Source organism: Cricetulus griseus, chromosome 2, assembly GCF_003668045.3.
Source record: "Cricetulus griseus strain 17A/GY chromosome 2, alternate assembly CriGri-PICRH-1.0, whole genome shotgun sequence".
NCBI classification, from domain to species: Eukaryota; Metazoa; Chordata; class Mammalia; order Rodentia; family Cricetidae; genus Cricetulus; species Cricetulus griseus.
The window spans coordinates 295062126-295134214 of NC_048595.1; positions in this window are offsets into that span (position 1 = coordinate 295062126).

A 72089-nucleotide genomic window follows, 5' to 3' on the forward strand; every position below is an offset into this window, starting at 1 on the left:
AGTAGGAATGGGTTTTATTTTAATTTTTTATTATTCTTAATTACTCATATTTACATATCTATCCCCCCATCCCCTCACCCTCCCCTCCTCCCAAGTTCCCCACCCAACCCACCCCAACCCACCCCCTGACTCCTCTCCAGGGATCGTGAGGCCCTCTACCAAGGACCTTCAAAGTCTGCTGCTGTATCTGGGCTGCAATAGTATCCCTCCATAGGGAATGGACTCCCAAAGTCCATTTTTGCTCTAGGGATAAAGACTGTCAGAGGAGCCATAGACTGTTTTGGGCTCCTAGCTGGTAGCCACATTCAGAGGGTTTGGTTTGGTCCAATGCTGTTTCCCCAGCTTTATGACTAGGATCTCCATTCTATCAGGTCCACTGTTTCTGCAGGTCTCTCTATCCCTGTCTTGGCTCCTTTGCTCAAACTTCCTCCCTCTCCACAACTGAATTCCAGGAGTATGGTTCAGTGCTTAGTTTTGGGTGTCTGTTTTTGCTTCGAACAGCAAGTAGATGAAGACTCTCCTTCCTCTCCCCGGCCCGGGGCTACAATTTTGTCAGGGGTTCTTGTCCCTATCCCCTTATTCGAGGGATTATGCAATCTTCTTTTGGGTTCCTCCTTGTTTCCTAGCTCCTCTGACAGTGTGGAATGTAGGCTAGTGATCCTTTGCTCTATGTCTAAAAATCAAAAATGAGTGAGTACATACCATGTTTATCTTTTTGTGATTGGGTTACCTCACTGAGGATGGTTTCTTCTAGTTCCATCCATTTGCCTGTGAATTTCAAGATTCCATTGTCCCCCCCCCAGTAGTACTCCATTGTGTAAATATACCACATTTTCTCTATCCATTCTTCAGTTGAGGGGCATCGAGGTTGTTTCCAGCTTCTGGCTATTACAAATAATGCTGCTATGAACATGGTTGAACATATGTCCTTATTGTATGTGTGTGCATTCTTTGGGTATATGCCCAAGAGAGGGATTGCTGGATCTTGAGGTAGACTGATTCCCAATTTCCTGAGAAACTGCCACACTGATTTCCAAAGTGGCTGTACAAGTTTGCACTCCCACCAGCAATGGGGGAGAGTTCCTCTTTCTCTACATCCTCTCCAACATAGATTGTCATTGGTGTTATTGATTTTAGCCATTCTGACAGGAGTAAGATGGTATCTCAGAGTGGTTTTGAGTTTCATTTCCCTGATGGCTAAGGATGTTGAGTACTTTCTCAAGTGTCTTTCAGCCATTTTGGATTTTTCTGTTGAGAATTCCCTATTTAGTTCTGCACTCCATCTTTTAATTACATTGTGTGGTATTTTGGTGGCTAACTTCTTGAGTTCATTGTATATTTTGGTGATCAGTCCTCTGTAAGTGTGGGGTTGTTGAATATCTTTTCCCATTCTGTGGGCTGGCTTTTTGTCTTGCTGACTGCGTCCTTTGCTTTACAGAAGCTTCTCAGTTTCAGGAAATCAGTTTCCTGCACCAATTTGTTCAAGGGTGCCACCTACCTTCTCTTCTCGGAGGTTCAGTGTGGCTGAATTTATGTTGAGGTCTTTGATCCATTTGGATTTAAGTTTAGTGCATGGTGATAGATATGGATCAATCTGCAATCTTCTACATGTACGAATCCAGTTATGCCAGCACCATTTGTTGAAGATGCTTTCTTTCTTCCATTGTATAAATTTAGCTTCTTTGTCAAAAATCAGGTGTTCATAGGTGTTTGGGTTAATATCAGGGTTTTCAATTCAATTCCATTGGTTAACCTGTCTATTTTTGTGCTAATACCAAGCTGTTTTCAGGACTATATGGCTGTATAATAGAAATTGAAGTCAGGGATGGTGATGACTCTGGAAGTTTCTCTATTGTACAGGGTTGTTTTGGCTATTCTGGGTTTTTTGTTTTTCTATATGAAGTTGAGCACTGTTCTTTCAAGGTCTGTAAAGAATTGTGTTGGGATTTTGATGGGAATTGCATAGAATCTGTAGATTGCTTTTGGCAAGATTGCCATTTTTACTATGTTAATCGTACCTATCCAAGAGCATGGGAGGTCTTTCCATTTTCTGGTATATTCTTTAATTTCTTTCTTTAAAGACTCAAAGTTCTTATTATACAGGTCATTCTCAGTTTTTGGTTAGTGTTACCCCAAGCTATTTTATGTTGTTAGTTGCTATTGTAATGGGTGATGTTTCTGTGATTTCTTTCTCAGCACATTTATCTTCTGTATATACTGATTTTTTTTGAGTTAATCTTGTATCCTGCCACTTTGTTGAAGGTGTTTATCAGCTGTAGTAGTTCCCTGGTAGAGTTTTTCGGGTTACTTATATAAACTATCATATCATCTACAAATAGTGAAAGTTTGACTTCTTCCTTTCCAATTTGTATCCCTTTGATCTCCTTTTGTTGTCTTATTTCTCTAGCTAGGACTTCAAGTACAATATTGAAGAGATATGCAGAGAGTACATGTCATGACCTGGCATGTCTCAGCCTTAACCCATGAGGTTCGGCCTGAGTGGGGGTGTGTGTACCTGGAAACTCCTAGCAACCCAGCAGCGATAAAGACCAAACACAGGCATCTTGTCATCTTTAGAGAGCTCTCAGTTCCATGTTGTAAAACTAGAGTCTTTTCTTTATTTGTCATCTTTTTGGCTGTTTCTTAACTATCCTTCCATGATCATGAGGGAACCATTTCCGTCCTTGTTCTCCTCTCTGCTCTGGTAGCTCGACCCTCACTCCTGTCCTCACTTGTTACTTACACACACCTTGCAACTCCACCCAGGTGCAGGCCTATGCAGATGCTTAGGCCCATAGAGATGCAAACAAAAAGACATTCTTACACTGAGGCCATGTCATTGAATAGCAAATCAGCTAACATCCAATATTTGATGCAGATGGGAGCTCCTGGTTCCTGGAACCCTTGGAAATCGCTCCCGACAAGTACACAGCCTTGTCTTGTTCCTGATTTTAGAGGAATTGTGTTGAGTTTCTCTCCATTTGGTTTGATGTTGGCTGTTGGTTTGCTGTATATTGCTTTTATAATGTTTAGATATGTTCCTTTTATTCCTGATCTCTCCAAGACCTTTATCATGAAGGAATGTTGGATTTTGTCAAAGGTTTTTTCAGCATCTAGCGAAATGATCACATGGTTTTTCTTTTTCAGTTTATTTATATGGTGGATTACAATGATGGATTTTCGTATGTTGAGCCATCCTTGCATTCCTGGGATAAAGCCAACTGGATCATGGTTGATGATTTCTCTGATGTGTTTTTGGATTTGATTTGCCAGTATTTTGTTGAATATTTTTGTGTTGATGTTCTTGAGGGATATTGGTCTGTAATTCTCTTTTATCCTTTTGTCTTTGTGTGGCTTGGGTACCAAGGTAATTGTAGCCTCATAAAAAGATCTTGGCAATCTCCCTTCTGCTGCTATTGTGTAGAACAATTTGAGTAGTTCTGGTATTAGCTTTCCTTTGAATTTCTGGTAGAATTCTGCAGTGAATCCGTCTGGGCCTGAGCTTTTTTTGGTTGGTTGATTTTTGATGACTGCTTCAAATTCATTAGGAGTTATAGGTCTGTTTACCTTGCTTATCTGTTCTTGAATTAATTTTGGTAAGTGATATCTATCCAGAAAATTGTCCATCTCCTTTAGATTTTCAAATTTTGTGGAGTACAGGTTTTCAAAGTATGACCTGATGATTTTCTGGATTTCTTCAATGTCTGTTGTTATGTACCCCTTTTCATTTCTGACTTTGTTAATTAGCATTCTCTCTCTCTCTGCCTTTTGGTTAGTTTGGATAAAGTTTTGTCTATCTTGTTGACTTTCTTGAAGAACTAACTCTTTGTTTCATTGAGTCTTTGTAGTGTTTTCCTAGTTTCTACTTTATTAATTTCAGCCCCCATTTGATTATTTCCTGGAGTCTACTCCTCTGGGGAGTGCTTGCTTCCTTTTTATCTAGAGCTTTCAGTTGTGCTGTTAATTCTCTAGTGTGACTATTTTCCATTTTCTTCATGTGGACATTTAGTGCTATGAACTTTCCTCTTAGCACTGCTTTCAAAGTGTCCCATAGGTTTGGGTAGGTTGTGTCTTCATTCTCATTGAATTCTAGGAAGTCTTTAATTTCTTTTTTTATTTCTTCCTTGACCCAGGAGTGGTTCAATTGTGCATTATTTGATTTCCATGAGTTTGTAGGGTTTCTGTAATTTATGTTGTTGTTGAATTCTAACTTAAAGCATGGTGGTCTCATGAGATACAGGGTGGTTATTCCAATTTTTTGTATCTGTGTAGGTTTGATACGTTGCCCAGTATGTGGTCAATTTTAGAAAAGGTTCCATGTGGTGAATATATCTTCCATGAGAAGAAGATGTATTCTTTTGTGTTTGGGTGGAATGTTCTATAGATATCTGTTAAATCCAATTGGGTAATAACATCTGTTAGTTCTTTTGTTTCTCTGTTAAGTTTCTGTCTGGTGGTCCTATCTAGTTGTGACAGCTGGGTGTTGAAGTCTCCTACTCTAAGTGTGTAAGGTTATGTGTGATTTGAACTTTAGTAATGTTTCTTTAACAAATGTGGGTGCCTTTGTATTTGGGACATAGATGTTCAGGATTGAGACCTCATCTTGATGGACCTTTCCTGTGATGAGTATGAAATGCCCTTCTTCATTTCTTTTGATTGATTTTAGTTTGAAGTCTAATTTGTTAGATATTAGGATTTCTACACCCCTTTGTTTCTTGGGTCCACTGATTGGAATATCTTATCCCAACCCTTCACTCTGAGGTGATATCTGTCTTTGAAGTTGAGACGTGGTTCTTGTATGCAGCAGAAGGATGGATTCTTTCTTTTATCCGTTCTGTTAGCCTGTATCTTTTTATAGGCAAATTAAGAACATTTGCCTATAATGTTGCGGGATATTAATGACCATTGATTGTTGATTCTTGTTTGTTTTGGATTTGTTGCTGGTGGTGTTATTATGTGTGGATTTCCCCCTCTTTTTTATTTTGGTGTTTGATAAAGTGGGATTATCTATTGCCTATGGTTTTTTGAGTGCAGTTATCTTCATTGGGCTGGAGTTTTTCTTCTAGTAAGTTCTGTAGGGCTGGATTTGTGGATATGTATTGCTTAAATCTGGTTTTGTCATGAAATATCTTGTTTTCTCCATCTACAGTGATTGAAAGCTTTGCTGGATACAGTAGTCTGACATCCATGTTCCCTTAGAGCTTGTAGAACATCTATCCAGGATCTTTTGGCTTTCAAAGTTTCCATTGAGAAGTCAGGTGTAATTTGCCTTTGTATGTTACTTGGCCTTTTTGTTATGCTGGCTGCTCCTAATATTTTTCTTTATTCTGAACTTTGGTGTTTTGATTATTATGTGGCAAGGTGACTTCTCTCTGTGGGCCAATCTATTTGGTGTTCTGTAAGCGTGTTGTACTTTCATAGGCATATCCTTTATATTGGGGAAGTTTTCTTCGACGATTTTGTTGAACAAGTTTTCTGAACCTTTGAGATGAATTTCTTGCCTTCTTCTATAACTATTATTCTTAGGTTTGGCCTTTTCATGATGTCCCATATTTCCTGGATATTTTGTGTTAGGGATTTGTTGGACTTGAGATTTTCTTTGGTCGATGCCTGTATATCCTCTAGTGTGTCTTCAACACCTGAGATTCTCTCTTCCATTTCTTGTATTCTATTGGTTATGCTTACATCAATGGTTCCTGATCATTTGCCCAGCTTTTCTATTTCTAGCATCCCCTCATTTTGTGTTTTCTCTATTGTTTCTAATTCTGCTTTCAAACCATGAACTGTTTAATTGTTTCTTTCACTTGTTTGGTTGCTTTTCTTTTGATTCTTTAAGGGATTTGTTTATTTCTTGAATTTTTTGGTTTGTCTTTTCCTCTACTTCATGTAATTTTTTGCTTGTTTTTTTCTTCTATTTCTTTAATGGATTTTCTTGTTTCCTCTTTAATAGTCTCTATCATCTTCAGAAGATAATTTTTAAGGTCCATCTCTTCTTCATCCTCTAAGTTGGGCTTTTCAGTTCTTGCTGGTGTGGAGTCCCTAGATTCTGGTGGTGCATATTGGTCTTTCTGTTGTTGAGTGTGTTCTTACTCTGTCTTCTTCCCATGACTTCCTCCAGTGGGTGCAGGTGGGGGTCTCTCCCTCTCTCAGGTGGCAGGCAAAGGGCTCAGGCTCAGGTGGCAGCCGGAGGGCAGAGGGCAGTCGTTGGACAGGGGTGAGGTGTGTCCAGACTCAGGGCAGGTCTTCTGTTCTGGGCAGGCGGAGGTTCAGGCAGAAGTGAGCAAGGGTTGATGGGGAGGTTGTGGGGCAGAGCAGCTCCCAGATTCACCTGAGGCTAGGGTACCAGCCCTAAGACTGAGGGCGGAGTGTGGACAGGGTAGAAAGGGATATTTACCAGTTAATATAGAACTATAATGAGATGAGGGAAAATGCATGTAAATGGTGTACTATTGTAACCCTGTAAAACCTGGGATGTATTTCAATCAACATACATTAAAAAATTACATCACATTATACTCATATAATGTTTCCATGTTCTATCAGATATTTGGATATTGGTGTTTTCTTTTTAACTTTTGTTTCCATGGTCATTTATCTTAAATAGTAATCATATAAAAATAATCATCATAGTAATAGCAACTGATCTTTATTAGTTGCTAATTGTGCCAGGCATTTAAAGTTATGTTTAATACTATCGTATTGCTATATTCACAGACTACATACAAAGCTCAACCTTCGTCAGAGAAGCTTCTTTTTTTGTAGCAGATAATAACTAACACAGAGACTTGTAAATGGAAAATGTGATAACAGTGAGAAACCTTTGGGCATTCATCCCTAAATGGAATGTCTTTATCAAATCCCTCCCTTCAGTGCTGAGGGAACTATGTGGAGATAGATGACTGTAAGATCCAGAGGAGGTGAATGACTCAAAGAAGACTGCCTCTAAGGCTCAAGAGGGCTTATGCATATATGAATTCACAGATACTATGATAGCACATATAAGACTTGCACAAATCCAAGGCATGAAATCTCAGAATCGAGAAGGGAAAGTGGGCACAAAGTCATACTCCTTACCTAAAAGCCATTTGCAATTGATTCTTACTAGGAAAAGTAAAACCAGTTTTCTCCAATGGACTGACACTGGGTACATCAGTCAAACACCAGGTCAGGCTTCATGCCCAGGGTAGTTGAACAATACAAACTGAACTCCATGATTTTTTTTTGTGTGTGTGCTTTCTTGTTATAGTCTGTTTTTTTTATATCTTTGTTTTTTGTTTTATTTCCTCTTTGAGAGAGAATGGACATGAAATTAAGTATGCAGGGAGGTGGGAGGGGCCTGGGAGGACTTGGGGGAGGGAAAAGAATGTGATAAACTCTATTGTATAAAAATTTTAAAAAAGAATTAAAAGTGTAATAAATAACAAAAAAAGAGATTTAGAGAACACTTAAAGCTTCAGTAAGTGATTATACTATTATGTATGGGAATGGTAGGTGTAAATTGGAACATACTGCAAGTCAAATTGTTCAGACAATAGAGGAAACATTAAATAAAAGCAGTTATGTTAGATAACCAAACATAAGAACAAAAGGCAAAGACCACCAATGCATGGGAAATTAACTAGAAAATTATGCCTCAGATAAATTTAAGTAGATTATTTAAACTTCAGCATTAACTACCTGAGAATTGTGGCTATTAAAAAGTTTTTACTGGCATGTGTTTTAAGAAGATTATAGTCACTAATGTTGGATAGTAGTTGTAGAAACATAAAGAATGAAGAAAGTTCATCTTGTAATAGGAGATGAATTCTACATTGGTGTTTTGGCTTTGACCTAGAAAGACAGCAAACATGCTTACTCTCATGTGGTTCCTCTGATTTTTCTACAGTATATTTACTTCCTAATCTCAATACACATTTGCAGCCAAGCAGGATTTAGATTTGCTATCTAAACTTTCTCTGTTTACATTTGTTAATTTTATTCAAGATTTGGGATAATTTATACTATCATATAATACAAAGTTTCTGAATTACACACAATAGAATATTTTTTATTTATATTTCCTTTTTAACATTTTAATAGAACATTGCCATTCTAACTTGTGGCATTTGGAATGATTTTTATAGAATGGAAATTATAATTTGCCTAGCATAGTTTAAAAAAGGAAAAGATAGATATGAAGTGCCTTTAAAATGAATAAAACAAGAAACAAGACCATTTCCTTTAGATTCTTGAAGTTTTTTTAAAGGATGGATTAGACAACATTGGGTATTTTCAAAATTTGGCTCCCATGGATCTGTGATTCACAAATAAGAAAATTTGTTTTTATTTTCAGACACTTTCTGATTTTTTTAATTAATTAATTTTTTTGGGCGCGGGGGTGTGTGTTTCAAAACAGGGTTTCTCTGTGGCTTTGGAGGCTGTCCTGGAACTAGCTCTATAGACCAGGCTGGTCTTGAACTCACAAAGATCTGCCTGCCTCTGCCTCCTGAGTGCTGGCATTAAAGGTGAGCACCACCAACACTCAGCCAGACATTTTTAAAAAAATCATTGTCCTCCCTGCTACCAAAAGTAAGATTCCTTTAAATATAAAAATATTTTGAGCAGACTTTTTTAGCTTTCTACACTATTAGTAATAAATACTACCCCAACATTGCAGTTTGAGAAGGTACATCATTCAAAGTTAAATTTGCAACTCTAGAGCTATGTTTTGTTCAGTATCTAATCATTTTATTTACAAATCCTGAAATCTGTGACATTCTATTAGAATCATGGTTCAAAACATTTATTTTTATTATTTTTATTTTTATAATTGTAATTAGACCAATTTTAAATTAGAAACAAGCTTCTTTTACATGTCAATAAAGACAAAAATGGTATGTACTCACTGATATATGGATTTTAGACATAGAGCAAAGGATTACCAGCCTACGATCCACACCTCCAGAGAAGCTAGGAAACAAGGAGGACCCTAAGAGAGACATACATGTTTCCGTGGAGAAGGGGAAAGGGACAAGATCTCCTGAGCTAATTGGGAGCATGGGAGGAGGGGAGAGGGTTGAAAACATTTTTAAAAATTATTGAACAATTCCTTTGAGCAAATCCTAATAGGTTCCAATGATTGTGAATTATGTTATATTTATTAATAGTGTGCTTAGCTACCAGTAATTATCAGAGTATTGTGTGGAGTGAGTGCTCAGTCCCGCAATGCATTTGTATCAATATAAGTGAACAGATTTGGAGGGAATTCCTTAGAGTTTCTACTGCTGTGATACAAACCATGACACAAACAGTTGGTGAGGAAAGAGCTTATGTTGTCTTATACTTCCAGGTCACAGTTCATCATTGAGGGAAGTCAGGGAAGGAACTCAAATGGGATTAGAACCTGTAGGCAGAAACTTATGTAGAGGTCATGGAGGAGTGCTATTTCCCAGCTTGCTGCCTATGGATTGCTCAGTCTGCTTTCTTAAAGCACCAGGAACTTCCATCCCAGGGTGGCAATGCCCCCAGTGAGTTGTGCCCTCCCACATCAATTATCCAAGAAAATGCACTGTCAGCTTGCCTACAGGCAAATCTGGTACTGGCATTTTCTTAGTTGAGATTCTCTTTTCCTAAATGACTCTATCTTGTGTCAAGTTGACATAAAAGTAACTAAAACTAATTAAATCTCTTATAAAGCGCGTGTGTGTGTGTGTGTGTGTGTGTGTGTGTGTGTGTGTGTGTGTGTGTGTGCATGTGTGTGTTTATGCATATGATCCAAAAGGACATAAGTATGATTATCTGAAGTTGTGAAATAGTCCAAATTTAGGTCTTGAATCCATAACATGGAGTAGAGGTTGGCGAAGGTGAAACTTTAAGACAACTTGCCAACAAGAGGTAGAAAGTTGGCCTAGAACACTAACAATATGCAGGCACCAGAAGAAATAAGTACAAAGTCCTGTCAAAAAAATCCTAAATTTGGGTCATCACATGTCATATCAATGTATCAATTATAATCTCAAAATTGTTGATAATTAGACACACAATGAACTAAATAACCATGGAAGATAGTCATCCAACACCAGACAACAGATATAGATTTTCTAGGATTTGAAAATTACATGTAAGATTCAACTTTTAATTTATTTTTTATAAGGGTTTACTTAAGAAAAATTCTAAAATAACCACACTAATAATTAAATAAGTTAGGAGTTTTCAGAGAAAGAACCAATAACACCTCTCCCACTCCCTCCTTTCCTTTTCCTTCTCCTTTGCACTCTCTCTCTCTCTCTCTCTCTCTCTCTCTCTCTCTCTCTCTCTCTCTCAGATCTTTTCCCTATCTAGTTTTATTTTAGGGTTTATGATCACATGACAAGAAGCTTGCACATTTGAAAATTTAGGTCAGCCTAAAACTCAGGCAAAAATTGATGTTACGTGGCCAACCCACATGAAATCCTTAGGACATGATGCATGACTGGAAATTCAGGCAGGATTTTCATGTTACAGTTGTTGCATGACATTTTTCTGGGGGAAGTAAAAACATGTATTCACCTCAGATAGAGCACCTATGATAGAGTGAAGAAATAGTTCACCATAGTCTCGATTAGTGAACCAGTGAGATTTTGAGAGTTACTTTCAGGGATATGGGTGAGAGTTTGTCTCCAGGAGCATGAATAACTCAAATGAAGGACCAAAAAGTCCATGAGAGTTACTGTGGATTGAATCAGACCTAGGAAAATTGCAGGAGATCCCTGCATGACATGCGGACAGTGAAGCTGGCCAGTCTTTCCCCAGAAATCATTGCTGTTTACAGAATCTTGGGGAGGACCCTGGTGAATCTTATGTTTCATAAACCTCTTGAGAGGTATGATTTGTTTACTTCCAGGGTTTAAAGGAACCTCTTTCCAAGATAAACTGTTTCAACTCCTAGGACAAGGCTACACAGCAGTTGAGTGGGAAACGCTTCACATAAACAGTTTTTGCTCTTAAGATGTTTATCAAACTGTAAGCATCTCAGCCACATCACCAAGGGAGAATAATTTCCTCTATATACAGTCAACTGGCTGTAAACCTTAATCATGTCTACAAACAAACTCAGCACAATTAGGTTAGTGTTTAACCAAATAAGTGAACACCATAGTATATCAGCTTAACACAAAATTATCTACCACAGTTAATACAATAAATTGTTTAAGATTAAAATATAGTTATTGGTAATTATTACTTATAAATAAAAATAAAGATGGAATGATTTATAAACACAGCCTAGTTATACAACAAAATCTCTGTGCCACTCATACACATGGAATGTACTTATTGAGAATGACAATCTGATGAAAAGCTAGCTTCCTTGTGCTATTTTTCTTGATGATTTCCTCTTTGAGCTTTTCTTTATATGCCATTTATACCATGAGACCTATTTAATTTATTTGACTACAACAACATGTTGTTACATGGGATATATGGAATCATTCTTTTCTGCATAAGCTGATAATTTAATTATTTGTTTACTAATATATCTTTGTGATAATTTTCTCATCACCATAGCTGTTGAACATCTACTAATAAGGCATTATATGCTCTATAAATTCTTTCATTTTTGTAATCCTCAACACCTCAGCACATGACTGTTAGAAAATAAATTACATTTAAAGAAGTAATTAGTAGCTCTTACCCAGTGGTCCCCTCAACCTTTCCTTTCTATCTCATCTCAATTCCATTGCGACCCACAATCCTGAAGGAACACTTTCCACTAGGAGTCCCAAGTGTCCACACTGGTCTGAGAAACAGATGATTTTCGTTATGTTTCCTATTGTCCATTTAGATCTCTTCATACTTACTCTTAGTTTTGCTTCAGCCTGCCTGTGGGAACCTCCTACTGCCCATCTCCTCTCTGGGGACTGCACATCTTGGTGTGAACACAGGATTTCCCAGGCTTTCATTAATGATCCCTCACACTTTCAACCTAGCCCATTGTGTCACCAGCCAACCTGCAGAATGCTCTCTAACTGGGACCCCACACCCAACACATATACCTGGACTCTAGAGTGGGCAACAACAACAAAGAATGAATGTCCACACAACACAGGCAAGAACAGATATCTACACAAAAAAGTACATCAAACAATGTAACTCTAGAAGCCTATATCCTAATGCAAAAACAGAAACATGAACAACAAAGACAATGTGTCTCCTCCAGAAGATAGCAACTTTATGGGAATAGGCTCATGCAAAGCAGTTTAGGTGAAGTACAAGACAATTCAAAATAGTAATTATAAATAAATAGCCTTAAAGGTTATATGGAAAATATATTAATGAAGTCTGTGTAAACACAAACAGTTGAATGAAATAGTGAAAACATTTCATGACACGAAATAGAATTTAACAAAGAAATAGAATCACTAAAGAAAACCCAAACCTAAATAAAACTGGAAATGAAAACTTAGGATATCAAACAAAAAAATCTCAGAGGCCATCCTCATTAAAATATTATAAGAATGCAAGAGTGAATTTCAAGTCTTGAAGGTAGAATAAATGGATAGCTCAAGTCAAAGAAAATGTTAAATCTAAAAATAAAAAATTCCAGACACAAAATATCCAGAAAACCTGGAACACTATGAAAGGACTAAATCTAAAATAATTGGAATAGAGGAAGGAGAAGAAACTTAGCTCAAAGGCCACAACATTTTTTCAACAAAATCAGAGAAGAAAATTATCCTATCCTAAAGAAGATGATGTCTATAAAGGTACAAGAAACATACAGAACATCAAATCGGTTAGAACAGAAAAGAAAGTCCCCCCCACATGTAAAATATGATTTGAAGAGAAAAACATTAAAAATTTAATCTTTACCCATACTAAGTGGGTTGAACAGAAAGAACAAATATGTGCCTCATTACAGAACAAAAGATAGCATGGTTACTTATACTTGGTAGAGTAGAAGGCTCAGAATGGGGAGTAGTTATAATCTTTCCTTAAATATATTTTCCTTTTGCTCAACACAGCATAGATATCAAAAAATTTTCAGCATATTCATGCCAAAGTGTATTATATTGAGTTAAGGTAGAAAAGGTGGTGGGTGTTCTAATAGCTTTCTCTCTCAACTCTTCCCACTATCAGGGAATATTTCTGAGGCTTTGTAGCACAGATCACACTTTCTGGCCTTAGACAAATGACAATATAATTTTTCAAAGTGACCAAATAAGCCATTGTCAAGAGTGTACACTATAGAAAAAGCTTGCTGTGGGGAAGACCATCAATCTAGAGGGGATATAAATAAAACTGAAGTGGCTCTTAGGACTTTGTTGTGTCCTGTTTAGAAGAGCATTTCTCATGCTCTGACTCAAGGTCTCACTTAAATTTCACTGGGAGAAATTTCTAAATTGGCAATAGGTAGAAAACAGTATGGCTCCAATATTATTATATTGATTAAAAAACTTGAATTGTTTATAGATAAATTGTACAGATTATTTTATTTTTCTTTTTAAAAACATTTTTTAAATCTAAGAAATTCAGTCACATGAAAAAACATGTTTATTTTATAATTTTTAAGGGTGGCAATGTAAAATCAGTACAGTAGAACATTTTTGCAACACAGGGTAGTACAATACCCTATGTGCTTGCAATTCCATTATTGAATGTATCCAACGGAAAAGGATAGATGAAGAGGTATCATGTCTGCTGCTGTACCCAAGAAACTGAAATAGCATGCATCTGTCAGTTGAGGAATGATAATGACAACAACAAATGTTGAATGGATACACAGAAATTAGTATCCCAACACAAGAAAAGATAATAACAAACAAACAACCCTCCTCCACCCCACAAAAAACAAAACAAAACTAAACTAAACAACCCTCAAATATGGCATGAATGGAATCTGGAGTCGTTATGTTTGCAGAAATAAGTAAGCAGAGAAAGAAAAGTGGTATATAATTAACTCATCTGGGTCTGAAAAGACTGACTTGGTAGGAATTTGGTGGCAAATGAATGGCAGACCAGCTGGAGTTAGCAGGGAATGGGAGGAATGGAAAAAGTAGATCAAGGTGTACTTGTTGTAAAGAAATTCAATTTTGTTGTTCGTGTTTTGAGATGGCATCTTTCTGGTAGCCCAGGCTGGCCTTGAATTTGTGATTTTCCTGTCTCAATCTCCACTACTGGGATCATAGGTTTGTGTCAGGATACCAGGCCCGAGTTCTGATATTCTTGTGCACAGCCAAGTGACTGCTGATTAGAGTAGGCATTGCAATGTACTTTTAGTCTTTGAAAAGCAGATAAAAAGTTATATTTTCATCATAAATAACTGACAAGCGATATAAGAGATAGATTTGTTTACCATGATTCATGATTCAAGTATTATACAATGTGTATATGCATTAAAACAACATGTGGTTCTCCATCAAATACAATTTTATGTATCAGTTAAAAATCAAGATAGAATGACTCAATTTTCTTTTCTTGTTATGTATTTTCACAGTAATTTATTTTTTGCCTTTAGCCTCATTTAAGTGTGTGTTTTTCACATATCTAGTAGCTGAGTTTTGTATGCAATATCGCCTGTCATAACAGAATTGCAATTGGACATATTTAAACAGTATTTTTTTGTTATAATGAAAACGATCCCTTTTTTTTCTCCATGTTTTGCATCCAGGTGATGGAAAAAATAAATTATCACGATCATTATAATTGTATAATAGTAATGCTTTTTTCCCTGTTAATGCTAATTAGGAACCAGAAATTAATTAATTAATAAATTGGAAGTTACCTTTCAGGAAGTTAACGGAATGCATTGAGGAGACACCTCATACCTGTCTGATGTGTTTCAGTGGAACCCTGAGTCTGCTTGTGGGCTCTGATTGTTGAAAGCTCTCTACTCATACGTTCATTTGCAATTATCAAGGGTGTTTTTGGAGTTCATTTCTGAGAATCTCCATGGTGTGCTCTTCTCTGCCTTTAGGACTCCAATGTACATTCCATATTCACAACTAGAGTTGATGTTTAGGGTTCATTAAATAAAAATAAAGATTGGATTATCCTAAAGAGTAACAAGCAAACTTGATAATGCACAATGACACATTATATTGTAAGATTAATGCTGTGATTATTCAGTTTAGTTGATGACAGACCTCACTCAGTATAAATTATTAATTTTAAGCTCCCATATTTACACTATATCACATTTAAGTAATAAAATAACATTTTTTTGTGAGCAGCTACATAATCACTTCTGATTTCAATACAGAATACTCAAAGATGAATAGAAGTGTTCATGACTGATGTTAAGTTTGGAATCTATTTTTTTAAAGTGATGATTGTTTAGAAGAATAATTTAGAAACATTTGTGCAAACTAAAAGTCATGATTTTACTGTTTGTATTCACAAGATTTTGAGCAAGAGTCTGTGAAATGAAATGTATTTGTAATGTGTTTGTGCTTAAAGGCTGTGATGAACACTTGGCATGTATTTCTACTTGTTTGTTTTGTAAAGCCCTCCTTTCTTAAATACGTCATTTAACCAGGAAGAATGTTTCCAGTTAATCAAATGTGTAGACCTTCCCCAAGCAGACTAAAGAACATTTACTGCTTTTGGGAGAAGTGTTCTCAGGAAAAAAGGTTTAATTTATATAGTCTCAGGACTTGGTTCTAAATCCAGTTGACCTGTGAACTTTCTTAGTTTTTACACAACTATTCAGGGCTTTCAAACTATCTCATAAAAGTCTTGGATCTATTAATTATAATATTTCATCAGGTTAAATGCTCTTTCTAATTTTCAGGATGATTTAATCTATAACTTCTTAATTCTCCTTAAGATTTCTTAAGTCAGAGTTGTAGGTTTTCTGGTTGTCAATATATCACAGCTTACGAAAGTGCTGGTAAGGAAAAGCATACTATTGAAGTGCTGCAGTTCTAAATGGTCTTCCCATCTTCCTAGAGTCCATATTGCTTCCCAAATCTTGAGATTCTCAGCTTTTGTGATGCTTATAAACATTTAATTTTTTTCTTTGTCTTTTAAATGGTCTTTTGCCTAGGCAGTTGACTATAGATAGATCTGTGAATTTAGGTAAAACTGGTATTGAACGGATGACACACAGACTTAGAAGAAATAATGAGTAATTACTGTTTAAGTTAGGGAAGGGGGACATAGTCATACTTATGCTGGCTTAGCCATAGAGAACAGGATGATAATTCTGGAACACCCTCCAGGGCATGGACAGTGTAACTGTTATCAAACAATACTGTATTTTCCATTTTGTTTACTTTCTTTGAAGTTTCTTTCACTAAAATTCAAAGTATATGAGAGAACAGATAGCTATACCTGAAATATTAGTGTGACTGACATCATTGAAGAAAATATGAATTACTCAGGGAAAATAATAAATACTCAATGTATCCTACTAGTTTGGATGTATCCTATTATTTGGGGGGAGGTGGATGAAATGCATGAGTGCATTTCTTAATGAAAATAAGATGCAGCTCAATCAATAAGCTAAAGTTTAAATTAAATATTAAAAGTCAGAATATTAGGAAATTAAAAGAAACACAATAATAAAAGTATTCAAAGGCTATTCATAAAGAAAAATATCATGAAAAATCTATTATAAAGCAATAGATGTTTTAAATATCCAAATACAAGTATGGAGAAATGCATTTTAACACTACATAGTGACATTTTTAATTAGCACAACTTTTTTGTTAACTTACTAATAACAGCAAATTTTATATTTAGTCATTGAAATGAGAATTCTATTTTGATTATTCTCTAGCAATTTATTCTCACAAAAAGTTGCAAAACTGTAGGAATGTTCACTTTATCATCATTTAGTAAGACAACCCCCCCCCCCAAAAACAAACTCAGTTGCCCATTTGTCTTCCACAGCTGAATAGATTGTGATTCCTCCATGTTTCTATGGAAGAATCCTGGATATTACACAAGTAAATAAATTGCTCCAAGTATTAAGTGGCTAAATTTAGGTTAAAATTCATTTAGTTTGTCTCCAGAGTCTACCTATTAATGACGACTTTATCTTTCAGCAAGCAATAATTGCTAGACTGTACTGATAATAAACTTATGGGATAGACTCTCTTCTCAACAATTTTGATTAGCAAGATCTTCACAAAGTCACTTGGTAGTCTCTACTGTTGCCATCTTACAGATGAAGATGAGGCATAAGAGCAAAACTCATGGAGGTGTGAGTATGTCAGGTTAGAAAGTTTTGGAACTGTTTTTTTCAGATGTGGTGTGGGAAACATTGTGAGGTAGGATCTGGGCATCATTTGTCAAAGGTACACGTGAGGCAGTCATGTGGTCTTATGGTGCAGTAGAGCTACCAGGAAAAGGAATCAAATTCCTTTAAGCATTACAGAATACAGAGACAGGACTGTGAAATGTCAACCACAATTATAACAGTTTGGAGTATAGATGTAGGAGGCAAATTGTATAGGTCACAAATTCCTGCAATTCAAAAGAATGGTTCTTAAGGAAGTGCACTTGCATACACTCTGGTAAATAGCACATGCATCCATTTGCAAATTACCCCCCCAACACACCCACCCACAGGCACACTTCTCCTGGGCCTCAATCTCCTTCCCCATTTGAATTACTAAAAGAAATGGAACCATTCTCAGTTACTCCATTGCTTAGTTCAGAAAGCAGCCTTCCCCATCTCCAGTTTTTGCTCATTCTCCAAATGCTGCTCACATCACATTTTCTTCCTCCTGTGACAATTTCAGTTTGCTACATCTTTGTCAGTGCTGCTAGTATTCATTTGTTTTAAATAGGCTTTCTTTCTTTTTTCTTTTCTTTTTTTTTTTTTTTTGGTGTGTTTGTCTCTCTACTCTGTTACTTAGAAAGAGAATCATGAATTATTCATCTTTGCTGTAGCATAGCCGTAAGTGTTTGGCACCTGGAGGCAAAACAATGGCGAATGAATAAATGAATGATGAAAGAGAACTGTGTTAGCTGGATGCACAGTTGTGGAGCTCAGGAAGTCGTCTTTCTGATCCACCTGCAAATCCTGTTGACCTTGTATTAGAAATGTGTCCAGAATTCAACCACTTCTCAGTATCTACCTCCCATTTGGTTAGGACCCTTTGTTGATTGGATCATGCCTTAGCTTCCCAATTCTTTACCTTGCTTAACTTGCACCTTCATTTGGCCATAAGTTGAAGTACCCATGTGTGTGTGTGTGCACGTGCACGCACACGCTCTCTCTCCCTCTCTCTCTCTCTCTCTCTCTCTCTCTCTCTCTTTCTCTCTCTCTCTCTCTCACACACACACACATATATATTCACAAACACACACATATGTGCATCATTATGAACATGGTGTGTAGCTTATAGATCTGATTGTAGGGGTGACTACAATGGAGGGTGTTGGAAGCTTATGTCATTTGAATATTTCTGGGTTGCACACCTATTACTTGGTTATGCAGAGTGTGTCTTTCTTAAGTTCCTAAGAAGGATGTTGCTATCCATTGTGAGGTTGTTACTGAAGCTACTTCTGATCCACCCATCTGAAAACTGTTATTTTTTGCAATAGTTTCTCATGTCTATCTGTGCTTATGTTCAGGGGACATTTTATAAGGTTTTGAAAATCACTTATTGGGTGTTTGGTAACTCGGAGGGACTCAGCTTCAGCTTGTACTCTTGTCTGGTGTGTGACTAGAAGGTGCAAGGAATTAGTATTATTTTAAGTTTTCACAGAGGCACTGAAAAGCTACTAGTCACTAGATGTGTGCAAAATGACTTGCATAAAGACATGCTAGTGATCAACCATAATTGAATAAACCACTGCGGGAGGCAGATTTTCTTTTGTCCTGTTTATACATGCCCAAAGACCCTGGGTTAGCTTTTGCAGTGATGGTGGCACCTTCTTTAGTTACTGCAGAGGACAGGATCTGCTGGTCAGGATCACATAAGGGAACAAGAGAAGTGAAGAACACAGCATGCCTGTGTGGCCTGGATGCAATTTCCAGATGTTTTCCCTGAAAGTAATAAACTGTGCTGAGACTTTAGAGAACATTGTCAGACTTGAGAAACTACGAGAATTACAAAGCTGTTTCTGAGATGACCAGGATAAGGACTGTGTAGAATTGAATTTGAATGTTAAATGACATGACCTCATTTTATACTTCAAGCTGTTAAGTGCAGCATCTTGGGGAATGGACTTAGTAAAGGCAATAAAAATGGAAGGAAGTAAATTAGTATAGAAAAAACAAAGCAGAAATGAGCGAATTAGACAACAAACACACCAATGAATAGAAACTCAAATTAAATTGACATGTAAATACTGCTTCCTTTTGAGAAAACAAAACTAGTTTTACTGAATATAAATCCACAGTTAGGCATCAGAAAGGGGAAATATTATTATAGAAAGCAATTAAATTTGGCATCTTACACATAAGCACCACAATATTAGATACTAGATCTAAAGAGCATGTGTGTAAGATGCCTGATTTTGTTGCATCTTTCTGGAGATGTTCTTGGCGTTTTACATGTACCAAGTTAATGTATATAAATAATAAATTGGATACTGTAATTATTCTTCATCACAAAAGGGGGAAACAAAAAGCAGGGCACCTGAGGGTACTCAGTTACTTTTGGTTGAAGCAGAATTTGAACTTATGAACCCAGATGGTGATATCTAGGTTGGACTACTAAGCCATAATACTATCCTACTAGATGTTGCGTAAAGGCCAAAGCAAGTAATCAGTAAATAAAATGCAAAAGTACTTAGAAAGAAAAAAATATAGTACTTCTAAATGTGGCTCAGCAAGAAAGGTTGCTCACCTGATGTGTGAGGATAAGGGATTTTAATTTTTATTTATTACTTCCCTTATTTAATTAATTTATTTTTATGTCATCACTGCAGCCTCCCTCCCTCCTCACTGTCCACTCTCTCCTCCACCTCCCCTCTGCAGCCCTTCAGTCTACCCCTCCTCAGTGTTCACTCAGAAAGGGGCAGGCCTCCAATGGGCATTAGCAAAGCATGGCATATCAAGCTGCCTTAAGTCTAAGCACCCCCCTCCCAGCTCTGTATTCAGGCTAGGCGAGGCAATCCAGCAAGAGGAATAGGTTCCCAAGAACCAGCCAAAGCCCCTGCTCACATTGCCAGGAGTCCCACAAATAGACCATGTTATACAACTGTCACATATATGCCAAGTGTTTTATTGATGAATTTGGCAAAGGAAATGGATAATTATTCATAAGATATAGAAAATAACCTCTAAAATACTTATAGTTTTTTGCTGTAAGACTATATCAAAAAAAATGTATGAAGCCTATAATCTGCTTCGCTGACAAAAAAACTGTTAGGAATAAATTTATTAGAAATAAATATTATTAAATAATCTATTGCATTCTAACCAAAAATAAATGCCTTGAATGAAGAAGAGGCTTAATTTTGAGAACTTGTAAGTCATTTCAACAATCATATGCTCATTAATTTGGTACTCAAGAAAAGTTTAAAATTCTATTCTTTTGATTATAAATGACAGCGTTGTCTTTATACAAACAAAACAAAACAAAAAACCAACCCCAAAGGCCAGTGTAAGGTGTTCATTGAAATAGCTATGAATTTATATATTATTAATTTATAGATTTTATTATATTTTGATTGTTAAGATGAAAGCTGCTTATTATCTCAGGCTTGTTAAAAAGGGATCCATCAGGCTACTGAGCTCTGCTAAAAATATGGAATTATGTTTAATTTTCATCTGAAAAACCAAAATCATTTATAAAGCACTTTAAAGCAAAAGTTGCCACAATTATGTTTTAAATTTTCTCACATCTGTTCATCACTTTGTTACTTGATTATATGAGAGAAAGAAATTACAGTTTAGTATAAAATGAGTATATAACTAAAATAATTTTAGTTTTTTCAAACAAAGCTGTGAGAGGCATCCACCCCCAGCCTTCATCCAATTTCCTCAAGTGTCAGCATCTTATGTACAAGTGTGGCAGAATTACCCAAACCAGGAAAGTAACATTGATTCACACTGCTGAAAATTGTCTTGGTAATATGTTGTTGGTCTAAGACCCCATAAAGTCCCCCATTTTTATTAATTATTATGCCTTAAGTTCCTTCCATGTGGACTAGTTTATTAGCTTCCTCCATTCTCTGTGGTATTGATTTTGACATGGGCTGGATTAGTGTGTTTCCTTATTTATTGTATTGAAAACTGGAACTCGCCACACAGATGAGGCTGAGTGTGAACTCCTGGTTTTCTCGCCTTACTCTCTCAGTGCTGGCATTGGGGGCGTGCACCACCACGCACAGCTAGGCAATTATTATTCAGAAAGCCCTCCCATTTCAGTGTGTCTGAACACTCCTCTTGGTCAAATTCAGGAAAATGCATTCTTGACAAGATTGCCAGAGATTGTCATGTCAGAAGGTAAGCAACATTGCCTTATCAGCCTGCTGATGTTAGTATGGATCACTTGACTTGCACCATATCTACAAACTTCTTATGTGATAATGTTTTTTATCCTCCCTGTCTGTAATTTTCATCTTTTGGGTAGGTAATTGAGACTGTGCAAGTAAGTTTCTTACCCTAGTTGCCCACTAGTTAGCATCTGCTGATGATGGTTGCCTACAACTGTTACTGTGGTGTCTGCCAGATGGTAAACTATTTCTATCATTATTTTTACATTTGTTAATTGGAATCCTACTGAACGCAACGCTTTCCCTTCTGTTTCATTTGTTTGCTGTCTTTGTTATTCCTATCAGCATAGACTCATGAATATTTACTTTATACTGTAGATCATAATCCTTTGTTTCCCATAATTTCCTTTTATTCTTCCAAATTTGATTACCCAGTTCAAATTGGTTCTTTTGTCTTATTTCCTTCACATTTTCTTTTGGTTGACCACAAGGTATTCTAGACTTATTGTCCCCTCCCCTAAGATAGAGTCTCAGAGTCTCATTTAGTGTACTTTAATAGCTTGGAGATTTTCCCTCACTGTTAGCTACAAGAGGTGTCCTGTAGTTTATGACTATGATAATGACAATTACCTTTTTAAAATTATGGATAATTTTCTGGGGGCCTTCCTCTCCCTTCTTTCTCTTAGTATCTCTCTTCTACTCTCCTTCCCCTCTCTTTTGTTTTCTTGTGTGGGTACTAGAAAAAATGGTAGAAAACTTTAATCATTAAATTATATTGTTTATTTTAAGCTTAGGATAAAGTTTATAAGCTTGAAACACTTGTTTAAAATAAAGTATTTCCTCTTAATTGCAAGTTTCATGCTATGTGGTAATCGACAATGTCTATTACAATCAATTAATCTTAATAATCTCTGCTATTATATCTATGCCACTATGGTACAATTTTGGGGCATATACTTAACAAGTTGAATGTGATTATGGACTATGGTTTTAAAAATTACTGCCAAATGCAGCAAAATCACACAAGAGGGTGAAGGTTGCTTCCTTAGCAATTCTTTCTTAATAGTTAGTTAGTATTTCCAAAATAAATATCAATTTTCAAAATTTAGAATATTGGCCTGTTTTTTAAAAGTCACATGAAATTAAATTGGGTTTAATCCATTGGGTCATTTGATATTTTACTTCGCAAACTTATAACTACTGCATAGTTTCAGGGGCCTTAGTCCAATCTCAGTAAAAACAGAAATCCTAAAAAGAAATTTGAAAGGTAAGAAAAACTATGTAATTTAGAGGCCAATATATTTAAGTGAGCAGACATTTTTATAATCCCTTACAAAGGGAAATATTCATTGTTATAATCTTATAATTCAAATTATTTAATATGAATCTTAAAGATATTGTCTCAGCATATTTCTTTTGTTGGCATTTTGGAGAGGAATGTTCTAATTACAGCTGTACTTGATGACTGATAGAAATATTTCAATGTTTAATCCTAAATAATTTGTCTGAGTCAATTACACAGGTTGCTGCTATGTTGCTGCCCATAATTCTTACACTGTGGGGGTCATCAGAGAAGCAAGGCTATGAATGGTGGAAATGACAAATAAAACTCTGAGGGAAAGCTTTGTGTTCATTCTAACTTACTTGTAAGATATGTGGACTTTAAAGAACCTAAAGAAAAGAAGCTTTATTTCCCCTAGCTATAAAAATGATTTGCTTATTTTAGGCAATTAGAACAGTTTGTAGCCATATAAAGTAAGAGGACCTAAAACTCATCTGCAGCTCTTCCAAGAGTGACAAACACCAATAGGTAGTGTGCATGCTACCAACTCAGCTTGATACAAATTGATTTTTCTTTATGGATTTAAGGAATGTTTGGGGTTTATGTAAAACAGGAGTTTGGTGTCTTATGATACAACCAGAACAGGACTTATTAATTTTGTATAAATAACCATGGAATATGTTTTGAAACTTTCCCTACTAAAAGTATGCTGTAATAAATTTATATATTTATTTATAAATTGATAAAGTATATTATACGCATTCCTATATGAATTCTCAGATATGGATTTTCTTGTTGTCAGGCAAGTACATTATATTTTCTAAATACCTCCAAATTTTCTATAAACATCCTTGGTAATTAATTACATCTATATTTGGTGCTTGAATTTTATTTTCATAATTACCTTTTTTATTTTTGTAGTTTTTATGTTACTAATATAACTCATATCTTTAATATGCTTATTGAAATTTTACAGTTTTTCTGTTCTTTGGAAGCCTGCTAGGTTTTTGCCAGAACTCTTTCTTTTTTTCTGTCTCTGTCTCTCTTTCTTTCTCCCCCTTTCTTCCTATTGATTAACAGATGCTCTTTACTTAATGTCTGGATTGAAAATGCTCACACTCAGTGTATTTTTCTGTGTAGTGTAAGATATTTTATGCTCTCTTTATCAGATATGCTTTGCATATTATAATGTTTTTAACTTAAACATGATATCACTCTTACCTATATTGATGTTACATTACATGATAAATGAATCAAGGAAAGAGAGCACGAATATCTACACAAGCACATTTTTAACCAAATGTGACAGAAACTCTCATGTCAATTATAATCCCCATTTCTGAAACTGGTCACATGACCTTAGCCTGTATTTATAACTGCCTTCCTCTCTACCACTCTGCATTTTCTAGACCCTCAGCAAGCACCCCAGGGGGTCTTGGTTCTTTTCCTGTGGGAGTGACCCATGCCATCATTCCCAACTTATATGTATCCTTTGTCATCCTGCTCAGATTTTAATCACTTGACATGGTAGCACCAAAAATACCCTAGAGAATCTCCTGTACTTCAGGCATAATCTTCCTTATCTCTATTGTAGAGAAGCAATCCAATTTCCCCTTGGTAATCTGGATCAATCACTCCTTCTAATACTGGCATTCCTTTCTTAGCCTATAGGCTTAAGGACATCAGAAACCCAAAATGGCCAGTGGGGAGTATGAGCTTCTAGTTCAGGGGAATGTTTATGTCTCCTGGCAGGAGAATACCCTTACCACTAGAACCAAAACATCTAGGCCAGAATAACTTATGGTTGTGGGAACAGGAAGCAAAATTTCTTAGTGGGTCACTAAGGTGATAGTGAGTGGAACTATACCCCTTTATTCTTGGACCTGTGAATTCTGGCAATTAGAAAAACCATACCACATATTAGATGCTAATCCAAAACATATACTGAATTCTGGAAACCCTGCCTCAGCCCTCAAGGCTGCTGCTGCCTAATTAATGCTATAATTATATCTTTAAATGACCATTTCTTTGTTCTATCAGATGAATAGTGATGGGGGAAGTCCTTCTGTGCATATGATTGTCTGATTGGTTGATAAATAAAGCACTGTTGGCCAATAGGGAAACAAGATAGGTGGTGCTAGGAGTTGAGGAGGATTCCGGGAAATGTAGTAAAGAGGGTTGCCATGTGATTCCGGGGAAGAGAGGATGCATGCTGCTGGCATCCTCTATAAGATAAGTCTTTATAAAATATATAGATTAATGGTTAGGGTTGATACTTAGACAGAGCTAGCAAATAAGAGGTCCTAGCCATTGACCAGCACCATTGTAAATAATATAAGACTCTGTGTGTTATTTAGGGGCCCGAATGTGGCGGCGGAATTCAGGCGGCTGGTGGAAAGAGTTATTGTTACAGGACAACTTTGAGATGGTGGGGTACATGGTAAGACTAGTGGATTACATGATCATGGGCTCCTGTCATACTTCTATGGCTATACATTATTAAATTACTTGTCTTAAACATAAAATAATGATCAGGATGGTGTGGTAATATATTATTTATGATTTATTAAAGCTTGCCTGAGGATTCAGAAAACAAAGTCAGCCACTAGCCATAGAAGCCAGGCACACACATTTGATCTCATGTCTCAGGATTAAGAGGCAGACAGATCTCTGTTAGTTCAAGGCCACCCAGGAATACCTTAGAGTGAATCAGTCTAAAAGAGAATTAGAGCTCATAACTTTAATCCCAAGATTCATGAGAGGTATTTAAGACAGGAACAGAGTCTCAGAGCTGGTATTCATTCTCCAGCCACATTGAGGATAGGAAGATGTTGAAGTCTCAGGATTCTCCAGTCTCGTTGAGGAGAGCATAGCAGTCTAGGATTGTAGTCTGAAGTTTGGTGGAACCAGGATCACCTTTCAGTCTGAGGTAGAGGTAAGAGCTAGTGGTCAGCTGATTTTCTTTTCTGCTCTTCAGCTTGAAACTTGAACCCCAATATCTGTCTCTGGGTCTTTTATTTATCATGTTACAGGATGGTAATTTACAGTCACATATTTTTACAGCTTTGCAAACAAAATATAGTCTTTCTTCCTCTAAACTTAGAATTTTTTTAAGATTTAAAAAATTTGAAAAGTCTTAGTATTTTCAAAACTGTGAGGAAAATACTCATACACATAGTCTCCCATATTATTGATATCCTCTATACCATAGTGGCATTTTCTTTTACAAATGATAAACCTATGCTTACATGTCATTACCGTCCAATATTTGTTAGGTTCACTATCAACATTACATAGTAGATGGCTTTGGACAAATGTACTGTTTTTTAAATAATATTATGTAGCTTTTATACTATCCTAAAATCCCTAGTGTTATGTCTATTATTTTCTTTCCATTTTGCATAGCTTGCAATGCCCTTTGCACTTGCATGTTGTCTTACCAGATTTTCCCTTTACTGTGGGATTGGTTAGGTGCAGTCATTTTAGTCACACAGTATAAGGTTTGCTTTCTTAAACACTGTTCCTATAAATAGATTTAATTGTTTTTTAAAAAATGAAAGTGCATGGACAGAGGAGGGAGGGGAAGGAAGAAGGGAGAGAGAGATGAGAGGGGGGGAGATGGGGAGGAGGAAGCAAGGGAGTGCTGGACCATGTTCAATTCATCTGCAAGTAAGACTCATGTATAAAAATGTATTGCATAATATTTATCCACAGATACACACACAGATTATATATATTAAGGCAGAAGTGTAGTTTTAAGCAACCCTCCAGTCCAAAGTGTGCATATGCATATATAAACATGAGACACATAGGGCTTTCTGTGGGCACTGGTTAAGGTATTGCAATTTTGGAATGTATGCTCACCAGAACTAAAGCTGATCTGGACCACCCACTAAACAGGGGCCACCCAAGGGAAAATTTGAGAACTGGGCAAGCCATACAGCCAGATTCGCTGCTTCATAAGAACAGCTGGCCACTCCAGCACCTGCCTCCTGGTCTCAGACAGCTGGGGATAAGGCTGTGTGGGTCCAGCTGCTTTTAGGAAGGGCACTGACAAAGACTACCACCATTTTGGCATCTGTCAATTCTTGCTATATTTGGTTGAGGAAGTTTGGCAGGGAGTTATGTGGTGTACCAAACTAAAATTTAGGCTGATTAGTCATGAGCCAGAATCATAAAATCATAGCACTGGGAGGGACCTCCAGTAAAGTGGGTTTCAAGCTTTGGTATGAATTAGAATAACATTGGGAATTCCAAACAAGGGTTGCCTCCAGACCTAACACTTTACAGAATCTAATTCAGTGGGTCTTGAGTGAAGTTATTTATAATTTAAATTTTTAGTCAGCACATAAGGTAAATTGAATCTAGATGAATTTCAGAGTTCTAAAGACCTTCAGAGTTTGGGATGTTTGTTAAAAATAGATATCGAATTGACTTCTTAATTCTGAAGTAAGATTGTATGTAAATCTACCTGAAGTTAGGAATTTGCCCTTTCCTGAACACAAATGCAAAAATCATCCAAGTGACCTTTTTTATTGTCTTAAAGGTTCAGTGTAGGCCATCAGTCACCCATCTCTTTCAATACGGCTCTACCCCATGCCCCAGAGTTTCCACAACCTTTTCGAACAGCACCATGATATAGAGATCAAGTTTTCAATTACTGAGCCTAAGGGGTAAGGGGGAGATTTCACATTCAAAGCATAGCAGTTAGGCAAGAAATAAAAATGTCAGCAGGATGAAGTCAGAGTTCTGTGGCAAGATGATTGCCCAGGAATAAAACCAAGGAGGACCTTGGGGCTCTGTGAAATTAGAGAACGATTTTATGCAATCAATAATTAGCTTAAGGCACTCTACAGAATTTATCAGAAGGGCTGGATGATATTATAAGATGTGTGTTATGGGGGAAAATAAGCTTAATAGATGTTTTTTACTTGCTATACAAAGTTAGACACTGCATTGTTTGAGCTGGTGGGTATGCACTCTGACCAAGGAAATAGTTTACTTTTTATCCTGGGGCAGGGGAGAAAGATACAGATAGATGATAGATAGATGATAGATAGATGGATAGATAGATAGATAGATAGATAGATAGATAAATAGACAGACAGACAGAACCAGCATGAAAATCTATGGATGAATAGAAGGATATCGGTGAAAAAAACATTTTAAAAAATTAAAAAAAGAAGACAACACAATAAGAAGTAAGCAGAATCTCAGCTTAACTAAGCAGTTTTCTCTGGGAGAGAGGAGTGAGTAGCCACTCTCCGAAGGTAAACCAGATAAAGCTGGACAGTCCTACTTTCCAGAAATATCTGTAACCATCACAAGCCCAGATCCATTCTCAGGTTTTGGTGAGACAGTGATTACTCTGGTGTATGAGTCAGCACTGGAGAGAAATACCATTTTGTCATTCTCCATTATCTGAGGACAGCAGATAAGCATCACATAAAAAAGAATCTATTGTTAAGAACTAAATACATAAGGAATCAGAGGGTAGGGAAGAAAGCTTTGATTTGGCCTGCTAAATATCCTGGGCACAGGAGAGCCAGACACTGACAGATGGAAAAAGGTTGGGATCAGGCTGGCAAGTTCTGAGGGAAGGATTGAGAATAACTCTGGCATGTGGTAGGCTTGAGCCTAAGGGCAGTGAGTGGTGAAATTCTGTAGCCACTTATCTGTCATTTACTGCTATAGGGCTATAGATGACACATAATAGTAAGAAATTTCATGAATCAAGAGGGAAAAAAGACATTCAAACATAAAAGCCATTTAGAACCCTATCTAGACAAACCAGAGAAGCATCTCTCCATGTTGCATAATTAAGATGTCAAAATTACAAAGAAATGAACAATATTAAAAACTGTAAGGAAAACCAGGCAAAGTGGCACACACCTTTACTTCAGCACTTGGGAGGCAGAGATAGGGGGCTCTCTGAGTATAAGTCCAGCCTAATCTATACAGTGAGTTTCAGGAAACTCACTGGCTCTAGAAACCATAAAAATAAGACAAACTATAAGCCAAAAAATATTACCAACTCACATACCAAGACAGAGACATCAGGGTAATATTGGATCTCTCAACAGCAACCCTGAAAGCCAGCAAGGCATGGATTGATATATCTCAAGCCCTAGGAGAAAACTGCCTACCAAGTAAGGATGCTTTATCTAGGAAACGTATCTTGTATATGTTCAAAACATATAAAAGCATTTAATAAATATAAAGGCATTTAATAAGAAAACATGTTCTGAAAGTCTTATTTAGTAATATTAAGTCTAAATCAGAAGCATCCTAAAATAAACCAACCAAAAAACGAAAAACCTGAGATCCTTACAGCAACACCTGTTGCTCGAGAAGTGGGTAGGTAGGATAGGAAAATCTGTACTGTTGTGACTGTAGAGGGGATTGGATTCATTTCCGTAGTGCTTATGCACTTGAATCCAATGGCTAGATGCCTCCTTTCTCACTTTTTTTGTGGTGGTGAGAGACAGCTAATTAGTCCCTCTCTCTCTTAGGCTAGAGAACTGAGTTTTAATGATAATAGAAGTTAGATTGGAGCTGGCTCCTTTCTTCTTTAGACACCTACTCTTCACTTTTCTAATTCCCTCCAATTGTTCAAACAATAAAATGACTAGCACTTGACAAATTCTATTTTTAAAAGGTGCCAGGTTAAACAATTTATGTCTAACCCTAACAATAATTCTTCTTAAGATTAGTGCTATTGTTAGTTTCATTTGCCTTAGTAAGAAACCAGAAAATACAGAGTTCAAATGTATTTGTGAGGAACCACACAAGCTAAAATAGATGGAATTGGAGTTCAGTCTCAGGTTTGAGTGCCAGGAAACTTAAATTGAAGCAAGAATGACATAATGGGTCAAGGGAAGCCACTAATAACTAAAATAGCAAACAAAATGAGACTTATGGACTGGCTGTTCTGGAAAACAAATACATCTATATCTATATCTAATCTATACATATATGAATTTTAATTTTCAACATGGTGCAGGAATTTCTTTTTCATAAAGTCCCTTATTTGTTATAATAGACAGAAATATAATGAAAAATGAAAGGTTACTAGGGAAACAGAGTTGAATTGTGTGTTTGGAAATAGCATGATACATAGAGCCTACATAGGGGCACTGTGGGATATCTATCTTTGAAGAGTTTTAAAGGGATAGAAGACAATACCCTAGGGGTGTATGTGTGTTCATATGTATGCACGTGTATGTGTGTATTTGCATGTGTGTGTGTTCATATGTATGCATGTATATTTGCATGCATATCTGTGTGTGTGTTCATATGTATGCATGTGTATGTGTGTGTTTGTATGCATATGTGTGTGTGAGTGTGTGTGTGTGTGTGTGCTCAGGGTCAGATCCAAGTTATCACTCATACTGAACATGTGCTCTATCTCTGAGCTGCATCTCCACTTCCAACACCCTGGTTCTGAAATTGGTGGTGTTCACATAAACACAAGGTCTCTTGCTGTTTTGTCGTCCTCTTATAGAAACATAACCACAGCCAGTGACAAATAAACCTTAAAAAAGGAGTCACACCAACTACAATAGTTTACATTCAATATAAAGCTGTGTATGTGGACATATTTGTCAAGTAGATTTAGAATTAGCCAAAAGTTTAGCAAAAGGAAGCACCTGCAAGTAAAAATAGAGCTTAGGGACTGACCATGAAGTCCAGATAATGAGAACTTGAGAACTCTGCAAAACATAAACAAGAATAGCACCACACAAGCCTGGGTGAGCTTCTCCACAGGAGAGATCCATGCTTCCTAACTTGCTCTGTAAGTGGAAACTGGGCTCCACTGTCTCTCTCGCCTCCAACTAGCTAGAAGGAATGTTGGGACCCTCACACCAAAACCGGGCAAACCTAGGAAATATTATAATAAGTGAACATTAATAAGTCCAATCAATTACAAGGCAATGTGTTCGATTAATGAAGGTATTTCTGGAGAAATTTAAAGCAGGCTTTTGAGCAATGTGAACGTGAGCCATTTTTCTTTTAGTACTTGACTTCAATTGATCCAATTTTGTCTAAAAGAAATCTCCAAGCTCTAAGAAACCAATTTATGAGTTTTATAAGATTTTTAAGTGGCCTTTTCATTTATGGTAAAAATTTTTATTCCAGTAACTAATAGCGTTTTCCTTGCACTGCTTTGAAATCTCTAAGCAAGGGTGTTCTGTTACAGAATGAGCATGGGACTGAATGACTGTGATGAGGAGAAAGTGTTCTGCTGTAGACCTCACCTCACAGTTTGAATATGTGCTGATAAATGTGATTTATCACCTCTCTGGGCCACTGTCCTCCTCTGAGAAAAAGTGACAGATTATTAGCTGGTAACCTTAGGAGGCATACATTATATACCTGGGATTTTGTAATAGCCTCAACTATATTCATGAATTGAAAGTTTATGATTTTACTGAGTGAGTTTTCTGGTAAATATATGACACTACCATAAAGAAAATTAAACCGAAAAAAATATTCCATAGCAAACTCCAATACCAGATCCCTGTATTAAATGTTCCTGGTACAACATTGAGCATCTAAAAGGGAGTCAAAAAATTGATTGAACTGGCATATTTAACTAGCAGTTATGTAAATATTTGTCTTCACAAATTCACCTTAATGGAGATACCTGTTTGGAATATCTGATAGCACTGTGCAAGCCTGAAGGAAGAACCAGCAGAAAAAAAAAAATCATTACTTGCATTTAATCGGAAGGAGTGCTACTAGTCGAATAAACACTCCGTGGTCAATAATTGCAGTCCCCGCTGGAAAATAAATTGAAAAGCTGTGCATTAAACAGGTGGTTTTCCTACAACAGCTCTTGTACTTAAGTGAATGAGCACCAGCATGGTTTGTTTGTTTGTTTCATTTTGTTTCTTCTATTCCTTTCAGACCTTTAATTCACAAACACAGCTACATATGGCTGCTGCTCCCTGGAGAGTTTCACTTGCTATTAAATACATTTAATGAGCATACACAGTGTTAAGTTTCACTATGGCCCTTCCAAACAAAAGCTGTTTTGTTAATTTCCTGTCCCCTTGTGCTCCATCCCCTAGATAACTCCTACAGCCTTGTACTATAGCCTTCTACCCACCCCCAATAGCTTCCCTTCCACTTCAATACCACTGTGTCTTGTCCTCCCCACTCCTTTATCGTCTCTTTTTCCCTCTCATGGTCTCCTTTCTGGTTTGATATTGAATCTCACTCTTACGCACACACACCCGCGCGCGCGCGCGCACACACACACACACACACACACACACACACACACACACACACACACGATAAACTACGATCCACGTATTAGAGAGAACATGCCATTTTTTTTTTATTTTGCCAAGTCTGAATTACCTCACCTACTTCTCAGATCCATCTACTTCCCTTTACAGCCAAATGAAATTCCACTGTGCACGTCTACCACATTTTTGTTATTCATTCATCAGCTGATGGACATCTAAACTGGATCTATTTTTTGATGATTGGCAAACAGACTGGGCTAAAATGGACTCTCAAATTAGTTTAAATTGTTCTTTATTATTATTATTATTATTATTATTATTATTATTATTAATTATTTATTGTTTGTGCTGGGTGTATATGTGTGGGTCACACGCTCTAGGCAGAGGGCAACTTTGTAGAGTTGGTTCTTGCCTACCTTTATGTTAGTTCTGGGGAACAAACTCAGGTTGTGGATTTTGTCTGGCTAATGCTCTGACTGGCTGAGCTCCCTCACCAGCTAAAAGTCATTTTAATTCACATTCCTGTAATGGCTACAGATAAACTCTTTTAAAATTTACTTGGTCATTTTTGCTTCTTCTGTTGAGAACTGTCTGTTCATTTCATTATCCCATTTGCCAAGCAGAAAATATTTTTTTAATTATTTTTGATGCTTAATTTTTTAAATTTATTTATTAGTTCCAGTTAGGGAACAAGCTTGTTTCACATGTAAGTCCTTTCTCCCTCTCCCTCCCCACCCCCATCCCTCCTCCCCATCCCCAGCCTACCCCCCACCCCATCCACCCACCACTACCCAGGCAGGGCAGGGCCCTCAACGGGGACTCTGCAAAGTCCACTAAATCCTCCTGTGCGGGTCCTGGGCCCTTCCCCATGTGTCCAGGGCCAGAGTGTATCCCTTCACGTGGGATGGGCTCTCCAAGTCCCTTCTTGCACCAGGGAAAAATACTAATCCACCACCAGAGGCTCCCTGGAGTGCAGAGGCCTCCTTATTGACATCCATGTTCAGGGGGCTGGATCAGTCTTGTACTGGCCTCCTCGACAGCATCTGGGGTCGATATGCTCTCCCTTGTTCAGGCCAACTGTTCCTGTGGGTTTCTCCAACCTGGTACAGACCCCTTTGCTCTTCATTCCTCCCTCTCTTCAACTAAATTCCCTATTTCTGCTCAGTGTATATCTGTGGATGTCTGTCTCTGCTTCCATCAGCCACTGGATGAGGGCTCTAGGATGGCATAAAGAGAAGTCATCAATCTCATTTTAGGGGAAGGGCTTTTAGGTTATCCTCTTCACCATTGCCTGGATTGTCAGATTGTGTCATCCTTGTAGGTCTCTGGAGATCTCCCTGGTTCCAGATCTCTTCTCTGACCTATAGTGACTCCCTCTGATATGGTATCTTTCATCCTGCTCTCTCTCCTCTATTCTTCCCCCAACTCAATATTTCTGCCCCTCCATTTCCTCTCCTCTACTCCTCTTTTCTTGCTCTTATTGTAGCAGCTCCCTCCCCCCTACCCTCATGCTCCCAATTAGTTCAGGAGTTCATGCCACTTCCATTCCTGGGGACCATTTATCCCTTAGAGTCCTTCACGTTTCCTAGTTTCTTTGGTGAAGAGGATTATCCTTTGCTCTATGTCTAAAATTCATATATGAGTGAGTACATACCATGTTTGTCTTTTTGTGACTGGGTTACCTCACTCAGGATGGTTTCTTCTAGTTCCATCCATTTGCCTGTGAATTTCAAGATTCCATTGCTTTTTTCTGCTGAGTAGTACTCCATTGTATAAATGTACCACATTTTCTCAATCCATTCTTCAGTTGAGGGGCATCTAGGTTGCTTCCAGGTTCTGGCTATTACAAACAATGCTGCTATGAACATGGTTGAACATATGTCTTGTTGTATGAGCATGCACTATTTGGGTATATACCCAAGAGAGGAATGGCTGGATCTTGAGGTAGACTGATTCCCATTTTTCTGAGCAACTGCCATACTGATTTCCAGAGTGGTCTTACAAGTTCGCACTCCCACCAGCACTCCTCCATTGATGCTTAATTTTTACAGTTTTTTTTATATTCTAAATATTAATTCATGTTTGAAATATGTTTGTCAAAAATTTTCTCTCATTATGTATGTTATGTTCACTCTACTAATAGTAGTTTCTTGTGTTCTGTGGGAGCTTTTTAAATGTTGTCTAATCTCATTGTTAATTCTATAGCGATTTCCTATGCTATTAGACTTGAGTTCAGAAAGTTATTGTCTATGAATATATCTTGAAGTGTTTTCCCCATGTAGTTTCACAGTTTCTGTTCTTACATTAAGGTCTTTGATCCTTTTGAGTTGATTTTTGTACAGGGTGAGATGTATGACTCTATATTCACTCTCTTTTCAAGTAGAGGTCCATTCTGCCTACACCATTTGTTGACTAGGTTTTTTTTTCAGTGTGTATTTTTGATTACTGTATCAAAAGTTATGTGGCATCCATTCTCATCTGGGTTTACTTCAAAATTCTCTATTCTGTTCCACTGTTCTTCATGTCTGTTTTTGATACAACTGTGTCGTATCAGTTGAATTCAGGTCATGTGATGTCACCATTAGTGTTCTTTCTGGTTAGGCTTGCTTTGGCTATTCATAGTCTTCATTGTTTCCATATAATATATTTTTCATTGTTTCTTTCTGTTTTTGTGATGAATATCATTGGACTATTGATAGTGATTGTATTGGACAGGTAGATGACTTTAAGTATGACAGCTATTTTTACAATACTAATTCTGCTAAACCAGAATCATTGAAAGTCTTTCTATCATCTGGCATCTTCTTTAATTTGTGTACATAGAAGTTAATGACCAAATTTCACATGGTTATCAGGTTTTGAATTAAAAAAACATTAAAATATAGACTGTATGCCCAGAAATTCATCTTTAATTCATACAGAATGCAGGCTGGAGCATGGGAAAATTCAGTGTTTCCTATGTGTCCTCTGTCAACTACTCCATGAATTCAGAGTGCCCACCAAGACTCTGACCCTATTGGTGGTTGCCATGTATGATCAGGGTGAACAAAGAGACCTTGCCCCCATTAACAAGACATAGTGATCATAACACACCTGCCCTGAGACTTTGACTTTGACCCTTACTTCAAGAGCACAGAATGACCAATTTGCAAATATGTTTGAGGGAAAAGTGTTTTATATAATTGAATTAGTTTTTTTGAAGATTTCAAAATGGACTTGCTTTAAGAAAAGCAAAGTTTAATGTAATAGAATAGATGACCTGGAAATAAGACCATGCAGTTGTAATCACTTTATTCTCCAGAAAGACACCAAACAATACACTGGGAAGGGAAAGTCTTTTCAACAAATTATGCTAGGGAAACTGAATATCTGTATGTAGAATGAAAATAAACTCAAAATGGATAGAGACCTTAGTGTAAGATGCAAAATGTTAACACTACTTGAAGAAAGTAAATGAAATACCTTTTTATATAGACTTAGGAAATGACTCTGATTGTAATACCAGAGGCCTAAGAAGTAATAGCAAAATCTGACAAATGAGATGAAGAAATTGAAAATCTCCACAGCAAAGGAAGCAATCAGCAGAGACCACCAACAGAATAGAAGAAAATCTTTGCCAACTTTACCTATGATTGGATTATGTCTAGGATATTTAAAATGAAACACCCAAACCCAGCAATTCAAACCTGTAAATGTTCTTCAAAAACACCAAAAATCAAAGTCAGAATACTATAAACAATTCTTCACATTTATGTTTACAGCAGCAATATTCATAATGGACAAATAGTGGTATTACTCTAGGAATCCATCAATAAGATAGGTAAAGAATAGGTAAAGGATGCACACAGACCCACAATGGGGATTTATTCAGAATGAAGAATGAATTATGTCATCTGTAAGAAAAGTGGGTACAATTGGAAGCTATATTGTATGTGAAATAAGCCAAACTCAGAAAGTCATACTTTTTCCTGGTTCATGGAATCTAGATTAAAAGAAAAAACAAGGATGTGAAAGTATAGTGGGACTATTTGGATAGGTGAATGTCAGAGTGGAGAAATAGGAGATAAAGTGATAGAGTTATGATGGAAGGACATGGAATGCCATGATAAAATACACTACTTCGTTAAATCAATTCTTAAAAGTAAAAGAAAGACAGAAAACATGACATTAATTTGCATTGGGAATCATTTCATTAATGACTTTTTCTAATGAGGTCAGACTGGAAATATTGTATTACACACCACTGTGGGAAAATATCAAGTTTCTTGAGACATGACATTTTTTTTATAGAATTTAGTAAGAACACTCCTAAATTACCAATTAAATATTTTCTCTAATAGACTCAGAGAACATTCTTACTTGAAGCAATGTGGCTCCCCCCCCCCCAAATAGCACACTTCGCACAGTACTTTGACTTTTCTCTTTCAGAGACAGCCGAAGCTGAAGGGAAGATTTGTGTGCAGACATCCTGTGCTTGTGTTCCCCTCGCCTTGTTCTTTGCACAGTGTTGCCTCAGGTCAGTGAGAACAGAAGGGAATTAGCTTCCCTTCCTTACATTGCTCCATTTGTAATTTCATACATATAGAACCCGAGACAGCCGAAGCTGAAGGGAAGATTTGTGTGCAGACATCCTGTGCTTGTGTTCCCCTCGCCTTGTTCTTTGCACAGTGTTGCCTCAGGTCAGTGAGAACAGAAGGGAATTAGCTTCCCTTCCTTACATTGCTCCATTTGTAATTTCATACATATAGAACCCAGAGTGGAAAATAATATCATTATGTAGACTCCATAGTTCTAGGTATTGAGATCTTTCACAGTGGGTAGCCAGAATTTTGTAAAATTCCTAGAATTATCAGTGTTATGAGAAATATTGGTTGATTTTTCAGACTGTGTGGCCTTTTGCAACAGCTTTCAAATAAATTATCTTCTTTGATTCCTATGTTACTCTCTTGAGACATGTCAAGTTTTATGTTCATTTTATAGAGGTGAAGGTGGTGCTTAGGAATCTAAAGAAAACTTTTCCCAGGTTTTAAAGCAGTCGTGGCAAAGTGGACCTCATTCCAGTTTTGAACTCATGTCTTGTATTCTCTTACTATGTGGCATGTTCTGTGTTTTCCACCAGAATAGCCAGTAGGAATTGAGATTAAATTATGTCTTAATCAGATTCTACACAGATTCTAAAACTATAGCAACTAAAGGCACGTTTGGCCCCCCTGATTATGGAATTCTGTGAAGTGAGGATTAGGAAAAAAATTCAAACTATGTTCTGAGGATCAGATCTTCCAGTGGTAGCACTGCATTCCAAATGTGTGCAAAAAGACAAGGATAAACATGAACCGCAATAAATTATGGCTAGAGTGAATTCAGTTATTAACTTCCTTTCTGTTTCCTGGAGACTGGCAGCCAGCAACTCTCAGAAACTTTCAAAATCTAGGAATGATTGGCATCCTGAAGTTCAAAGACTTCCTTGAACGTTTTAGACTTATAACCACGGCTAGAAATCCTGTGGAAACAGGCTTCCCTGTATAACTTCCAATGTGTTTGTATATACAACACTGTTAGACCTTTCTCTCTCAGGGCTGTTTATCACTGGTGTTGTGGTCATAACTCGATTTGGAAGACCAGAGATTGTCTGTGAGACTGGCCTGGGATTGATCTATCTATCTATCTATCTATCTATCTATCTATCTATCTATCTATCTATCTATCATATATATATATATATATGATATAGGTATAGATATATAAAATATGACCTCTTTAACCTGAAGCACCTAAGCCTGGCCCCTCAGACAACACTCAGAGTGCCTCCCCTCTGTCACAGGTGTCAGGTAATGCCTAGAGTGCTGTCTTCACAGATAACTTAAGGGAGACTTTTACCCCTTTACCTGGAAGTCCTTGCTATTTTTCTCAAAATAAGAAAGGGCTTTAAATAAACTTTTATCAGTTTCTTTGGGACAGAATTCTATCACTGATATTGCCATGTATATTAAAGTTCCCTATATTCACAGTATCTGGTTAAGCAGTTTCATCTTCAGGAAAAATGAGAACATAGCTCAGAAATAAGAGGTCATACTTATTTCTTGATTTGTCCCACCAAGTGAAATGGGGAGAGGCGACGCCACTCCTATGGACACAATTCCTCTCAATTTTAGGGAAGGTAGTAGATCTTCTATATTCCATACAAGAATGAGCATGTCAGAAACATGATACACATAAGAACCACTGGTCTCTGGTTCTTAAAAAATTATTCTGTAAGCAACTTAGTGACAAAACTAATGACTTAATGACTTAAAAACTTGCACAGACCCAGTCAACCCATGTTTAGAAGCCCAGTTGTTAAACACTTCATTACAAATCAAACGCAGACCACTCCTTGCCAGAGCTAGTAATAGTTAAAGCCAGAATTTGAAAAGAGTTGTAACACTGACTCCTGCAATCATGTTGGAATGCAGAATTCTAGAGGGAGCACTGTCTGATGTGTGAGGTCCTTCTTCCTATAGACTTCAGAGAAACAATTCAAAAACTGCGCTAAAGAAGAGACTGACTGCTTCCAAGTCTTGATTCTTCATTCACCAGTCAGTTCCCAGGCCAAGGGCTTCCCTAATATCATTAAATAGTTCTGTGTGATGGCAACACTGTTTGCTTTTATGGGGAGACTTTCCTATTTGACACTAAAAGAAAGCAGGTATTTTAAGGGGAGCAAGGGAAGTAAAATTTGAGCGTGGATGTAGATTTATAAGTTCTTTTGCTATGAAAATGGTAGAAGCCCATAGGGTGTCTCAAAGCAACTAAAGCAACTTCATCTCTCTAATACCTGGATGACCTACCACATGTTGCTGATGCATGTTCAAAGATAGGAATACATACTCTGGTGCCTCTTTATGAGAAGTGTTCTCCAGTTTTAAAATTTGGATGATTATAATAATAGTTTTCTTTTGGTCAAAGTTATTAAAATTTATTTTAAAACAAGTCAAGGTATTTCTTGGAACTACAGAATGTGCAATATTATTTTAGAGTTCCTATATTAAGATGCTTAGATTTGGTTTGCCAACTAGTCTGAAAGATCTCTTGTTCTTGTATGTTTTATAATCCAGTCTAACACATGTGGGACTTAAGTTTGGAGCCAAAATATTTTTTTCTCCCTTGCTATTAGTTCATTTGCAATTCTGGACCTCCACCAGGAAGGAAACAATTTGTGTGTTGTTTCTCAGAATCTCCTATTTTTGTAGGAGATAAAGAAGAAAGATCACACCAACCTATATTACCAGTCAATGTTAATAGTAAAGTTACATTCTTACACCAGATTCAAATGTACTTTTTGAACAGCTTGTTCATTACAATTTCATAAGATTTCACTGAAAGAAAAACAACTCATTTTGATTCTTCAGCGAAGGAGTGTAACTATTTCTGTTAGGGTGTGAGCTGAGTTAGTTATACTTATTGCTAAATTATAGTAATTTTCCCCTGGCCAACAAAAATACACACACACACACACGCACGCACGCACGCACGCACGCACGCACACGCACACACACACGCACACACGCACACACACACACACACACACACACCTGGCCCAATCCTTATGTTTTCATTCCTTCTTAGAAAAGATAATCTGTGATAGATTTTTTTTCTTTTCATTAGTGATTATAGCCAAAAAATGCAAAGTCTTATGAAGACAGAGATTGTGTTTTCTTCCTTTCTTCTTGAGTAGTATGTGAAAGGCACATAACCTTCTGTAATTTCTTGACCAAGATGTGTTTTCCCAGGCATTGACATCAGAATTTCTTAATTTTTAAACTTATGTATTGGCACAGAATAATTATAAAATGATTAGTTTATTAAATTGAGAAGCTATCTGCAACTAATACCCACTGGCAAAGGAAAATACATTTTTTCCTATGGAGTTTCACTGAGTATATCAACATCACTGCAGAGCAGGCCCAAGAGTAGTAGGCTAACATAAAATGAACTTAATGACAGTGTGTGTGTGTGTGTGTGTGTGTGTGTGTGTGTGTGTTGGAGAGATGAAAAGAACTTTAAACAGGTTAGGTGGTTATGGAGGTGGAGAAGAGGTAAGGGAAAACATGTTTAAAATACACTGAAAACATTTTAATAGAAAAAGGAAAACCTAAGAAAGGAAGGAAGGAAGGAAGGAAGGAAGGAAGGAAGAAAGAAAGAAAGAAAGAAAGAAAGAAAGAAAGAAAGAAGGAAGGAAGGAGAGAAAGTAAAACAATCTGGTTTGACATGGTAGAACCTATCTGTAGTCCAGCTACTCTGCAGATACAGGCAGGATTACAGTGAGTCAGAGACCAGCATTGTCTACATAATGAGTTCCAGGCCAGCTAGTGCTACATAAAGATCCTGTCTCATCATAAACGAAATAATAAATAAACAAAGAGATCAGTGAAAAACAATGAACTATAGTAGAAAACATTCAAAGACAACCAACTGGCCTTATCAGATATGTATTCAGATTTAAAACAAAATATCTATTATGAGAATGTTCTCTTTTTGGCAGGGTGTAATTAAAATATAATTACATGATTTACCCTATCCCTTCATCCCTCCTGCCCTTCTCATGTACACCCCTCCCTGATCTCTTCCTAATTCCTGGTCTCCTCCTCTTTAACCACTGTCACTACATATACCTATACATAAATTCAGCCTGCAGAGTCTGTTCATTGTGAATATATATATGTAGTTTGTTACTGGATAATGAACCTGGGACTCATCCTTTGGAAGACTAATTCTTCCTCTCTGGAATTGTTAATTGCATGTAGTTCTTCATTTAGAGATGGGTCCTCTGAGATTTCTCCCATCTACGCTAAAACCTCAACTGTTGTTGGAAAAGTTCAATTCTTGTTTAGGCACTCACATTGTTGAGATTTCACAGGTCTAGTTTCCATGTTATACATAGAAGGCATAATGTCCCAGCAGAGTTCCTGGTCCTTTGTTTTTTACAATCTTTCTGCTCCATCTTCCTTGATATTCACTGTGCCATTGTTGCAGAAGTTACGTTACAAATATATCAATTTGGGCTGCCCCCTGCCTCTACCCGCCCCCCCTGTCAGTTGTTCTCTGCATTTGAAAGTTATTTGAAAGTTGAACCATTTTCTTTTCTTCAATTGAGACTTTGTACCAGTATAAATTTCAATTGTTCAAAGTCACAGTACATTCCCTGGGAACCTGCTGGTTAGTCTTCACTTCTTCCTCCAATGTCCTCCCCAGCTTTGTAGCAGACCACCTGCTGCAGCCTCTCCTCCCCAAACTGTCCCTCTCTCCAGTGGATCACACTATAGGCGAGTTATAATGAATTAACCAGACCAGGTAGAATAATAGATAGTGTTTATTTAGAGAAAGAAGTTACACAAAAAACAAGGGACTATCACGGTGTTCTGCTCCAAAGATGCAGACACTGCCTTAACTTCGGAGTCCTGATCCTTTCCCTTTAACTGGTCATGTCTGCACCTGTAACCACGCTCAAAAGGAGTGGTCACTGCTATGGGTGCTCAGGGAATATATTGCTACATCACACAGATTTTCCCCTCCAAACTTCCCTCCACTCTTGTATTTTCTTGGGTGTGGTTAGCTTCGCCACATTGAAGTTTTCCTTCTAGTGCTTCTATTTGTAGATAATTCTGCTTAAATTTAGTTGTGTCTTGAAATCTTTCTTTTTCCATCTATTTTGACTGAAAGTTTTGCTGTATAGTAATCTGGACTGGCATCTTTGTTCTCTTAGAGCAGCAGTTCTCAACCTTCCTAATGCTGCAGCCCTTTCATACAGATCACATCGTAGTGACCCCCAACCATAAAATTGCTTTGATTGCTACTTCATAATTGTAATTTTGGTACTGTTATGAATCATAATATAAACATCTGATATTCAGGATACCTAATATTCAACCCTTGTGAAAGGGTCATTCACCACCAAAGGGAGTGAGAGCTTCAAGTTGAAAAGCACAGTCATAGAATCTGGAGAAATCTATCCAGAGCCTTCTGGCTTTTAGAGTCTCCATTGAGAAGTCAGATGTTATTCTAATGGGTCTGCTTTTACCTGTCTTTTTCCTTTGCAGTTTTTAAAGTTATTTCTTTGTTGTTTACATTTAATGCTTGGTTATTATATAGTCAGAGGAAATTCCTTCTGGCTCAGTCTATTCTGTATGCATCTTGTACTTTGGTAGGCACCTCCTTCTCCAGGTTAGGGAAAATGTCTGCTATAATTTTGTTGAAAACATTTTCTGTGCCTTTGACCTGAGTTTCTTCTCCTTCCTTTATATCATTAATTCATAAATTTCATCTTTTTATGGTGTCCCAGATTTCCTGGATGTTTTGTGCCTGGAGTTTTTAACATTAAACATTTTCTTTGAGGTATCCATTTCATTATTGTCTCCAATATATGAGATTCACCCTTCCATCTTCTGTACTCTGTTGGAGATGCTTGCATCTGAGTTTCCTGTTCAAAGTTCCTAAACTTTTTATTTCCAGATTTCCCTCAGTTTGGGTTTTCTTTATTGATTTTATTTCTACTTTCAGGTCTTGAACTGTTTTATTCATTTCCTTCCACTGTTTGTTTGTCTTTTCATAGATTTCTTTAATGGATTTGTTCATTTCCTCTTCAAGGACCGCTAGCACTTTCATAAAGGCTATTTTAAGGTGTCTTGTGCTTCAGCTATGTTTTATTTCTCAGGGCCTACTCTAGTAAAGTTGCTGACATCCATATAATCCTAGCTGTTATTATGTTTTTACATTAGAATCTAGGCATCTGAGTTTGGTATGACTGTGAGAGTAGGTGTAACTATCTGGTGTTGTCTTTGTAGGATGGGTATTTTGTCTCTTGGTATTTTGTTGCCCTCTCTGGCTCTTGTAGAGTTTGGTGATGCTTGGTAGGGAATGCTTCTAAGATCCTACCAGATGTAACCACTGGAGGTTCCAGTCAAGGTAGAATGTGTTTCTAGGTATTAAGAGCAGACAAATGGTAGGCTAAAGGGGCAGATACAAGTGAGGGTACTAAAGGATTGCACAGGAAGGATAAAAATAGGGCATTCCACTATGAACACCTGCCTAATCCCCTGTGATTGAAGGTGGAGGGAGGAAAGACCATAGTCCAATACAGAGCTGAAAATGAGACTAGGAGATTGAACTTAGAGTAAAGGAGGGAGAGTAAGACCTGAAGCTTGCCTACCTGTTTTGCTTGGCCTAGTTGCTTCTCTTACAGACTTGGCCAGAAGGTTCCCATGGAATTTCTACAAAAGTTAGGTGTTGAGACAAAGGGATAAGTGGGGAGGAAGTAAATAACCAGCCTGCCTCCATCTTAAATTTAAAGTCATCTTATATTAAAGACAAACTAGGTTCCTTGTTGTGTATGATTAAATTTCTGTTTCTCAATGATTGGTCTATGCCCTACCTGGAACCTTAACTACAAATTGTTCTGTACAACCTGTTCCAGGAATGACAATCATGTCTTTGTTTCAAAAAGTTAATAACCATCTTGCAACCCTACCTTGGTCTCAAAAGCATTGTTATGGCTAGCTTGTTATGACTCCCTGTTGTTACCATCACCTTGCAATCATGTCGTTGTTTTAGGAGATCATTATGACTATTATAGTCTGTAACCCTGCCTATTTTACCCACCAAAGCCTCCATTTGGAAACCTCTGTGCTATAAAACTTGTCTTCCTCACATCCATTGCTGACCTCTTGAACCCCGTTTTAGGAGAAGCCAGCCAGTACACATGGATTTTTAAGTTTGTTTTAATGGATTCCTGGATTTAATTTAATTTGGCCATGATGATTTGGGTCAGGGTCTTTCTCCAATCAAACATTTCTTATTATAATCTTCTCTGATTGAAAGGAAAGTGGCATGGGTTTTATTCCCAAGACAGTATTTCTAAGCTATAGCTCAGAGGAATAGGATGAATATATAGTTGTTCTCACCTGCTGTTTTAAGAGCTAGACTCACACTGTCCTTTGCTGCTGAGATTTATAGGTGCTACATGGATCATCTATATACATTATATATAATTATATATTTTTAAATTTTTAATTAATTAATTAATCTTTGTTTTTGAGACGGGGTTTCTCTGTGGCTTGGAGGCTGTCCTGGAACTCTCTTATAGATCAGGCTGATATCAAACTCACAGAGATCTATTTGCCTCTGCCTCCCAAGTGCTGGAATTAAAGGTGTGTGCCACCACCACTGGCTTTTTTCGAACATTTTTATTTATTATATTTATATTATATAGTTTATAGTTTTGTATTTCTGGCCACAATGATCTATCCACATATAACTTGCAAATAACAGAAGGATTTAGAAAGTGGGCTCCTACAGCAAAATCAGTCTTTGTATGACTGTCTTTCCTAATTCTCTTCCTGGTGTCCCAGCATCTAGCAAAGACAAGCTAAATCATCAACACATAACAATTGAGAGATTCATGAAGAGATAATAATTTCTGACCTCAAGTATCCTAAATTGCCAGGTGAAAGGTAAAATGAGATAAGCAAAATTCCATAGTGTTTATTTATAATATCTTGGCATGGAGAAAGGAATGAAGTGATTAAGTTTTGAGGTGAGAAAAATCTAACATCCTTAATTTTCTACATTTTCACCCTTTGGTTAGAACTTTTACTATGCTGAGGATATTTTTCCTCTCAAATACTCTCATAATCATGTTATTCTTTGTCTTTGACAATTTATTTTGAAATCATTATGTTGCAGCTTCAGAGGAAAGTGGCTTCAATAGTATTCAACTCCTAACACCGTCCAGGGAGATAGTCAATGGGGAATTCATACACCCCCATATCAGGTATCTGATTGGAAGACCAGACGGTGAGACCTAGGGGGGAAAGGATCCACTTCTTGCATATGTATTATTTAAAAACCTTATTAGTGCTTTGAATGCCAGTACATAGGGAGGGGGAGAGGGGAGGGGAAAAGGGGAGGGGAGGAGGAAAGAGGGAGAGAGAGAGAGAAAGGGATGGGGAGAGGGAGAGGGAGAGAGAGAAAGATAGATAGAGAGAGAGAGAGAGAGAGCGAAAGGGAGGGGGAGAGGGAGAGGGAGACTTTCTTTGATTCTACTACATCATGACTCCATCCATTACTAGACTGGCCATGTGCAAATGTACAATCACGGTTTGCTTCCATAAATATATATGTCAACTGACCTTGCCCAAAGCAGCTTTATGCACAGGGGTGGGGTGCATGCATGCTTGAGAATTAGAGATATGCTCATTATTTAGAGAGTTTGCAGGTTGTCCCAACAGCAATAGGATTTTATTTAGAGTATGCTGGATTCTAATAAAGTATTCCCAATGGGCTTAATTCTGTTCTGCTTCCTGCCATAAAGGATCTGCATATGTTACAGGGAAATTCTAGGGCAGAAGTCTCTGGAGAGGGAAGAGTCAATTTAATAACACATCTGCTTCTGATTGTCAGGAAGACATACACTTGTGCGTCCACAGTGGTTACAGCCAGGGATACACCAAATTATCAAGACTATGCACCCTGGATACACAGACCCTGGAGCACGTACTGAAAATGAATTCTATTGCTCTGCACACAGCACCATTTGTTTTCAACACTTTGGCAAGGCCAGTATTAAAGAAATAGCACCATGACACATTTATATGGTATGAATACTTTTTAATCATTTTATTATTTTATTTTATAATTACACCATTTACCACTTCCCTTTCCTCCCTTAAAAACCTCCCATATACCCTTCCTTGTTCTCTTCCAAACTCATGGCTTGTTTTTTTCATTAATTGTCTGACATACATGCATGTAAATATATTATTATATACAGTATATTCCTAAATAGGTAAACATATCATTCTCAGTCTGTATAATGTTACTTTTATGAATGTTTTCAAGCTGGTCATTGTCAGATGATGTGAGAAAGTGTTATTTATACTATATTTGTATATTTATATACAGATTTATGTGCATTATAGGGTCTTTTTAGGCAAAGAGTTAAGAGTATGATTGGGATTGACATGTAAAACAAGCTTGTTTCTAATTTAAATTAAAAAAATAGAAAAAAAGATTTTTCAGACCTCCTTACTGCTGTATTACCCTTCTTTCCCCTCCTCCTGTATTTTCCCCCTACCCTAATTGGAACTCTCTCTCCATTTTCCCACTTACCTGGTGTCTTAGTTAGGGTCACTATTGCTGTGATGAAACACCATGATCAAAAGCAACTTGTGGGAGGAAGGAGTTTATTTGACCTATGTATCCTGAATCACAGTCCACTGAGGGAAACCAAGGTGGGAACTCCAGCCCAGCAGGAACCTGGAGTCAGGAGCTGATGGAAGAGTACTACTTATTGACTTGTTTCTCATTTCTTGTCCAGTCTGCTTTCTTATAGAACTTAGGACCACCAACCTAGGGGTGTCCCTACCCACAATGAGCTGAGCCTTCTTCCATCAACCACTAACCACAACTCTACAGACTTGCTCAGTCCTCCAAATGCATTTTATCAGTTGAGGTTCCCTCCACTCATGTGATTATAGCTTGTTTCAAGAAGACATAAAACTATCCAGCAATGCTCTCAGATCACCCTTCCCCTATTATGCCTCTTGTCACCTTTACTTACTAAGTTGTTGACTCTTTGATATTAAATTATTCCTAAATTAATTTGTATAAATCAAATCACTTAAATTGAGATTAGTATGCTATTAGGAAGCCATCCACCTCCTCCAATGTCTGCAATATTTATAATCTTGGAGAATGACAATCAAGCAGAGAACAATTAGTACAACAATAGATTTGGAAAACACAGATGTTCCAAGCCAGGAAGAATACACAGTGGCTGTTGCTGTGCTAACGGCCTGTCTCTGAGTATTAGGTCCAGAGTTTTAGAGTAGTAACTAAACAGAAAATCAGTTGGCTTGAAATACCATCAATCCATTGTTAACCATTACTAGCGTTGTGAAAGGTCAATTTTCAATAGTAGTAACAGATATTTTCCTCAATGAAAAGAGAAAAATATACAAAATTAGAGCATTTATCTTTGAAATAATTATGAAGAATCCATGGTTTTTAAACCCAATGTTGTCAGTAATTTTACAAATTTTAGTAAAATAAGACTCTCATGCAGTGCCACCCCTACTGCTTCTTTAAATGTCATTGATACGCTTGCTAATTGGCATATTTGCTCAACTTTTCCCCCATTGGTTTTGAATCAGTCTCTCAAACACAATTTTGTTCTTTAAATATACCCATACTTCAGCCCCTTTCTCTTGGAAATTATGAGGTGGGGTCTTCTTGAGTCAAAACATGATTTCTTTGAGACAACCTAGAGCTTACTGATACAAAAGTGATCAAAATGAATGAATAAGAGCACAAAATTTGTGGTGGATTCCTGCTTACATTTCTCAGAACAAACATTTTTTTGAGTACTAGTAGATGGACCTAGAAGAGAGTCTGTTTTGTTGATGCACAACTCAAAGTTAAAAGTGTACACAGTTTCTCCAGGTCCTACTTTTTAGTTTATGAACATGTAGATGCTGTCTTCCTTCTACAGAGAGTCACGGTAAATATTATTGAAAATTTTTATTTCTTGACCTTTATAAACAATGTTTCAGGGGATTTCAATAAAGGTTAGTGTTCTTTTTCAAAATGTTGGTTTTGAAATCAAAAGGGAGTGATTTATGTGATTTTGGAACATCTCCAGTTCACAAATTCTTCATTGCAGATTTAAGGGCGTGAAAGGATGTGTAAATATTTGGTGAGTAGCCTGAATCATTCCAATGGAAATATTACACCACTGGTATTTTAGTATGAACTGAAAATGCCCCAGGTCTGGACTTTGGGATTTGATTCAAATACAGAAGATTGAAAAACATACACGTAGCATAGGGACATCTCAATCACTACCCTAAGCCTTATATTTTCCACAAACACTCATATTAAAATGGGAATTTTTCTGACATGTGCTGAAGAACGGTATAGTGTAGTTGTGATGTATGAGAGAGGGCTGGCTAGGGTAAGGCAAAGGATGAAGAAGGAGCCATCTCACCACTGCCACTTCATAATTCACACAGGTAGGGACCAATAAGTGGAATTTCCCCCACAATACCCTGCTATAGCAGTCATAAAATCCTAAAACTGGAAGATAAAACCAGACTCTGACCTGTTCTCTTTTGCTTTTTCACCTTTTATATGTGCATGGTCCTATGAACCTGTTCTTCATGAGTCATCTGATTTCATTTTTAGTTGTTACTTCTATAATATTTTGAATGTTTAACAAAATACAGAATATTAATCCTACCATGAGGATTAATTTATAACTGTCATAGTATCACCCTACCAAAGGTAAACAAACTTTATTTTTATTACTCTTAATTATACCTGTTCCCCAAATCCAATAAATATAGTTTTATCATATGTACTTATTCCATTTGTGTTTATTTTGCTTATGACATGTCTGCAAGATTTATTTAAGATGCTGCATGAGAAAGTACCTTGGTCTTTCTAAATATTGTGTAGTATTCTACTGTGAACATGTCACAATTTATTTTTCCATTCTACCATTTCAGGATATAGCATATTGGTTGTCCTCAGATTTTGGATGTCATCAATAAAGCTTCTGTAAACACTATTGTACATGTCTTCTGTACATTCATATAGGTATCTAGGAGTGAAATTAGTGAGTCATAGGACAAGTGACACTAGTAAGTCATGCTGAGCATTTATTTTCAGGGATTGAGCTACTTTGCAATCCACATTAGCCTTGTTTCAACCTCCTCACAACATTGTGGGATTCAACTGTTGTGTTGCATGAAGCTCTAGTTTTTTATTTGTTTTGTGATTACTATCTGGACATTCTACTACTGAAATGCATGTGGGTTTTGAGCCTTCCTTGCCCTGTGGTTTCTGTTTTCATTTCCCTGAGGATATAGAAAGCTGAATATCTCCTCAAACTCTTTTTGAAATGAATAATAGTTAAATAATTAAGCGTTATTATTGAATGGTGTCTCTCCCTCTGACTTATATGCTGAATTCTGTCTTCAAGTGCCTCAGAATGTGTCAATAGAATTGCTGCAGATGCAGTTACTAGGATATGGTCATGCTGAAATAAGGTGACCTTCTATTTTCATATGGAAACTGTCTTTATAAAAGCAAAAAAGATGAAGTTTAGAGAAGGAATGTCTCAAGACAGGCACCATGTGAAGTGACCAAAGGCAAAGATAGTCATGTAAGAATTGGGGAGATGATCCTGGAGTTCACAGGGCATCCCCTCATTGTCTTCAGTTGGAATTCAACTTAAGGCCATGATTTTAGATTTCTGGGCTCTGTTATCTTTGTGACAATGTTTCTGTCCCTCCGCCCTTTTTTGGAAGATTTTATTTATTTATTTATTTTACATATCAACCAAAGTTTCCCTTCATTCCCCTCCTCTTGGTCCCTCCACCCACCTCTTTTCCATCCCTCCCCCACCCACTCCTGGCCTCCATTCAGAAGGGGTAAGGCCTCTCACAGGAGTCAATAAAGCATGGCATATCAAGTCGAGGCAGGACCAAACCCCTTCCCTTTCCATCAAGGCTGGGTGAAGCATTCCCACCACAGAGAAAAGCTTCCAAAGAGCCAGCTCCTGCATCAGGGACATCTTCTGGTCCCACTTCGAGGGGCCCCACAGACCAAAGCTGCACAACTGCCACCCAGATGCAGAGGGCTGTTTCTGTTCTTCTAAATCACCCATCTTGCAATGCTGGTTTATTGTCATCCCAACTATTAATTCTTAATACAACATGCAATTGACCATTCTGCTCTTACTATTCTGTCTATGCTTGCTAACATTTTTGATGCATTCATTGCCAGTCCTCAGGGTAAATGTTACTTGTTACAATCTCAATTCATTCCTTGGAATGTATTTTAAAGTCTGCCATCACAGAGGGACAATTAGTGTGGGGATAAATTAGATGAAGTTAAAACATGGGCAAGTTTTATGTTAATGGAACAGGAAATCACTTGATAGTGCCAAGCTACCTTAAACAAATGAATTTAAGGTGGTTTTTCCAGCTATGTTTTTCCTCTGCGGGTTCTGAAAAAGGAACGTGGGTTTCCCACTTGGCTTTTATCCAGGACTGTTTGCACTTTGGAGTCTGCTTAGAATTTTTATTTGTTCACCGTGTTAATTGATTAGAGATACAATAAAGCAGCAGAAGATTTACGATTCTGCTAATGATATTTATAAGGGTTTGTTAATAAACATAATTTAATAGACTTTAAACTGTCACAGAATTCATATTTGGAACTCACATTTCAGTGCTGTAGTACTTTTGTCTGAGTGACTTACCTATGTGACATTTGCCATTCTAGCATTTTCTGTCTCTATGAGTTAGAGATGATTCAGAAAACTAACGAAGTATTGGGGAATAAAACTATTAATTGTGGAGAGTTTGAACTTTATGAGGTCCTTAGTAAAACACACTATTTCATGGTATAAGGATATGGTTTTTCATATGCCTCTATAGCATATGGCTCTGAGGAATTTTGTCATCTTAGAAAATAATAGGTAAAATAAGAACAGAAAAATGAACACCTGTGTTTGACTCTCTGATAATCTGCAGAACTGACTGAGTACCTAAGTAGGAGGTATGCAAATACACACACACACACACACACACACACACACACACACACACGGATAAAACATGATTTTTTTCAGTTTCAGTTTTTTCTCTTTTGCATTATGTCTGACTAAATCAGGGAATTTTAAATGACTTTAATGAACAATTTGACATCAACTAATCATTACACAAGATTGAGAACTTTGCACTGATATTAGATGTGAAAATTATCTTCATAATTGTTTTAGTTAGAATAGCTAAAGAAAGGCACTATTTCTATTTATGAGGCAACAGATAAAAAAGGTACCATATAAAATGTCAGCTATTTTTCCTACCAACTCTTTTGTCTCTTTTTCTACAAAATTGCCCTTGGTGCATCCTGACATTACTTTCCTGCTATAACAGGCAGTATAATATCAAAAGTGGAAAAATTTCAAGAAGTACCAGGTTATAGTCTGTAAACATTTCTGCAAATAGCCTATTATCACTCCTCTTTTCGGAATAATACATGGCAATATGCTTTTTCCAGTAGCCTAGCAGCCATGACTAAATTTTATAAAAATGATTTACCTTAATGTACACTGTTTCTCATTTAACTTATTTCTTCTGCAACTGGATCACAAACCAAAAATACTGAACTGTGCACATATAGATAGCATCAATGAATAGGCAGTTTTAAGGTAGCCTACAGAGTAATGGATTCATCATGGCATTTTCATAAATAGTTCTTTCATGTTTGTCTTCCCATATTGCCTTCCCCCTGCCTTATATTTTTATCCATTGCCTTTGGATCCTAGTAAACAATCAGCCAGTGGTTCATAAATAGGAATAGGTATAGATCACTTGACTCTCCTTTGTATGTTAGGTTTAGTAATCCCTAAATCACCAAGCAGGAAGAAATGCCATTAATTAGTTTTTCAGAAAATGCTCATTTGGCTCAGGGCCCCGTGTTTGTGTGTGTGTGTGTGTGTGTGTGTGTGTGTGTGTGTGTGTAGTAATGAATCATATCATCCAAATTGCATTAAATACAAAGTACCTTTTATCCTCAGGATTCAAGGTGTTTTATATTTCTAAAGAACACAAGGTGAACTTTCCAATAAAAAGAACTCACACAGTTCCTCTTTATACGTTTTTAGCAACAATGTATAAAGTCAAAGTGAGACACTTTCATTCATAGGAAACATTTAAGTATTTATCACAAGCCAAGTAAGTTACTTAAGCAGGAAAACAACAAGGTTTGAAGAAAATACCCTATAATTTAAGTTCTGCAGCACACAGGAATGTGACTAGAAACTAGAGGTGCCTCTTTCAGAATGTACATAGAACAAGAGCTCTCATGCTGTGAGAGGTTGTTGAGATGTGACAGGCTTGACTCACGGTTTATTAACTCACTAATAGGATGAGTATACATAGAACTTATTTTTCTTAGAGTTGAAAATTTTTAAGGAGCAACTCTATTTGAACATATTTTATATAGAGAAGCTGAAATAACCACAGTGGAACAGACATAATGGGAGTAAAAGTGGAAGAACTTGGATTTTTATTGAAATCATATAGAAGAGGCATCATTTGCATTATTTATACAATGAGCCCAGGAAGAGAACAATGACAAATGATGAATCCTCCTAATGCAAACTTAAGCAACACATATTTTTAACTATCCTGAGCAATTATAAGCTATGTATTTGTGTATTCACAGATTAACAATATAGAGACATGCAAGATGTGAATATAGACCTATACTGTAGGAAGAATTTTTTTGGTAGGACCACTAGTCAGATCTGTCCCACCAGCCAGCTCCCAAATAACCACACAGAGACTAAATATTCATTATAAATGCTCAGCTGATATCTTAGACTCATTACTAACTATCTCTTACAACTTTAACCCATATTTCTATCTATGTTCTACCACATGGCTCTGTACCTTATCTCAGTTCATATCCTGTATCCTCTGCACCTCCTCAAGACTCCTGAGATTCCCATGACTCTGCCCTTCCATTCTCCCCAAAATCCTGCTTAGTTATAGGCTCTTTATTAGCCAATGAGAGTAACACATATTCATAGTGTGCAAACAGATTGTTCCACAGCACTACACAAATATATAAAGTTTATATTCTTGAGTACCAGCTATGATTATTAGTAGATAAACAACAACACTCTGGGCCTTATACACAGAGCATTTCTGTTTCTATCTAAATTAGAGAGGGAGCTTTACCATCAGCCTAGAGGAGGTGAGGAAATTGTGTTTGGGGTTAGTGAGACCCAAAGGCTGTTCCTTACAAAGGGAGACAGCTTTGACTGACTTGTTAATAAATTGTCCTGATAGAGACTATTTGTGGAAAAAGGAGGAAAAGAAGTTGTCTCAGTGTGGGGGTGTAACTATAATCTTGTTTCCATGTAAATGGACCCAGAGCAATTTTGCACTGAAGTTAGGACCTGAAACACAAATTGATAGTCTACATTTGTAGAAGCAAGGGTGGGGGGAGAGTCACTGTCAAGAATATGGCAAACACCTCTTTATTTTTAATCTTTGTTAGCTCTCTGAGAACTTTGTGCAATGTATTTTGATCATATTCACCCCTCCCCCAGTCTTCCCAGATCCACCTCCCTTTCCCTACTAACCCAGTTTTGTGTTACTCTTCTTTAAACCCATCAAGTACAGTTGGTGCTGCCCATATAGACTTGTATTTGTAGACTTGCTCTGGCATGTGGTCAGCCCACTGGGTCTACATTCTTAATGAAAACCGACTCTCCCTCTACCAGACTTTGTCCCTGACAATAGCTTCTTAGATAGAGGTGGAGCTCTGTATTGACCTTGCCTCTCCATGCAGGGATTTTGACTGGCTGAAATTGCTCAGGTTTCATGCACACTGTCACAAACACTGTGCATTCATCTGCACAGCTGCCCTGCTGTGTCTGGGAAAACACTGCTTCTTTGTAGTCATTCATTGCCTTCAGCTTTGAGTCTTTCTCCCCTGACATCCATAATGATCTCTGAGCCTTTGGAGGAGGGGCATGATACAGATGTCCCATTTAGGGCTGAGCACTTTCTGTACCTTGATGAGTGGTGGATCTCTGTCTTGCCATTGATGACAAAAAGAAGATTCTTTGATGGGGGGTCCAGAGAGGCACTAATCCATGGGTATAATGGAGTCATTAGAGGTCAGTTTAATACTATGCCCACTTAGCAGGATAGTAGTAGTCGGTTCTCCCCTATCTCCTGTCTAGCCAAAGATTCTTGGCCCTGGTAGTAGTGAGAGGTATGAGTTTCAGCTTGAAAAGTAGACCTAAAACTGGATCAGAAAGTGAATAGTCACATCCATGGTGTCCATGGCACCATTGCACCAATTGGCATGTCTTCCCCAGCCAGTTTTATTTTAGCTTTCATGGTATGCTGGATGGTTTTATGTCAAGTTGACACAAGCTAGAGTCACTTTTCCAAAGTGACTCTAGCTTGAGAAAATGCCTCAATAAGATTTTCCTCTAGGCAATTCTGTAGGGCATTTTCTTAACGAATGTTTGGAGATCCAACCCATTGTGGCTGGTGCCATTCCTGAGCTAGTGAGCATTGTGAGAGGACAGGCTGAACAAGGACCAGGCCAATAAGCAGTATTCTTCCATGGCTTCATTATCGGTTCCTGCTTTCAGTTTCATACCTTGAGTTCCCTTGGTGATGGACTTAGAAGCTGTCAAGTGGAATAAACCCTTTCCTCTCCAAGTTGCTTTTGGTCGTGGTGTTTCATCACAGCAGTAAAAACCCTAAGACATAGGATTTATACCTAGATAAGATGGATGATTACTTTTCTCCTTTAGCAGGATGTCTAGCATCTTCAGCACTATGAAAGGTATTCTGTGGGTATAAAGCTTTCATATCACTACAAACAATATCTCTATGTTCTGTGAATCAAGTATGTGGTACTTTCCACCAACAGAGTCTCATGGTCATGTTCTGGAGGGTAACCACAGAATTGACAATAGCCTATGATGTTTGATGGTCTATGGGCTTTCTAATTCTTAGCCTGTGGTGTTTAACTAATAGGTATATTGTCACCTCTTATAGGACAATGCATTTTAAACATATACATATGGAAGTTGCTATGTTATTGCACAGGTTTCCAAATGATCTTTCCAAAGATTTTGGTGATATTTATTCTTCCCTGTATTCCCTCATCTGCCCTGTACTTTGATTCCCCACCATACCATAACCTTTTCTGTTCCATAATTTTCCTTTAAGTCACTGTATTCTGTCTCACAAAATTTGAAAGCCTCTTTACCATGGACCCTTACTTACTTCCTGACCCATACAGCTATTCCAAATGAAGCAAAACTAACATCCACAAATGAGAGAGAACATGTGAAATTTTGAAATTCACAGGTTAGTGGATAGCAATGAAAACAGTCATTTTGAGTGAGATAACCCAGACCCAGAAAATCAGTTGTATTTTGTGTAGTGAAAGAGAATCTCTGCAAAGTTTAAATGCAAGGCCGCTATGGAGTAACAACTGGATTACAGGTCTACTTATTATTTTGTGTTCCTTTCTGCATGTGATGTTTAGATGAGAAATCCAAGAAATGAAGGTTTGACACTTGATTTTGTGGGTATCTCCATGCATTCTTATTTTTTAAAAAATCAGCTTCATGCATAAATTCAGATGTTTTAAAATAATAACATGCCCTTATTGAATTTTAATACTCGAATTGATATATGCATGTGTAAAGGGAATGCAAATAAAGGATTCAGTTACTCATTCCCACAGCCTTTCATAATAATTGTCCTCCAAGGAGAGGCACACCTAAAGAGCAAGTCAAAGAAATTTATCAAGTTGGAGACCAATGCCATTTTCACAGTTTTGCAGATAATGAAATTGAGGGAAAGAAATGTTAAATCATGTCCCTAGGTTTGTTGCTATCATAGACATTATATTCAAACATATAGAAACATCAATATTTTAATAAATTTTGAACAATGGGGGAACTTCTAGGTTTCTCTACCATATTGTGAATCCTCAAAGAAAATGTAGTATTTATTTTTAAATGAGTAAATTTACAATAATTAAAATCCAAAGTAAAGTATTTATTTGTTATTTATTTTTACATCTTGGCTACAGTTCCCCCTCTCCTCTGTTCCCATCCCCTTAATCCACGCCTCCTCTATTTCTATTCAGGAAAGGATAGGTCTCCCATGGATGTCAACAAAACTTGGCATATAAAGTCTGTTTAGGGTAAATAGATTGAAGTAATGTGTAGATAAATTGCTTTCTAATTGTTTACATGCAGATCTTAAAAATTATTTTCAGAATTTATTATCATATTTACTATATCTCGACTCTCAACCCAAGTGAATTGATATATGATGTATTATGTCTGCTTTTTTGTGTGTCATGGCATGGTGGCACTCAATGATAAATCTATTGGAATGGAAGTGTATGAAAGAAATTGTATCAACAAAGGAAAGAGGTGGAGTTGCTCACAAAGCCTGAGAAAAGGATTTTGATTAAATTTCATCATAAATGACAGAAACTCATTTGCTGCCACGTAGATAATTTTAAAGAGCTGAGTAGGTTGGTAGATTGGAATATACCTGAGTTCTGACCTCAGTTTTGGGACTTTAAGATATTCAAACTTTATAGACCTCAGTTTTCTAGACTATGACATCAGGATAGCAGTGAAGTTACGATCCTAAACTGTATCGGGCTTAATAAGTGATTACATTATCTTTCTCCAAAGCCACAACAAAAATGAGTTCAAGTCAAGGAAGAAAGAGTAAATATAAAATCCTATAGGAAAGTAAGTGAAAGCTCTACCCTTGTTACCCAGCAACCTCACAATCCCAGTCCTTCTTTTCACTTTGTTCCTAATTTTATGTATTTAGACAGTTCACACTCTGTATTACATACTGAAGATTCATTTCCCTTCGAAATTCATTGAGCCTTAGGGGATGAGGAGATAGCTTAGTTGGTAAAGTCGTTACAGAGCAAGCATGAAGTCCATATATCTGTCTGTCTGTCTGTCTATCTATCTATCTATCTATCTATCTATCTATCTATCTATCTATCTCTGTTTTTTTGGAGTTTTTCTTTTTGTGGTGGTTTGAATAGGTATGCCTCCAATAGACTGCTGTGTTTGAATGCTTAGTCAATAGGGAGTTCCACTATTAGGAGGTGTGGCCTTGTTGGAGAAAGTGTGTTAATGTGGAGGCAGATTTTGAAGTCTCATATATGTTCCAGCTACACCCATTGTGGCCAGTTTACCTCCTGTTGCATGCAGATCAAGATCTAAACCTCTCAGCTACCTCTCCAGCATCCTGTCTGCCTGCCATGATGATAATGGGCTAAACCTCTGAAACTGTAAGCCAGTCATAATTAAATATCTTCCTTTATAAGAGTTTCAGTGGTCATGGTGTCTCTTCACAGCAATAGAAACCCTAATTGAGACACTTTTTAAAAACATTTATTTTGTTATTACTTTTTGAGAATTTCATATATAAATATTGTATTTATATAATTTCTACCCATCACTTTCTGCCTTGCAATTTCTCCATGCCCCCTCTACTCCCTCTCCATCAACTTAATGGTTATTTCTTTAATTACAGTTGTGTATGTGTTTGCTATACAGCCATATCAAGAACCCCAATGATTCAGATCTATGGGAATGACAAAGTCTTCCCCAGGTCAGTCTCAAGGAAATGGCTAAGCCTTTCCCTATTCTATGTCTGGATGCTGACAGTGTAAGAATAAAGTAGACCTCCTACCAAGATTAGCTGAACCTGCTTCCTTGTTTGGCTCTATACAATAAACTTGCCTATTCAGTTCAGATATATATAAAAAAACTCTGCTGAGTTTTCTGGCTGCTGCTGTTGCAACTGCATCAGAGAACATGGCCCACTTAATCTATATGTATGTCTGTCCTTTCTTCTTTCCCTTGTCATCCCAGTCTGGTGAAATCCAAAGCTGTGCAGGTTGTGATATAGATAAAAAGGAAAGTAAAACCATGCAGGTTAAATTGATGAAACTTGAAATTATTATACAGAGTGAGGTAACACAGACCTAGAAGCACAAGCACTGCATTCTCATTTGTGGACCCTAACTCCACATCTTCAGATATAGTATAGTACGTGAAGTAACCATAGAAAGCAGGAAAGTAAAATGGATACCACAGAGGTTGGAAGAGCCTGAGAGAGGTAGGTAGTGGAATACAGGTGCCTGTGAACAGGGAGTTAAAAAAATTAATTAAGGGAGAACTTTTGCTGTGGATGAAGGGAGTGGAAGGAATGAAGGATGAAGACACCAAGTATGTTTTAAAAAGTCATTAAGAAAGACAATTTTATGTTTACTTAAAAATACATATGTGTATGAACACACACACACACACACACATATATATATATATATATTTAATAATTTAAATAAAGTTACAATACTTGGGGGTGATAATGTTCTACCAAGAAGCCATAGATAAGCTAACAAAATCCTAGGGCTAGACATGGGATGCCTCCTGTTGAATCTTGGTCAAAGGAGTCCAAGAGACTCCCAAAACAATATAGATTATCACTGTTCCTGTTGGTTGTCTTCAGAACCTGGCCATAAGATCCTCTGACACCTTAGACACAGAGCTTGGAAGAATTGCAATGGAACTTGTCTTGGTATTTCTATAACTGTAATAAAATATTGTGACCAAAAGCAACTTGGGTAAGAAAGGTTTATTTGGCTAACATGCTGGGTCACAGTCCACTGAGGTAAGCCAAGGCAGGAAGTCAAGGCAGAAAATCGGAGGCAGTAACTAAGAAGAAGCTGTGGAGGAATGTTTGATGGTTTGTTCCCCTTGGCTTGTTCAGTTTGCTTTCTTATAAACCCAGGACCATTTGCCCAGAGGAGACACTGCCCATAGTGTTCTAGGCCATGTCCCATCAATCATTAACCAAGAAAATCACCGACAGACTTGCCTGCAGACCAATTTTATGGAGGAATTTCCTCATTAAGATTCTCTCTTCCAAGATTTATCCAAGTCTGTGTTAAGCTGACAAAAATCAACCAATGTAGTGATAGATGTGGGTCTAAGTTCATTCTTTGATCTATGGGCATCCAGTTTCCCCAGTGTCATTGGTTGAAGATACTACTTTTTTCTTCAGTGTATACTTTTGGTATCTTTGTCAAATGTGAAAAGGCTGCATTTAAACAGTGTACTCATATATGGGACTTCTATTTTGTTCTATTCATCTACTAGTTTTTTTGTCAATACAATTCAATTTTTATGACTCTATCTCTGAAATATGGCTTGAAATATGAAATGGAATTTCTTCCAGCATTGTTCTTTTGCTCAAGATTGCTTTGGGTATCTGGGGTCTTTTGGGACTCCATGTGACTTTCAGGTTTTTTTTCCTATGAAGAATATTGTTGGGATTTTAATTTAGATTTCATTGAAACTGTAGATTACTTTTTGTAGGATGGTCATTTTCACCACCCAATTCTACTATTCCATGAGTATGGGAGATCTTTCCATCTTTCTCAATCTCTTCCTTCAGAGACTTAAAGATTTATGGTGAAGGTCTTTCATCTACTTGGCTAGGTTTACTCTCAGATATTTCTTTCTTTATCCATCTATCTATTTATTTGCTTATTTGAAGGGAATTTTGAATTGGGGTATTTCCACAATCTCTTTCTTAGCAAGTGTGTTATTGTTACATAGAAAAGCTACTGATTTTTGTAAGTTAATATATATATATATATATATATATATATATAATATATTCTTCCATCATATGTCACATCCTAACCACAATTTCTCCTCTCTTCACCCCTCCCAGTCTACCCCATCTCCCTTCTCCTCCAGATCTACTCCTCCTTTTCCCTTCAGAAAAGAGCAGGCCTTCCAGGGATATCAAATCACCACATAAGAAGTTACCCAGGGACTAGGCACAAAACGTCATCTCAAGGATGGGCAGGGCAACACACTAGGAAGAAAAGTGTCCTAGGAGCAGGCAGAAGAGTCATAGACAGCTCACACTCCCTCTGTAATGAGTTTCATAAGAAACCAAGCTGCACAACCATAACATATACAGAGGATCTAGCTCAGACCCATACAGTCTCAGTGAACCACAATAAGCTCTGCTTGGTTGATTTGTGGGCCATGTTCTTGTGGTTTCCTTGATCCCTCTAGCTCCTGAAATCCTTCTTTTTCCTCTGCTGCAGGATTCCCTGAGCTCTGTTTAATGTTTGGCTGTGGGTCTCTGCCTCTGCTCCCAGCAGTTGTTTGATGATGCCCCTCTGATAATGAGTATCCAGACTATCATTAGGAATCATTTCTTTGACATTTTTTTTGGCCAGTCATATTTGATTCTCCCATGGGTTTCTTGGCTATCCAGGCCCTGTTCCTGGCCATCAAGGCAGTGTCAGATGTGGTCTCCCTCTTGTGGTGTGGGCCTCAAATTGGACCAATCATTTGTTGGTCACTCCTGCAAGATTGGCACCATTATTACCTAGTATATTTTGTAGACAGGACAAATTGTAGATTGAAGGTTTTGTGACTAGGTTCATGTCCCAGTCCCACCACTGGAAGCTTTGCCTGATTATAGAAGATGGCTAAGTCAGGCTTTATATACCCCATTACTGGGAGTCTTCACTAAGGTCATCATTGTAGATTTCAGGGAGTTCTCATGGCACTAGGTTTCTACATTGACTGAATTTGGGTTTGGTTTGTTCTTGTTTATGGCATCACTAAGTAATTTATTTGTGCTCTTTCTCAGTTTTTAATATGGGGACCTAGAGCTATAAATTTTCTCTTAGGACTGTTTTAACTGCATACCAAATACTCTTGTTGTGTTCTGGTTTCATTTTTATTTAACTCCAGCAATTTCAAAGTTTATTTCTTGATTTTTTTCTTTGACTCATTCATTAGTCAGTAATGTGTTAATCTCCACAAGTTAATTTCTAGAAATCCATTTTCTATTGAAATTAAGATTTATTATAATGGGATCAATAGCTTCCATGAAGCTATTTCCATTTTCATGAATTTGTTAGGATTTGTTTGTGCATTGGGATGTAGTCTATCTTAAAAGCTTTCATGGGCTGCTGAGGAGAACTTCTTTTTTTTTGGTATTTGGGTGAAATATTCTGTGGCTATCAGATAGTTTTATTTATTCATAGTGGCATTAGATTCTGATTATTTTTTGTTTAGATGACCTGTTTATTGGTGAAAATGGCTTAGTAAAATCACCTACAATTACTGAGTTGGAGTGAATCTTTGTTGACTTTTTCTTCAAGTCCAAATAGTATATCTTCTACTTGATCCATTTACTTGTCAAATTTTCATATACATGTATTAGGAAATCTCTCTTTCATTTCTATACCAATAAATAAATAAATAAATAAATTAGATGAGAAACCAGGAAAACAATCTGATTCACAGTAGCTACCTTCCTGTTTTAAAGAACGTAAATCTAACCAAATGTGAAAAGACTCTGTACCCTCTATTAGAAGTTATAACCACTGAAGAAATAAACTGAAGTTATTAGAAGTTGGAAATAATTCTTTTTTCATGATCCTGTGAATTAACATTATAAAAAATGCCCATAGTGCTGAATGTAGTCTACAATTTGATGTGATTGCCATCAAAACTACAATTAGAGTGTTAGAAATATCAAAAAAAGAACCACAAACTTTGGTTAAGCCATCAAAAAAGGCCATCGCAAAAAGTGAAGCAGTCTTATGCAAAAATCTTGTGAAATTCTGAAGGTGTCAATGAATTAATTTTGGTACAAAATGGGATAGAATAAAGGATATATGGGAATCTGAACTTGTAGGTTGAGATATCAAGAAGAGTGTGGTTTTGATAATATAGCAGGAAAGCAAATGAGGCTAGTAGTCTGCTATTGATGAAGCAGTGGACATAGAATTCTCCAGGAAGTTAGTGCAAATGGCTTCAGGTAAGACCATAGATATTCTTCAAAAACATTAAATGCTGACAAAGAGGACAGAGGTTAAAATGTATGTGGCTATGAGAAAGGGATCTACAGAATATCTTTTATTAATTTTCTAGATGATATTAGAAATCAATTTGGCAGGGGAATTTGTGAGTAGGAGAGAAGCTATGGAAGATTTGAACACAATAGAACTATGAAATAGACATCTAGGTGTGTGGAACAGGACATGGACTCCTGAAGTACATTAGCAGTAGGCTTCATTAAGCATTGATGTCATAGCATAAAATTCTCAAAGATGGGTAAAATCTCTCCTAGTCTCAAAGAAATAATTAAAAAAATTTAAAGATGAAGAAAAAAAAAGGAAGAGTCAGTTTCTCATTTGTTTCCATAAACTCAAAAATAGGTTATTCTTCAGACTATTCTGTTGTATAGATGCAAGTATAGAATAGACAGAAGGAGTGATTTGACCAGGACTTTTGTTTTGCTATGAACATCCATCTCTCTGTAAAGAATATAGGTAAGGAAGGGAGAATATGTAAGGGAAAGATATACAAATAGTAATTTAGCTATGGAATGAGTGTGACCAGTACTTGAGTGTGGCCTGGGGTTGTCTGGGAATGGGGTCTATAGAACGGAATTTGTGAAAAGCCTAGGTATGGTAATAACAATGATTGGCAGAAAGGGTCGCCACAGAAGTGCAAGTAATTAGGAGTTTAAAGTGATTGATGCTGCCTGCATTGCAAGTTCAAAAAGAATGATGGTGACGGTGGTCCACAGAAATGTCTGCCTTAGGATTCAATAAAGTACATCCTTAATCAGGGTTGGGGGAGATTGGTTTTTTGGACATAAGGGATTTGATGAAATAAGTGAATGTTATCAAAGTGGAAATGAGGAAATACCTTGCCCTAGGTGATATGGGAGAAAATAGATTTGTTGTGTGGACTACAGAGGAAGTATCTAAGGAAAGGCATGTTTCATATAAAGCAGACATGGAGCAGAAAGGGCATAAAACAAAACAAAGTCAGTACAGTAAGAAGAGAAAGAATAAAGGACAGTTTACTTGTTACTTATAATGCAATTTCATCTTCAGATGATTTCTGTTCCTCTTCTTAACTCTTCATACCCATGTCTTCTAATAATACTGTAGACACTGATCTATAAGCATAGCAGAAGTCTTTTTTTGTTTGTTTGTGCTTTGAGTAATAATACATAGTTTTATCCTGGGTCCCTGGGATATCTAGTCTCTGGTTCTTAGTCACTCAAGCAGTAACAGGCATGGGTCCTATTTTGTGGAATAGGCCTTAAGTCAAATCAGATATTGGTTGGTTGTTGCCCAACCACCATGTAATAGTTTTTGTTTCATCTTATATTTTAACTTGTTGTATTTGTATTATTTCTTAGATGTCTGTTTTCTAATGAGAGACAGAAACAGAGAGGGTCTGGAGAGGGGGAGAGGTGAGGAGGGACTGGGAAGAACAGAGGGAGGAGAAACTTCAACAAGGATATATTATATGAGAAAAAATTCTATTTTCAATAAAAGGGAAAATCATACTATAGGCAAAACTCTTTTTGCAACATTGTTATCTTTTTACAACTTATCCATTAGAACTAAGTTAGTTGATCCTTAGAGGGGCAACTTAAAGGAGTGGACTCCTCTAATTCATAACTATTCTGACACTTTGCAGAGAAAGTTACAATGTTCTTTCTCAAACTTCCCAGTCTGTTCTGTAATCTTTCTAATACTCAGCTTAACTAGAAGTAAACTATAAGTGTCCTGTCTTTCCCTACAAAAGTCAGAAAAATTGATAAGGAAACTCATAGGCTTAATCCACTGACATTTTCATTGTTCATGAGGACCAAAACCATTAGCCTAACCCTTTCCCCTACCCTGTGTTCAATTTCGGCTTAAGTAACAAGGAGTGGTATTAAGCACATTCAATAATTATGGGATGGTTTTGCATCTTTGTAAAAGGGTAGAGATATAAGCTTTAAATTTGGTTAGTGTTTGATGTTTTCAGTGTTGATGAGTTTTAGCCAATGGAATAACTAATTTTTTTAAAGTTTGATTTGTGTGTAAGCTTTTATTCACTGCATTTGTTATTCATTTTAGGAGTGAGAGAATCTAACAAATGTATAAATAAAATCAACTTAGGTTTGATTAAAGCACATTTATTAGACCATTTGTAGTTAATCTTTTCTGAAATGACAAACTTCTGAGAAAGTTACTGTTGCTCATATATTTTGTTTAGTGAAATTTAATCAAGCAAATAGTACTTAAAAGTTCAATGCTATGTTTCTCAGACTCATAAAATGAAGGCTCATTGGCATGGTTTTTTGTTTTTTTTACTTGGAAGTATATTTTCTGAACACTTTTCTATCAAACAGCCCAACTTTTATGCATCTTGTCATCATCTCCATTAATTAATTTTACCTACTTTGTAGGCTTCTTAATCATTTATAACACAACAGAGTTGTGGAAACTTTATAACTTCTTCCAATAGTCATATTGAGGAGAAACTGGGAAATAAATCCTGCAGGGTTATTCTTGATCTTTTCTGTCTGTTAGAGAATTTAGAGTGATAAGAACATACTTGTGTGTTCACATGCTTGCGCGCGCGCGCGCGCGCGCGTGCACACACACACACACACACACACACACACACACACACACACACACACCAGCTTGAAAAATTTACAAATGCTACCTTTTATAAAAATGAGATGACTCCAAAATCCAGAAAAATAAGATGTACCATTTTAAATCTTAGTGACCAGTTGACTTAAAATTATCAACATACACAAAACCCAATTAAGGAAAACAAACTGTCTTTGAAAACTGACCAGGAATGGGATTTCATGGTTCAGTTTCCAGAATGCAGATCTTAATGGAACTGAGTAGTATCAGTGAATATTTTAACATATTCAGTCACATTGTAAACTGAAGAACTGTTGGAAGAGCCATGTGTGACCTAAACACAATACTGTACCTTTTTTTAAGTTAGCACTAATTTGTTGTTTTAGTTGGAGAAAAATATGATACTTGATTTTGCTTGAGAACTGCTTGTAAGTCATTTGTGTTTTCTTTTGTCTGATTTTTCTGAACCCAGATTCAAATAAAATCTGCTGATCAGTCTTTACTTTTAAAACAGACTAAACAGAAAGAAAATAGCTGTTGGGAGTGACTTGATTGTAGTAAAGTTACATGTGGGCTCTTCTCTGTGACTTTAGATCATCCATTAAAAAAATCTATTATAATATTTTTGGAAGGCCTACTGTCAGATATCCAATTGTACATTACACAGAAAATTGTACCTCGTTAGTCTTTTTTTCTATCTTCTGACAGTTTTTCCATCTTCCTGACATTCTTAAAGATTGATTTAACATTAAATAGACCTTCCTGTTCATTTTTCACACATCCAGGATATGGTTTACCTATATATAGAAACTTCCTTTGCTGAATTAATCCCCTCCTAATCTTCATTGCCTCAACCTTATCCAAGTAGTATAAACAACGTGTATGAGATAACTTCTACCTCTCCTGTATACAGTAACTCAAGATTATGTTGATTTTAAAATGCTATCATTGTGGATCTGATCCTTCTGACAATTTTTCTAACAGTAATAAACTAGTCATTGGTACTTCAGACATGTTAAGAAGAGACTGATGAAAATTCACTGAGTAAATTGAGGGCAATTTTGTTACCTTCATTATTCATCCAGACAACATGAAGTAAAATCTATAAGGTCTGACTTTTCAGTTTGTCTTTTCTTTTAGGTTCTGCAGTGTTTCTCTCTTAGAAACATTAATTTTGCTACTACCTTGTTTAGTTCAAAATGTATTTGAATACATTAACTGTGACTATGTACACAGTTAAAATATAAGGTTTGAAAATGAGAAAGTAGTAACATGTCTCTTGTTATCACTCAACTATAAAATTGGGATGGAAATGAAAAGTTACTAATGTTTACATTCTGGAGATTTAGAAATTTTGTGAAGGCTTTGAAATCATAAAACAAGAAAAAGAGAAATATTTTCCCAGCACATCTTCATAAATAAGTCACCAGTAGTTTTTACTTAGTTTAAAGATGGCCTGCCAATAATAGTGGGTTAATTTATACGGTTTTAATAGTCCTTTGAAGATTCTATAAGAAAATAGCCTGTTGATTTAAAAAACAATAAGAACCATATCAAAGCTACTGGGGTTAAATAGCATACTATTGTACAACTTATGTAAGGAATCCATGGGACAAAAGTCATGAAGAGAAAAATTTTAAATTTTTTATCCATAGATTTGTTTATCAATCTTCTCTTATTACATGATCTCGTGTTTATAAATAGCAATTAAGCTTCACCTAAGAGCTCAGTAGTGTATCTTATTGAGCTATATTTTCAAGAAACCTCAGATACGCCATGTATCCATTATGAAGAATATTCATTAAATTATAAAATTATGATAACAGAAAGTTAGGATTTAATTAAATTATTTTCATAATAAATCTATAAGTGAGAATACTAAATATTCAGTTACTGTTTCAAAATAACATAATACAAATGGAATAATTGTTCTGATTATATCAATTTGTGAAATTTTTATTTTTAAAGATTTATTTTATTTTTATTGTATATGCATGGATACTTTACCTGTATAGTTCTGTACCAAGTACATGCAGTGTCTTCAGATGCCAGAGAAAGGCACTGGTTTTTTTCTACTAGAGTTACAGACTATTGTTAGGTTCACAAAGATTCGGAGATCTGAGTCAGGGTCCCTCCAAAGGCAACAGGTGCTCTTAATTACTGAGACCACTCTCCAGGACCAGTACTTCAAGTCTTTAACATTACATTTTTCTTGTATTAATAAAATGAAGGTACACAATAGCCTACTACTGGGTCCAGGAATGCTCAGAATCTCCTTTATTTATCTATACAGTTTTGCCATTGTGTGTGTGTGTGTGTGTGTGTGTGTGTGTGTGTGTGTGTGTGTGTGTGTGTATGTGTGTGTGTGTATGTATATATGTGGTGGGACATAGTGGTCCACGTTCGTGTGAAGGTCAGAGGTTGAGTCAGATGCCTTCTTCAATCATATCATCCTTTAAAATTTTTCTTTGAGATAGACTTTCTCACTGAACCTGAAACTTGCTGTTTGAACTAGGCTGGCTAGCAAGGGAAGCTCCTTTTTCAAATTTCCCAGTGCAGAGATTTCAGATGTGCATCACCAAGTCTGGCTTTTTACATGAGTCTTAGGGATCTGTCCTAGTTAGGGTTACTATTGCTGTGATGAAACCATGACCAAAAGCAAACTGTGGAGGAAAGGGTTTATTTAACTTATGCCTCTATATCACTGTTCATCATCAAAGGAAATCTGGACAGGAACTCAAACAGAGCAGGAACTTGTAGGCAGGAAGTGATGCAGAGCCCATGGAAGAGAGTTGCTTACTGGCTTGCTTATCATGGCTTGCTCAGCCTGCTTTCTTATAGAAGCTACAATCACCAGCCCAAGGATGGAACCACCCACAATGGGCTGAGTCCTCCTTTTTCAATCACTAATTTAAAAAAACGCCTGAAAGTTTGATCTAATGGAGGCATTTTCTCAACCTAGATTCCTTCCCTTCAGATGATCCTATACTGTGTTAGGTTGACATAGAACTAATAATCACACTATGCAACCATGGGTCTTTATGAATGTGTAGCAACACTTTAATGATGGAGCCATCTTCTAAGCTCTAATGAAGTGGATACTCATAGACACAGTGTCTCTTATAAACGGAGGTGGAGCTTTCCTTTTGTTCCAACTGTCTAGTCCCAAAGAATCACACAAAAGCTTATATTAAATACAAAATGTTTAACCCATAGCCCAGGCTTATTACTAACTAGCTCTTGGAACACAAATTAGCCCATTTCTATTAATCTGTATTCTGCCATGTAACTTGTGGCTTTACCTGGGCTCTAGCATATCTTGTTCCTCTAGTGGCTGGCTCACATCTCTCTTCTTGACTCTGCCCTTCTTCACCTCAGTACTTTCAGTTTGGCTTTCCTGCCTAGACTTATTCTGCCTTGCTATAGGCCAAATCAACCTTATTATTAACCAATGATAGTAATAAATATTCACAGTTTACACAACGATTATCCCACAGCATTCCTTTTGATCATTTTTCCCTTTCTTTTATTACTTGGCAGATGATGCCAGAGAATGCTCTAAATTCTATAAGTTTTACCTGATTTAAACTTGGCAACTTTATCCCCCCCTCTCTAATATATCTATCTATATTAGAATAACTTACAGGTTGTGGTCCAGTTAATCCAACATTGCCTGCAAGTTCCTGAATAACCACTCTGAGGTCTTAAATTACCTCATGCTTATTATTAACTAGCTCTTACAACTTAAATTAACCCATCTCTGTTATTCTATATTTTACCACAAGGCTTGTTACCTCATATATTGCTTCCTTGGCAATTGCTGGTATCTCCGAGACTTTGCCTTCTTTCTCCCTGTATCTCAGTTTGGATTTCCTACCTATTCTGCCTGGCTATTGCCCAAACCAGCATCTTTATTAACCAATGGCAATACAACATATTCACAGCATACAGAGGAGCATTCCACATCATACCTATGTATGGAGGGTACAAGAATAACAATGGCTGCCTATGTATGAAAGGTTCAGGAATACAGTAATAGTTCTGTCCACAAGGCTGGGTGTCTCATCTGGTCTTCAGTATATACCAGAATCCCAAGGAAATAGGCTCTAATGCCAGTGAAGGAATGTACTTATTAGTGATGGCAGGAAGAAGGAGGCAGAGAGAGAAGGAGAGAGAGACAGAGACAGAGAGAGACAGAAACAGAGAGCTTTCCTCTTTCATGCCCTTTATATAGGCTTCCAGCAGCAAGGGTGCCCAGGTTAGAGATGGGTTTTCCTACCTTGAAAATTAAGGATTAAATGTATGTCTTCTCACCTCAAAGATCATGATTAGAAGCATATCTGCCTACTTCAAAAGATGCCATTAAGCAAATAAAAAGTTAAAAAAATCTCTCATGTGTGCCCAGTCATTTTTCAATTTTAGTTCATTCCAGATGTAGTAAAGTTGACAACCAAGAATAACCATCACAAAACTTTTGCCAGATATATAGCTTTTTTTATGTAGGTATGTTTTTTTTCAGCATAAGTAATTTTACTGTAGCTTTACATCATTGTATTTAATTTCTGTATTATCTAGCTAATTAAGATCTTTTACTCTGCTGCACAAAAGTAAGTTAACCCCTAAAAAAGTAATTTTCATTTCCCATTGAGAAATTCATGACGGAATGGGACAATTTCTGCCAACTGGAGAAAAATTCAAGAAATGTTTATGGTGAGAAAATACACAGAGCAAAATTGATAGCCTTTTATTCTGATGTTTGAAAGTGGAAAAAGCAAGGAGGAATCATCCCTGCTGTGGCTGTGAAAGTTCATAGTGACTACAGTGTATTGAAAAGCGCCTGCTAAACTGTCTAAGGTAACAATGTGTCTGCTGTGCAATCTGTACTTCAGACCCTCTGCTAGTGACGTATACAGTTGATGATCTCTCATCCTCAGAGAACTGTGAATAGCTAAACATGTGTTTTGCATTTCAATAGAACATTATGTTGCACAAAAGTGTTAAAACATATTGTTTTTAAAAACTCATGGTTTTTATTTATAAATGAGTAGTTTAGCTATTTAAAAAACACTAAATGAGCCTTGCCCCAGCCTAGTCTGACCAACCCACTTGCACCGGGACCCACCTTTCCTGTATCTACCTACTGATCCCTTCTTAGCCAACTCTACCACTCAGCTCCATACACAGACTTTCCACTTCCTCCTTCAGGCTGTAGCATGAATTAGGAAAGGAAGTCCACATGTGCAGATCTCACTGCAAGAATACCAACATTATGAAAGATCAAGCCAGTATCATTTCTCCAAAGCATACCAATAGTGGTGGTTTGAAAGAAAGTGGCCCCCAAAGTGAGTAGCACTATTAGGAGGTGTGGCCTGTTGGAGTAGGTGTATCTTGTTGGAGGAAGTGTGTCACTGTAGGGGCATGCTTTGAGGTCGTTTCTCAAATTTCAGTCAGTGTGACAGTCAGTTGACTTCCTATTGCCTCTGAGTCAAGATACAGCGCTCTCAGATCCAGTACCACATCTGCCTGCATAACACCATGCTCCCTGTCATGAGGATAATGAACTAAACCTCTGAAACTGCAAGCAAGCCACCCCAGTTAAAGGTTTTCTTTATAAGACTTGCCACGGTCATGGTGCCTCTTCTCAGCAATAGTAACCCTAACTAAGACACCAGTCCTAGAGGAATGCTTGCCAATGGGAATTGCCTAGATAAACCTGGGATACAGAATTTAAAAGAACAATTATAAACTTTACAAAAAAATTAAAGGAGTTAAAAAAGACACAAAGAAACCACTCAATGAATTCAAGGCAAAAAGAACTTACAGAGAATAAATGCTTCGGTAATGACCAAGAAAAGACAAATGTAAGGTTGATGAACATGATAAAGGCAATCCAATGCTAGAGAATGGAATTCAAAAAGTAGAAAGAAAAACTGAAGAGGAATTAAGATGAAATGAAGATGGAAAGGAAAATCCCAATTGCCCAGCTAGAAAATTCAGCCTTACATGTAGAAAGAATCACGCAGCAGACATAATATCAGGTCTCAAAGATATAATGGAGACTCTAGTAAAAAATGAGCAAGCAATATGAAAAAATAAAAACAATACAGAAAGGAAACAAATTAGAAACATTGGACAACATGGGGAAAAAACACAAAGCTTTGAATTATAGGCATAAACAAGGGATAAGAATAGTATTTAAGTCAGAAACATCGGATGCCAGGGGTTTGCTCACCAGATCCGAGCTCTGCAGCAGGATCCAGCACACCTGGACACTGTCGAGGTCTCAGTGGCAGTTCCGCCTCATCCATCGGCCCAGGTAGGCCAGGGGACAAACCCGGACACTGCTGAGGCCCCCGTGACTGTTCCACTTCCATCCACTGGCCCGGGTGGGCCAGGGGCTGTTTCTGGTTCCGATTCATGGAACCTGCTCAGAGGCATCTGATGCCAGGGGTCTGCTCACCAGATCTGAACTCAGCGGCAGGATCCAACACACCCAGACACTGCCAAGGCCTCTGTAACAATGCCACCTCCATCCATGACAAGAGGACAGACATCAGAGTAGTGGAACTGTTTGCATCTACCAGAAGGGATCCTTGGTCCCATACCCACCAGGAGAGGAAGAGACTCCTGCTATATCCACCAGAAGAAAGGATGAGAAGAGGACAATGTAAAAGCACATTCAACAATAGAAAACCCAATAAGACACCACCAGAGACTAGGAACCATACACCAGCTAGACCTGAACATCACAATGCAGATGAAGCAGAAGAGAACGAACTTAAAAACATCTTCATGAAAATGATAGATGACCTCAAAGAGGACAAAGAGAAAAACCCTTAAAGAAATGGAAGAAAAAAACAAACAAAAAATACAGGATATCAACAAATCTCTCAAGGAAACAGTTCAAGACCTAAAAACTGAAATAGAGACAATAAAGAAAGGACAATCTGAGGGAATGCTGGAACTACAGACTCAAGCATAACCAACAGAAAACAAGAGATGGAAGAGAGAATCTCAGGAGTTGAAGAAGCACTAGGGGAAATAGACTCATCAACCAAAGAAAATATTAAGTCCAACAAATCCCTAACACAAAATATCCTGGAAATATGGGATACCGTGAAAAGACCAAACCTAAGAATAATAGGTATAGAAGAAGGTAAAGAAATCCAACTCAAAGGCACAGAAAACATATTCAACAAAATCATAAAAGAAAACTTTCCCAACCTAAAGAAAGACATGCCAATGAAAATACAAGAAGCCTACAGAACACCAAATAGACTGAATAAAAAAAAAAAGGTCTCCTTGCCACATAATAATCAAAACACCAAACCTACAGAATAAAGAGAAAATATTAAGAGCAGCAAAGGAAAAGGGTCAAAGAACATATAAAGGCAAACCTATCAGAATTAGACCTGACTTTTCCATGGAAACTCTGAAAGCCAGAAGGTCCTGGATAGACATTCTACCTATGCTAAGGGACCACGGATGCCAAACCAGCAAAGCTTTCAATAAATATAAATGGAGAAAACAAGATATTCCATGATAAAACCAGGTCCAAACAACACATATCCACCAAACCAGCCCTACAGAAATTTCTGGAAGGAAAACTGCAAGCCAAGGAAGTTAACTACAAACAGAAAAATATAGGTAATAGATAATCCTACTTCACCAACAGCCAAAAGGAAAAGGGGATAGAATCCCTCACAGAATTTTGCCCCCACCACAAAATCAAAAACAAACAAGAATGAACAATCAATGGTCATTAATATCCATCAACATTAATGGTCTTAACGTGCCTATAAAAAGACACAGATTAACAGAATGGATAAGAAGACAAAATCCATCCTTCTACTGCATACAAGACATACACCTCAACTTCAGAGACAGATGGTACCTAAGAACTAAAGGTTGGCAAAAGATGTTCCAATCAAATGGACCCAAGAAACAAGCTGGGGTAGCAATTCTAATATCCAACAAATTGGACTTTAAACTAAAATCAATCAACAGAGATGAAGAAGGTCACTTTCTACTCATCACAGGAGAAATCCATCAGGATGAAGTCTCAA